Below are 72,089 nucleotides of genomic sequence, written 5' to 3' on the forward strand. Positions count from 1 at the left end.
AAAGAAGAGGAGAAAGCTTCAGAAGAAAAAATGGACACAAAGGGGTAAGTTCTTTCTCTCGTCGTGGATTATTGAAACGTGTGCTCAGGTTTTCTGATTGTGTAAAACCTCACTCTAAATGACAGGGCTTGCTTTATTAATTTTAAAAAATCCACTCAATAGGCTTCTTTTCAATAGGTTTTTTTTTCAGCTTGACACTTTTTTTTTCATCAATCATGAATTAAATTGATCAAAAGTGACAGTAAAAACCCTTTATAATTATAAAATATTTCTATTTCAAATAAATTACGTTCTTTTAAACTTTCTACTCAAATAATTATGAGCAGAACTGCTTTTAACATTGGTAATGATGTTTCTTGAGCAGCAAATCATCATATTAGAATGATTTCTGAAGGATCATGTGACACTGAAGACTGGTGTAATGATGCTAAAACTTCAGCTTTGACTTAAGAATAAATTATTTTAAAATATTTAAATAGAAAAGTTTTTATATTGTAATGTTTTTTTTTTCTCTCTCTTTTCGATTAAATAAATGTACCTTGGTGAGCATAAGATACTTTTGAACTATACTGTACATTGCAGTATTTATTCTTTAAAATAAACTTACATAGATCCTTGATTTTTCTGTGATGTTTCTAAAACTCCTGATTTTTATTTACAGGCCAAAAGAGGAATTAAAAACAGTCTGAGAGAAGGACGTGGTGCTCATGGATGCATGAACTTGTCATACACCCTCATCCTCTCAAACGTCAAACCCACACACACACATCCTAGGTGTTAGCTCGAGTCCTGAGCTAAGGACTGTAAATTATTTTGTAAGACTCGTTTTACTATTTGTAATCTAATGAAGCGGTATAAAAGTTTTTACATTTACAAGTGTGAAATGACAAATGTTTCTTTCTTTATTTTCTTGTGCTTTTGAAACCATGTTTGTTTGCCTCCCACCGGTAATCTTATTTGTTACCGTTTACCAACCATAGCACCTCAAACAGGACCAGGATAGCACATATCTTTTTTTTTTTTTTTTTTTTTTCTCCCATCATGGGAATCTCGCCCCTTTAGGTTGTTTTCATTTTTTTTTTTTTTTTTTTTTTTTTAATCATGGATTGACACACTTATTGGCCGCTCTTATTTAGTTTTCTCTGCGGATGCTGTTTGCGAATGGTATCCTTTACCTCGTTTTTAAGCGTTAAATGTTTGTTTTTATTAAGATGTCTGTCTTGATGGCTCTGTATTGAACTTTCCCCTGCCTGGTGGGGCATGGCAAAGGCTTGCTGTATTGCTGTTAGATTCCCGATTCTTTTCTGTTGTGGTTACGCTAGCACGCCGTTTGGAGTTCCAGAGTTCAGTGGTTGTGAAATGTCCTTATTTTAACAATGACTTTGGTAAACAAAATAAAAATTCTGATATTTTGTGGTTTTTATTTCTTCATGTTCACAGTTTGTCTAGGAGCGGCTTCGTAGTAAGTATCATTGCTCCAATTAGGATGTACGTTTGCAAATGAAACCATTCAATCAAACACTGGGAACACTTTACACTACGTAAAGGCTCAGTTGATTTACACTGGTTAGTGCAGTAGGTATAATAGAATTTCATGTTCATTTCTACTATACTAAATTAATGTGATAAATACAGTCAATAGTAATTTAATTTTATTTAAATATCTCTGAAGAGCTGGGTAGTAACTGATTATGTAATCTGGATTAAGTAATCAGATTACAAAAATGAAGTACTTGTAATTAGATTAAATTACATTTTAAGATTCTTGTAATCACCCTATAGTTACATTTTTTTACTGATTATGTATTCGCGTAATAGTAATAAATTAGTCAGTTTATCGATTCCTCTTTCATCTTTTCATTACAAATGTTCCTTTCTAAAATATTTTAGTTTTGACAAAATTTGCTGAGTGAGTGTGTGTATATATATATATATAAAAATTAGAAGACAACGTTTTAACGATAATCTTGCCTTGTAGATCTTTAGCAGAAGGGGTTTAAACAATGTTTTTCATACTTGTTCAATGAACTATAAACTATTCTTGCATATGCACTGGTAAAAAAAAATAAAAAAAAGTTCTTAAAAGACTTTTGGTTTATAGGTGGTAGGATGTTATAATAACTTCGATATCTTTCTACTGACTGAAAAAACAACAGAAGAAAGATGCCCAGGGTTCCTGATCACTTGCATGAACATCCCATAGTCCTGCTGCAGAGACATGAGGACGGCAGATGTGGCCAGAGCAATAAACTGCAATTAAAAAAAAAAATATATATATATATCTGTAATGTAAGATGCCTAAGACAGTGCTACAGGAAGGACAGCTTATTATCCTTGCAGTTGTAAACTACTTATATATATGACTTTTTCTTTTGTGAGACTAAAGTATTTTGAACTTCTGGTTTGTAGAATTAATTGTAGAAATAAAACAAATACCTTGAAAAAAAAATTAATTTTAGTATTTCTACAGTGATGGAACCAACACGTAAAAAGACAAGCAGTTACCAAAGAAGCCACTTTATCTCTCAAATCCAGTTTATTTATAATGTTCAATGTATTTACACTTGGCATGAAATGCTTTATATGCCATATTTGAATGCAGGTGACAGTATAAAACACAACTGGTGCAGTCAATCGGGTGTTAACTGCTGTGATCAAATGCTGATCTGTACTCGATGTAGGGAATGCTGACGGTCACTGGTTATTACACCTCAAGCTCGAAATCAAAATACTGGGGATCGAAGTAATGAATTCTGACATAACCATCCTCTCCTCCACTGCTGTAACTGTAGGCGCAAGAGTGAAATTGATAATAAAATCATGACGGATAAATTTTGTGAACTAATGACGAATAAATCAAAGTAAACGTTATAAGAAAACAAATGCAGGAACTAACCTTTTTCCATCCGGATGGAAGGCCACACAGTTTATGGGTGCCGAAGTGTCCCTTCACACGACCGAACTCCTCTTCAAAAGCCGCATGGAAAAACCTAGAAGAGTTTTTTATTTTGATCGATGCATTTTCATGATTTTAAGATCACATCCACGCAGAATCACAGCCGGAACAGCACTAACCTGGCCTCGAATTTGCCGATCCTAGTAGAAGTGGTTGTGACTTCCATGACCTCCTGACCACCTCCCATCACCACCTGAGCAACACAGAACATCTCTGCTATTGCCAACGTAGAAAAGGATTTGCTTGCAGTTAAATTAACTGTAGCATGGGAGAAACAACAGAAGATTTCAGAAACGTACATGGTCCATGATGGGTGAGATAGCAGCGCTCTGTCTTGAAGGTTTTGATGTGTTCGAGGTTTGTGAAGTCAAACAGCTGCACAATGAAGGAAGCCATATGTGAGTCAGACTAACCCAGCATCATTCCTGACAGTTTAGCACTGGGCTTTCAACACAAACCTTGGCAGTACAGTCTTTGGAAGCACTGATGAGCATCGTGAGATCCACAGACGTCTGGATGTCGTTGATCTGTTTGATATTCTACTCAACTAAAAAAACCACCAAAACAAAAAAATCACACAATACACCAGAGGTGGAAAGAGTACAAAAATATTCTACTCAAGTAAAAGTACCATTACATTAATGAAATTTTACTTAAGTACAAGTAAAAGTACCAGTCTAAAAATCTACTCAAGTAAAAGTAAAAAGTAGCTAATTTAAAATTTACTCAGAGTAAAAATTACTTAGTTACATTTTAACAGTGGGAGGGAGGCAAAAATGGGACAGGCCAAGGGTGTCGAACTCAGTTCGTGGAGTGCCACAATCCTGCATAGTTTAGATATAACCCTAATTAAACACCTGATCCAGCTAATCTAATCATTTAGTCTTATTTGAAAACTACATGATATGTGTGCTGGAGCAGGGTTAGAAATAAACTCTGCAGGGCTACGGCCCTCCAGGAACTGAGTTTGACACCCCTGGAATAGGCCTATTAATCTCAAACCAGTTGTTTTTAATTAAAGGAATCAGTTATTTAGAATAATAAGACATTTGGGCTGTTACCCGGCAAATCAGTATCAACAAACTCATCTTTTCAATGCAGAGGAAACACAGAAGCTTCATTGGAAGTGGCATTTAGATGTTTTTACACACTGTTTAATGCAGGACAAGAATGCATTTAACCTGCAGTTACAAATGCATAAATAATGTTTTGACATAAAATGTTGAATACTCATTTGAAATTATAGGAAATTAATTATTTAAAAAAATCAAAAGATACTTTAAATGTGAACTTAAAATGGCCAGTAGGTGTCAGGAAGTCACTGTTAATAAGTGAGTCATTGCGATTGAACCGAATCATTTAAACGGTTGATTCATTCAGGAACGAAACACTGTCATGTTGCTCAGAGACGCAAAACTGTGCTTTGGTGGCTGTGTTTGGAATAATTTTTTGTTGTAGAAATAGAGCAAAGACAGGCAATATGGTGTCTAAAACGCAAGTCTCTTAATTAACTTGTTTACTGACCTGTTGTAAATATATATTTAATCATGATGATGTTTGGAGGAAAAGACGGCATTCTTTGTGTGATTTTGATTTACTATATGAAATTATATAAATATGTAAATTTTCTGCCCCTATATCTTCAATTTTGTGATCATTCTAAATGCATTTTACAAGACTTAATCAAACAGTGAAAGAACGCACTATAAATGCGCGCGCACATCATTAAAACAATTATGATATTATCGCAAACGATATATATCGCACACTCCGCACCAGTCTTTTTGGCTAATTTGTGCAAAACCTCTTGCTAAAATGTCAAAGCTTCATTTTAACCACCAATGCAACGATGCAATTATTTATCTTACCTCTATATGCTTCTGAAGTGTTGATGTCTTGTCGAGATTTTATTAACTGCTAGTTTGGTCTTCCTAGGCAAGCACAGCTTGCACTGCTTAATAAAACATAAATATGCCCAGGGGTTCACTTCATTTCCTTCGAGCTCAACTTCAGAATATGACGGGGTTTCGTTTTCAGCGGTATCTGCACCACTAACGCCTGTATGTCCGTCTGAATCTTGTGATTTTAGCGCCAGTTTGCCCTCCTGCCCATTATTTACTGACGTAGTTTCAAGGGAGCGATTTTTTTTTTTTTTTTACTCAGTAATTAATCTGTTTTAAAATGTAGCGAAGTACAATACTTCAAACAAAATACACTTAAGTAAAAGTAAAATTACAGATTTTAAAAATTACTTTAAAAAGTAGTAGTACACAAAAAAGCTACTATTACAGTAACACGAGTAAATGTAATTCGTTACTTTCCACCTCTGCATTACACAACTAACATCTCTTAAATCTCTAAGATTTGTACTGTTTTGTAAAGAGAGAAGTCTCTTTTGCCCACCAAGGCTGCATTGATTTGGTCAAAAATACAGTTATACTGGAAGATATTACAATTATAAGTAGCCGTTTTTAAATATATTTTCAAAAGTAATTAATTCCTGTGATGCAAGCATCATTACTGCAGTCTTCAGTGTCACATGATTTTTCGGAAATCATTCTGATATGCTGAGAGAAACATTTCTTATTATTATAATGTTGAAAACAGTCGTTCTGCATAATATTTTTTTGTGGAAACTTGCCAAAAGATTCTTTGATGAATAGAAAGAACAGCATATATATGAAGTGAAAATGAACAATGTACAGTCACTTTTGGTCAATTTAATGCATCCTTGATGAAAAAAATATCTCTGAATGGTAGTGTAAGAGGAACAAAAGGCACAAACCTTAGCACAGTACTGGTTCATTTCTCCATTTTCATGGCCAGCAATCACAAACTCTCCCAGCGGACCCCACACAGCGCTGGTGATCTTTGACTCGTTGCAGGGCACAGACAGATATGGCTGGTTGTCCTCTGTGGGTGAGAAACTAAATATTAGATATGTTTGATAGGAAGCATCACCAGTTTTGCTTAAATCACCAGTGGTTAAATCCTAACCGATCTGTTGGGGGTCTCGCAGGTCGAAATAGTTGAGAAAGCACTGGTAGCCCATCTGCTTGTCTGTGGAAAACATTATGATGTTCCCACTGGAGTCAAAGCCACACATCCTCACCGCCGAGTTCGTCTTCAGCAGAGCCAGCTGCTTTCCTAAAAAGATCAACACACAAACCTCATTAAACAAGAATGACATTTTATAAAATGCTGCTGGTTGACAAAGCATTTAAACTGATATTAAATAGCTGTTTAAATAACTGCTATTTCATTTAAAAATATTAAAATACATTTGTCTGATTTTTTTGGTCGTGTATCAGAAAAAGAACAAAACAGAGAGGCATTTGTGTAATTGATAATGTACTAAACTGCCAACCTGTCTCACAGTCCCAGAGCCTGCAGCTGTTATCAGCAGATCCCGTCAATACGTTCTTATAGTGTCCCCTTCGAAACATGTTAGGAACAACTTGTCCGAAACAAATGACTCGTAGTAAAGAACAGTGCAGGTGAAATGTTCATCTATATCCAAATGATTTTAGTAAAAACAGAAATGAATGAGCCTGATCTAGCATTGCTCCAACAGTACAGCAGATCTTTTAGAAAGGATGCAGTCAACATCCACACAACCACATGTGAGTCCATTGTAAGTGCCAAGCCTTTCTCCAATGACAGAGAAAGTACCACACATTCACAACCTATGATGGAAACATACATGTAAAACATAATGATCCTAATCCCACAAAAAAACAAAAAACAAAACAAAAAAAAGACTGTGATGTAGATTATCACTTACTTTATCCTTGGTTACTGAGAACAAGAGATCTCCCTCTCTGTTGTATTTGATCTGAGTAATGGACCTCTCATGGCCCTGGAGAAGAATGGGTTTCTATGCGAAATAAAGCATGAGTGTGTTGATATTCAAGACGTCAGCCACTGTAGTTACACAAGACTGTATGCATTCATTTCTATGAATGTTCTCGATCTTACTCATATTGTCACAATTCAGTCACAAATGTAATTTCACAGTCATATAAAGGATCTAATATTTGACAAAAATAGGTCCCGGTTGAGCATTAAACAATTCTAACGATCCGGTCTGTAATAATAACAACAAAATATCTTTGATTTTGATATCTTTAGTTTTACAACTGAGATCATAACCAACGTGTCACTTTCATTAGAATGGCCAGTTAATGAAACGTTTTATTCTATTATGTGTCTCGAACACTGGAATCTGTTAAATCGAGAGTACAAACAAATTCACACTTACGCATTCTGAGTATTACTAATAAAATTATATATACTTTTTAATTTAATACTTAATTTACAAAATACAAACTTTTAATTTTGCTTAAATAATATGTAATATTTGAAAACAGGACACTCGTAAGTTCAAATTTTTGTTTCTCAACCATGCAGGCAATGTTATTAGTTTACGTTATCACGCCTGATATATCAGTCCATCAACAATGAATACAGAAATCACATTTTAATTTTCTTAGTATTTTAATTTGCAAATAAATGTATACTGGGTGTGGGGGGAAACAAATCAACAAAGATCTTTGGTACCTCCTTATATAATGGGAATGTGAAATTTGAATGACCAGCAAATAAAACATTTTTCACACACATACCAGTTCACAAACAGTTTGAAACCAAATCTAAACCTGTACAGAAACCTTGACTGACTGAAATGAAATCTGGAAGGGTTTACATGGTCAACCTATGACTTGATGCACGTTTAACTTAACACTTTACCAATACTTTTGTACTCCACTCAGCAAGGGTACTGAAGGGAACAAAAAATTCAATAGTGCTAAAATTTACTGACATCACAAAACTAAGTCACTTAGTGTGGAACGTACATTCATTTCTCAGCTTGTCAGTGCTTTGCTTACATGCTCAACACTGAGATGACATGAACGGAGCTAGAATTGCATAGTGTGTCCTTGAATCTTCCTGTTTAATCTGATGTAACTGGGCTTTTGTTTTTTTACATTTTGAATATGTTAAACACATTTAGTAAGCCACAAACACAAAGTCATGTGATCAGTAGCTGAACCGACTGAACATGAAAACTGTCCAAACCGAAATCCCACTGAACGAGAATCCCTCATTGGTCATGACATCATTTACATGCACATTCCTACTTAGAAGTTAACGGAATGTTGAAGGAATGCATCTACAATGCTGGATATATTAACTTAAAGAAGCTAGTGGTGTTTAAAGATGGTGTAAACTTGAGTTAAAAGATACATGTGACAAATTCAAGTGTTGTGCAAAAGAATAAAAGAAAATCTGGGTTCAGATTACATGAACCTTAAACTCAAATAACAATGTTAGTCTTACCACTACAATCTACAATTCTAAACTCTGAGTAGTGAAGATGAATAACAAATCATACATTCTTTGTTTGGTGGAAATTAGGATTTGTGGGATTTAAACCGAAGAAAGAGGGTGGCTGGAAAGTGTACAAGCAGATTTGACCTGATACAACAACTTAAGGCGAGAAATTAAATAAAAACACCCAAAGAAATAGCATCGCATTACAACTGCTGTTTCACCGATTTTAGCAATCTGCCTGTTTTATCAGGCAAACAGAAAAGAGACAAGCATTTAGTGGACAAACACTGAGCATTCCGAAACAGCAGCAACATCCATGCCCCTCTAAATGCAAATATGGAATTTCCCGGGAATAGGGTGGGATAAAGCAAGCCACATAAAAACCAAAGATTATAAACGCAGCATAGGAATCATGTTGAAGGCACAATCTTCCCTGACACAATGAAACCCCCCAGGAGCAGCCAAGTCAGCGGTTCCGTTGTGGACGCAGATGTGGAAGACAACAGACGCTGACTGCTGATGGAAGGTCGGGGGTCTGGTGGAGGCGGGAAGGATTGTGAGTCCTGGCCGCCCAGAGACAGCAGCAAGACTCAATCCTGGGCTGAGCAAACCTCTCTGTGAGTCTCGGCCTCTAGATCAGCAGCGCAGTGGCACGCCGGGCTAAGAGCGGTCTGTGGAGTCTCTGCGCTGTTCTGATGGACAGGGCTGCCCTCCTCCGAGTCTGTGGCTTCTGATGGTGACCCCGCCTCTGTTTCTGGCTTACTCTCAACGCCTGAGGTGACATCCTGAACCTTCTTACTCAGCTCGTTGCGTTCTATCTGTAATGCGCGGCAGAGCTTTTCCAGTCGCTGCACCTTCACCTGCAGACTTTCGAAATCTTTGTCTCGTAGCGTTTTCTACAGAGAGAAAAGATCTTTAGCTGGTGTAACAAAGCTGTCAAATATGTCAGAGAATTTGCAAGACAACAATCACCTCCTCTGCCATTTCCAGCAAGGTTTTGTTACTACTTTCCCATCGTGATCTGTACATGGTCGTTTCCTTCTCTAGCTTCTTGATCTTCTTTGTCATCTGTGGGACAATACAAAATTCAGATGAAATCACCTTTACATAAAGGCTTTAGAGATTTCTGTTTTGTGTTGGGAAATATCGAGCAATGCTACATTCTATGCATGAACACAGACTAACGGTTTCTTTGCAGGGACATGAAGTCCACAACATAATTAATAAACAGTCATTTACCTTTTCCATCTCTTGTTTGAATGTTGTGAACACCTCGTTGCTTTTGGAAAGTGTGTTTTGAAATTCTTCAAACTTATCTGTGTACAATGAGAGCTGTAAAAGACCAAATAAAAACATTATAGCCTCCACCATCACACTGCAAGGGAGTTTTGGGAAGATCCTGGATGAAAAAAAATCAATGTAATGCCATGCCAAGTGCTATACAAGTGCATATACACTACTTTTGAAAAGTTTGGGGTTGGCCCAAAAAATGAACATTTGTCATTAAGTACTCACCCTCATGTCGTTTCAAATGCACAAGACCTTCATTCATCTTCCGATTCACAAATTAAGATAATTTTGAAAAATGTCTTTTTGGCCCTGCATAGACCGCAACAGCGCTACCACGTTCAAAGCCCAGAAAGCTAGTAAGGACATCACTGAAATAGTCCATGTGACATCAGTGGTTCAAACATAATTTTACGAAGCTACAAGAATACTCTTTGTGTGCAAAGAAAACAGTTTTATTCAACAATTTCTTCTGTTCCATGTCAGAATTCGGCAAATGTTCACGACAGTACCATGGCACATGTGTGTGGTGCTTCTAATGCAGGAACCAGAAGAGAAGAATTGTTGTATTAAGTCGTTATTTTTGTTATCTTAAAACATAAAAAAATATTCTCGTAGCGTCATAACATTACGGTTGAACCAATGATGTCACATGGACTATTTTAACAATGTCCTTACTACCTTTCTGGGCCTTGAACATGGTAGTGCTGTTGCTGTCTATGTAGAGTTAAAAAAAATCTAAAATATCTTTATTATGTTATGGAGGGTCAGAAAGTACTTTCAAAGTTAATTTTCAGCATCGTTACTCCAGTCTTCAGTGTTACATTATCCTTCAGAAATCATTCTAATATGCTGATTTGGTGCTTAAGAAGCATTTATTATTACAAATGTAGAAAACATGTGCTGCTTGATATTTTCATGGAAACCACTACATTTTTTTCTTTGATAGAATTTGTTTCAAAATTTTTGTGAAGAAATTTTTTTGCTGAACAAAAGTATAAATTTATTTGGAAAACAACAACAACAACAAAAACAACAACAACAACAAAAACCTAATAACTGGAGCTGTCTTTTAGTTGCATGATCCTCACCTGCTGTTTCAGATGGACTTCCTGCTGTTTCATAAGCTCATACATCCTCTGCGACTCAGCTGCCTCTTTCAGGAGCTGAAAAAGAAAGAAATGACAAACCATAAAAATGTTAATTATTGACTGGAAGCTATTGCCCAGAGGGCATCACATTGGTGGATACATGTCTCAATACAGTTTTAAGGATGTAGGAACTCACAAAGTCTTTCTCCTTCTGATGCCTATCCCCTGAGTCCTTGAGCAGTGCCTGTGCCTGATGAAGCTTTGCATCTACCAGCTGTTGCTGCAGATCTTTCTGCTTGAACACCTTGTCAACATGCTGAGAGAGAAAACAGCTCTCTTAGGTACAGTGGCTCCAAAACAACACAAGTCATATTTTAATATGTGACTGCATTCTATAAAATATTTCATCTACAAACAAATTATGCTTGTTTTAATTGGTGTACACACATTAATGTTGACTTTTCAAATTAATATGAACATAAAACAACATTTAAAGAGAGTCCAGATATTTCTGTCTTCATTTTGAACAGCACTGTAAATTCTCTATTGTTTTATAATTTGAACCCCAAAAAAAAAAAAAAAAAAAAAAAAAAAAAAAAAAAAAAAATTGGAGCTCAGCTGTTAAAGGGAATTACAAATTTATTTTCCCTTCATCCTTTATTTTGGTTTCCCTCACCTCCTCTCTGAGCTCATACTGCTCAATGAGCTTCTTCAGTTTGTCAGCCAGCTCCATGTTCTCCTGCCTCAGGTTTGCATTACGCTCGTTGTGTTGCTCCATCTGAACTTGGATGTCGTTCAGAGTCACCTGGAAATGTGAAGTCACTTCCTTCCTTTTCTCCTCCTCCAATCGGGCTCGTTGCACGCCATCCTCCTGCCAAGCACAGCAAACATCAATCCATTTATCTCATTATGGAAAATATAAGGCAACAAGCCTCTGGTTATGTGGAGTTAGAGCAGATGAAACAACACTTTGAGCAGCAGGGAGGGAAAACTCCCAAGGCAGATCTCGGTTCTGATTACCTCTGAATTGAAATTTTGCATTAGGCAGGCACCACACAGGTGATGAATTATGCTAAACCCTCGGAGCGCAAATAACGGATATCATCTTATTTGCATTCATATCAAGTTAGTGTACCTTAAGTGTGCGGTTGTGTCTCTGCAGTTCTCGACAGAGACTCTCCAGCTTGCTGCGTGCCAGGATGGCTTTGCTGTGCTCGTTCCGTAAGTGGTCCTTCTCCTGGATCAGCTGCGTCTGCTTCTTCTGCAGAACCCGCATCTGTTTCTGAGCATTACGCTGCTCCTCTAGCTAAAAGAAACAAAGCAGGACAGGCGCATTATTAGAATTTGTTATATTACTTTATTATTTGAATCATAAAAATGACTATTAAAGGGCATTAAAATGGCATGTACTGTTTGAACTTTGTGATAAAATGGAGAGGAAAACGAAGTAACGAAGCTCTTTGTAAATAATGGACTTGCTTTTATAAGCTGATTTAGATTACAGGCCAATATCTCAGTGCATACCAGGGGATTATTGTGGTGATAGCATGAAGATCTTTAGAAATGCATCACTGAATTAATGTGGAAATGTGCGCTGAGAAAACCCACACATTTCCTAGTACTGTTTTCATGTAAACAAGCTCAAGCCCAGTCAGCTGAAATGCTAAATCAGCTCATCAGGACACAACGGCAACTCTTTTTATTTTTATCCCTCAGCTCCATTTATAATGTTAGTGAAGGTTTTTATTACACCCAAAAAGGTAGCATTTATTTTTTCGCCTTCTCTCTTTAGGAGTGATTTTTTCTCTTTGTACAACACATGACCTGAGATGTTGACACCTTCTGATATCATCATGTCTTACCAGCTCAGCATACTTCTTACAGAGACCACCCAGCTTCTCCTCTGGAGTGCTCAGTGTGTTGAGGGTCTGCATAAGAAGAGTGATCTCCTTGCCTAAAACACACAAGCGAAAAACAGATTTTAGGTTAAGAATAGGGCTGGATAGTGACACCGATTTCACTATTTGATTCTGACATCATAAGCTCTCAATTAAATTTGATTTAGATCATGATCAGGAATATTTCAGGCAATTGTCAAAATCTAAATTACATAGTTCATGACTATAATATTAGTGTTTAACTGACAAGAAAGCCCACATTCAATTGCTATTATTTTTTAGCTAGTTTTAATCAACACTCAAATAAAAAAACTAACAGTTTACATTTAATTTGCTAATTTAGACTTTTTGATTTTTAAATTATGTTTCTGCTCCAATTCACCTTGAACTTCATCACTGAAATATAAACATAAACAGTCAATGTCATAAAAACTTGTTTTGGGAGGCAATCTACAAATAATAAAGCTTTATTCACACATCAACTGAAAACAGCAAATACTACAAAACTGATCTTGTTAAAATGGTCATCACTATTTTCAGCCTAACTCTAAAAAACTCACACATTATTGGATGATTTGACGTGTTTGTCAGGTAGAAATCTTTCATAACATCATCATTGTCTTATCACTGTTTAACTGTGCCAGTCTAATGTAAAGAGCATTAAGAGTGAGCCAAAGGTAGTTTTTGCTGTACGTTCAGGCAAACACATTGACTCACCCAGGCCCTTCACTTTCTTCTTGTCCTGCGGCTTTTTCTGGTCCTTCTCAGTGCATCCATTGCTATTCAGTTTGGCCTCCTCCTGCTTGCCGTCCTCCTTCTCAGACAACCCGTTCACTTCCGCACCATCAGGCTGGCCGTTGGTCACCGCCGCCTCCTCACCACCATCCTCATGGCAATAGGTGCTGAGGATGTCCTCCAGCTGTCTGCTCAGTTCCTCAGCCATGTCACAGGAGGCAGAATTCGCTCCAGTCTCTGCCGCTGAACACAAGAAACATGGAAGACGAGTGAGAAGAAATATGGCAATGAATAACTGGACACACTAGGACACACTTACAGCCTTCCTCTGCCTGAGAATTGCTGGTTGGAGTGCCATCCGGCTGTGTTACAGCTTCTTTAGGGCTGTTGGTCATCTCAGACGCAGCAGTGCTCTCCTCTGTATCATCTGCACTGCTATCAGCTACTGGATCCTTCATCTCACTCCTCTGCATTTCTGATCTATGAACAAATACTAAAAGACACAACAACACACAGGTAAACGACTACAAGACGTCATATTGCATCTATTAAATTGAACAGTTTCGGTTTCAGTTCAGTTGCAATTTAACAACGAATCTACTGTTTGAGAGACTGGCAAAACAAACGAAGGTGACTGGTTAACTCACTTCATATACACACAATATCATAACTCGCTAATCACTAAACGCCGACTTCAGATCACACTTAAGACATTCAGTCGATTGTCAATCATAAAATGCTTCGTGCAGGTTTCAGTCAATAACAACTGACAGACGTCCAAAACAAAGAGCACGTGTTACTTTTAAGTGACGGTTTAAAACTGTAACATAGAAGTATAACTGAGAGCTGTTGCTGTGTAACATCTCGCTCGACTCGTTTAGCAGTCATGGCTAACCCAACGCTAAATGACTTGACGCGCTCTACCGTTTTACAGTTTCACAAAACAAACACATTAAATACATCTGTGCTGTCAGCTAATACCGTTTAAATGAATACCAGTGTTTTAGTTTGGTCCGAGAAACCACTTCTGATGTTTGTCACCACTCTTTACCCTTCTCACTGCTGCTTCCAACTGACACAGGAAATACCAGGGAAACACTCGAAGATGATTGGTCGAACATTTGCAAACTTCCGGTATATAAATATTTTATTACTGTTATTGTATTGCAATGCTTTATTATTTGTTTTTCGTTATTTCATTTTTATAATAGCTTTTAATTAATATTCCTAAAAAATAAAAATAAAAACTTTCTCAATAACGCCGATTTGGGTGCTAGTGATGGCAAACTGAAGCGTTGAATCAATTGAACCAATTGATCCGTGCTAGAAACACCGGAAACTAGTTGAACCCGCTAGTCAAAAGCGGTAAAAATAAATAAAATACAACATAAGTGTAAACATGAAATTACACATATGAAATTTTTCGAAACCAGAATCCTCATTTTCTGAAAGCACAAGTTCCGAACTACTGATTCAGAACAAAAGATTCGAACAAAATGTTTCGAAGCTTGTTTCCGACAGCGCCTATCACAGGCATTGTGGGTCAGTGCCGCCGCCATATTGGCCCGGGCAGCTCTTTGTCAGAACTAATAGACTGGTCTGGAGAAAATATGCCTGATTCGTGTGCTGCTTGGGGCTGCAAAAACCGCCGCACAATCCAAAGCAGATACCGGGGAATTACTTTTCACAAGTAAGACTGTTGATTCTGGTTGTATCAGGTCATTTTTACATTAACAGAGCCACCCTATTAATTGCTAACGATAACAGTCGCTAACTCTGAAACCTGAGACTGTATAAGACGTAAGAGGTGAAGTTTTCACAACGTCTCAGGCTGTATTATATGGATTTATTATAGTGGTCCCATCTCGACTGTTAAAACCCATCGCACTGTTTAGAGCAGCGCCACCAAGCCACGTAGCTGTGTACATAACGCAAATCTTCAGCTAAAACACATTACAGAAACTAAATGAAGCTAAGTGAAACTTTGTGCATTTGTGTGATATGACGTTTCAGGTAACGTTAGGTAAAAAAAAATAAAAAAAAAAGGTTTGTGTGACAGGTTCCCTTTCCTTGTTATTTCAGCTGATAACAGTAACAAGGTACACGTTGATTTTTGTTGTTGTTTATTACTTACATTATTAGTTATCAGAAGTTTTTACTACTATTAAAAATAGTATAGTATACAAATAGTATACAAAATATATTTTCACGCGACACCAGATCCCAAAAAGGCTTTTGCTTCATTTACGTCTAATAATTCTTCCTAAAACTCCATAGCTGTTCTAAATACTGACACCATGCAAGTTATCACTGTTTGGACCTTTGTTACGAAGAAACTGTATACAGTGAACCTGTTAGAGTACCCTAAGTGCCCAAGACTTTTCATCTATATTGGCATTTTTCTATGAACTGACTTTAATGACAAGCACCTTGTTTCGTGTGAGTGACTGACATATTGTGAATCTGACGATTGTTAGCTTGTTTTCTCTCACTTTGCAGGTTTCCTAAGGAGAAAGCATTGAGGAGGCAGTGGGAAATAGCCACCAGAAGGAAAGGTTTTTCCGCCAGCGACTGCTCTGTGCTGTGCAGTGAGCACTTTAAGCCACAGGATGTGGACAGGACAGGTCAGATTGTCAGGATTCGAGAAGGAGCCAAGCCGTCTGTCTTCAGTTTCCCAGCTCATCTGCAAAGAGTAGGTTTACCACTATATTACACAATTGTGATAGCTTGTTATTAGGTTCAGTTATACACTTTTCTTCAACCTTAGCCAGTGGCACCCAGGAAAACAAGAACATCAAGGAAAGCTGAAGAGAGGCCGCAAATGGATTGTTCTCAGCAGTTACAAGAGACTAAACCTCTGCCTAATGTAGTAAGTATTTGTATCAATTATGCACCAAAAAGCTATGATTTTCAGTGATGTGTTATAAACATTATAACATAACCGTGTCATCTTCCTTTCTTCTAGGACCACTCCTATGCATTGCCTGCAGATCCCAATTATATAAATGCCAAACACCGTGAACCATTTGATAAATTTCAAAGACCGGAAAGAGACATGAGGAACGTGAAGAAACGAGAACAGAGGGCAAAGAACATGGTGCTGGCTCTTCTAGAAGACCTGAATGGAAAGAACTTCATAAACGACGAGTTGAAACACAAGCTCAATTTCTACTCAGGGAAAATGAAAATAAAAAGTTGAACTGTACGGTGGATGAGTTCCATGGATGCCAAGCCTGGTGTTAAAATGATGATGTGATATATGTTGATATGTATATTTGATTTGTCTATAGTTCCGGTGCAGTGGTTTGGTGGGAAGAGACTTTAGTCTTCAGTTTTGTGTGATATTCATTTATTTTGTGACAGTTTGTCAGCCATAGCCTAGTCATGCCTTTTTGTCTATTTTTAAATATGGTGCATACAGGAATGGATAAATATGAAAAGAAAAAAAAAGGTATATTGTAATATTACAATAATATCCTCTGAGAAATATTTAAAGTGTGCAGTAAATTAAAAAAATATGTATTTTCAAAAATTCTGTTTTTCTGACTGCATTGTAATACAGTTAGCATTAAACTTAAATTCAGGAACTGTTATGGTATCTTTGATTTTGAAAAAAAAAAAAATGATACAAGGGTCTTCAGTGTATTTGATGGCTTTTTGAGTTTAGATATGGGGGTTATAATTTAGTAATTTTGAGAAATATATTTCAGGAAATATGTTTTTGCAATCTGGAAAAACTGCAGTACTTTATATGCTATTATAACAAAACAATAAAAAAACTTTTCATAACATTTACAAATATTTCCATATATGGAACCTATTCTATATATATATATATATATATATATATATATATATATTATACATACATATATATACATACATATATACAGGTCGTTCTCAAAAAATTAGCATATTGTGATAAAAGTTCATTATTTTCCATAATGTAATGATAAAAATTAAACTTTCATATATTTTAGATTCATTGCACACCAACTGAAATATTTCAGGTCTTTTATTGTTTTAATACTGATGATTTTGGCATACAGCTCATGAAAACCCAAAATTCCTATCTCAAAAAATTAGCATATCATGAAAAGGTTCTCTAAACGAGCTATTAACCTAATCATCTGAATCAACTAATTAACTCTAAACACCTGCAAAAGATTCCTGAGGCTTTTAAAAACTCCCAGCCTGGTTTCATTACTCAAAACCGCAATCATGGATAAGACTGCCGACCTGACTGCTGTCCAGAAGGCCATCATTGACACCCTCAAGCGAGAGGTAAGACACAGAAAGAAATTTCTGAACGAATAGGCTGTTCCCAGAGTGCTGTATCAAGGCACCTCAGTGGGAAGTCTGTGGGAAGGAAAAAGTGTGGCAAAAAAACGCTGCACAACGAGAAGAGGTGACCGGACCCTGAGGAAGATTGTGGAGAAGGACCGATTCCAGACCTTGGGGGACCTGTGGAAGCAGTGGACTGAGTCTGGAGTAGAAACATCCAGAGCCACCGTGCACAGGCGTGTGCTTTTGAACCAGAAATCAGCGGCAGAAGCGCCTGACCTGGGCTACAGAGAAGCAGCACTGGACTGTTGCTCAGTGGTCCAAAGTACTTTTTTTCGGATGAAAGCAAATTTTGCATGTCATTCGGAAATCAAGGTGCCAGAGTCTGGAGGAAGACTGGGGAGAAGGAAATGCCAAAATGCCTGAAGTCCAGTGTCAAGTACCCACAGTCAGTGATGGTCTGGGGTGCCATGTCAGCTGCTGGTGTTGGTCCACTGTGTTTTATCAAGGGCAGGGTCAATGCAGCTAGCATCAGGAGATTTTTGAGCACTTCATGCTTCCATCTGCTGAAAAGCTTTATGGAGATGAAGATTTCGTTTTTCAGCACAACCTGAGCACCTGCTCACAGTGCCAAAACACTGGTAAATGGCTTACTGACCATGGTATTACTGTGCTCAATTGGCCTGCCAACTCTCCTGACCTGAACCCCATAGAGAATCTGTGGATATTGTGAAGAGAAAGTTGAGAGACGCACATGAGCTTAAGGCCGCTATCGAAGCATCCTGGGCCTCCATAACACCTCAGCAGTGCCACAGGCTGATTGCCTCCATGCCACGCCGCATTGAAGCAGTCATTTCTGCAAAAGGATTCCTGACCAAGTATTGAGTGCATAACTGAACATAATTATTTGAAGGTTGACTTTTTTTTGTATTAAAAAAACTTTTCTTTTATTGGTCGGATGAAATATGCGAATTTTTTGTGATAGGAATTTTGGGTTTTCATAAGCTGTATGCTAAAAATCATCAGTATATTAAAACAATAAAAGACCTGAAATATTTCAGTTGGTGTGCAATGAATCTAAAATATATGAAAGTTTAATTTTTATCATTACATTATGGAAAATAATGAACTTTATTCACAATATGCTAATTTTTTGAGAAGGACCTGTATATATATATATACACACACACACACTGAATGATGTTTTATGAGAGAGAGAGAGAGAATACCTTTGAATGATGTTTTATCAGAAACTAAAAATATGGTTTATTTTATTTACTTATTTTTGTATATTCATGGTATATCATTAAACCAGTGGGATCAGTTAAAAGTAGCTTAAAACATGATAAACTTTTTCAAAATAGCATTCAAACAATGACATCTTGCCACCTTGAAGTTCATTCTGTACAGATCATAAAATTGGGTGTTGGCTCCATCTTCAGCATCTGAACTAATTCAGCCGGTTAAGGCCATCACACCTGCATGTGTTTTACTAAAGAAATTCAAAAGTATTTGGGAAAAGCAATCCATACAGCAACTTGAGAATGTCATAAAACATGTTTCTCATCTTCTTAAACATCTGTATTAATCACTCCTTTATATATTGACAGAAGTACAATTACAAACCAGGTGGTTTATCCTTTTATTTGTATCTGGACAAAAAAGAAAACAAACATTTGTTCAGAATTGTTCATGTATATGTTTGTGGGACATGTTCAGTTTGTGTGTCCGTCACTCATTCATATCGTCGTTAAAGTCAAGTCAGTCACAGTATGGGCAATTGCAGGCAGAGGAGGAAAAAGAAGAAAAAGAAAAGAAGATTTAAATATAAATACATTTAAAAGGAAAGTAATAACCAAACCAGGATACAATATCCACCTGGGCAAATCTTAATATTGTGTATGAAAAGTACTTAAACATGTAGCATTGTAAACACAGGCGAGTCAGCATTACTAGACACAGCCATATGCATCGGCTCCAGGTTTGAAAGAGACAAAAAGTCTCCAAATGTCAACATCTACAAGATCTAGGACAGAAGACCATAAAGACCCAATTTCATTTATTTGTGGCCTTTTGTAAATATCTTATTGTTTTCTGCACTTCTCAGAAGTTATTTTAAGGAGTAAAGAGCAGCACAAGGACTGCAACTTTAAACTTTGCCAATATAACAATATAACCGTTCAATTTCTGGTTTAACTGTAGTTCACAGAGATACACGGATCATGAGACACCCAGTTTTGTTTTGTTTATTAAAAAAAAAAAAAAAAATAATAATAATAATAATAATCTTTTGGCTTCTTAAAGTGAATGTCCTTAAATGAGAACAAAACATCTATGAAAGAGGCCTGAACTGATTTGGATTTGCTGTAATTGTGCTACGGTTAGTTACACGGGGAAGTTAGATTTACAAGGTCTACATGGTCAGCTAGTGCACTCATAAACAAGACACAAAACACACACGCACACACAAAAAATACTCAACGAGGGCAAGAAAAGAATTTACAGAGTTTCTCCTTCAATTGTTAGCAATTTTTCTCACTTCCTATATGCCAACAGAAAGTTCAAAAGGAACACAAGCTAGTCAAACACTACACACCGAGACAGTATTTCAACATTGCATTGGCCTTGGATAAAAGAATTAATAAATCCAGCACAATAAATTATGCATTTTTTCTTTATACCTTTGAGTTGACCAATTTGGTGTACAAATAGCAGACCATCACATCTCTACTGAAACTGTGGCAGGCAATGTAACCTCCAATTTGTAAGATAAGAAAATAGAGCAGCAATATTTGCACAACATGTGTGCACATTCAAGTAAATAAAAAAGAAAAAGAAAAGAAAAAAAAAATCAAAGACAGATTGATACGCATCAGCCTCTTGTCTTTGTTGGTCTGATTGGCACTTTTGTGAATAGGAGTGCATTTTCATTAAGAGATCATTTCTTTGCGTTTTTTGATCAACACACCCGTGGTCTTGTAGACCATTAGATATACTGATATATGAGCATAGTTTACTTCCCTTCCCCCAATCATTTCAGTCTATTTTCCCATTTCTCTGATGTGTATGGAAATCTGCATGACTGCAGCATCCTCATTCCGAGATGGACTTCCTGTAAATGCAGCAAATGTCATCTAATATCACTAGGATTTGAACCGATTCAAAGTTGATACCGTTGGCAAAGAACATCAGATCGTGGAGAGGTATTTTCAAAGAGTTCAATTCAAGTCTCGATTTTCAAACCAGAATTAGTATGGAAACCTCCTTTCGGTTATCGGTTCTGATCAGGAATCGCATCAGATTGACATTTATAGAAGGAAAAGGCTTCTAGATACTAGTCAACCAAACACAGGATACTCACAGTTTTTAAAAGTAAACCACAGTAAGTTTCGTACGGGGCGAGAGGTTAATATTCAAACTTTTCATTCAATCCACGGCAGTCCAACATCAAACCCAGGTGTGTTTAACTTTTAGTGCATCAACTCAAAAAGTGCCAAACGGTGGAACAAATCAACGTGAACGTACTTGCATACGGAGAAAAAAAAAGAAAAAGAATTTGAGAGATTATGGAAGTAATTCCCCCTCGGTTTTTTTATGCTAATCTGTTCGTGTACATGTTTATGAAGTGTATGCATGTGTGCAAGGTGTGTGCAAATAGAACATAATATCTATATATATATATATATTTTTTGCCCATATATTTCATTATTTAAATAAGTATTCCTTGCCATACCTACAGCACCTGCAAAACTACAGAACCCGGAACTACTCCATCTAATGAGTGCAAGCTAATTGTCGAATGAAGATCTGGCAAGGGATACAAAATGATTGTTGAACACCATGCAAAACCCCAACATGCACATACTGAGGGCTGCGCTGGACAAACGCCTCGAACCGCCCAGAATTACTATGCGCCGATTAATGACGATAAAAACAGAGCAGAATTAAGACTCCATCATGTGCATCAATCCGGCCCTCAGATGTGTGCGTTTCTCCCAGATCACATTTCAAAGTTAAAGCCTTTTGATCAAAAGAAGAGTTATTCATAACACTGCACACCACGAACATCCTACAACTAGATATTTCACCTCTGACTGGTTTAAAAAAAAAAAAGAAAACTGGGCATTATCATAACTGAATGGGCTCTTTACGCCCCACTTTTTTCAGTCATTGTCTTTTAACAGTAATGACTTTTTATGTTAGGATACTCTTTTACTAAAATACCTGGATTATTTCAACACCATCACGTCAAATATACTCTACATAAACTCTACACCCAGCATGGTCTGAAATGATGAATTCTAATACTAAGAGAAATGAAATGGCTTCACAAAGGCTTTGAAGAGTGCTCATGAAACGCATCTGCAGATATTACGGTAGAGTTTCGTTTATAAAGCACGGCCATATCAAACAACCAGGCTTGTTTAATTACCAGGATATGAAAAACGAACAACAAAAAAAGGAATTCTAGAAATGAGAAACGATGAAAAACTAACCAGGATCTAAAGAATAAGATGAAGATCTGGATTTTTTTCATTTTAAATAAATGAGAAAACAATTCTCTCTTCTTTCAGTGAAAGGGGAGAATTGTAGCATACCTCCCCTTAAAAGAAAAAAAAAGGACACAGCGCCACGATTTCTACCTGAGGGGATGATTATATAGCTGCAACACTGAGGGGGGGGGATAAAAAAACTCAAATCCAGCTCTCTTGTGTGTGACAGGGCAGTGGATATGTTCCCCCGTGTGAGACACACCTCAGTGTCTAAATGAATCTGTCTGGGTCATGGGTCGAAATTTGGTTCACTCAGATTTCAGTGGTTGAGTGTTTTAGTAGCGGTATTGGGTGCAGGGATGGTGTAAAGGTAAGAGTTGAACAGGCTGGTTATAGCTGGAAGCCCTCCATGGGGGCCTCCTGCTGCGGGAAAAGAAACTGCTGCTGGTTCTCATCCACCTGTGGTGCCAGACTGGCATCCTCTTCCTCTTCTCCAAAGTAGTGCTCGATGAGGTCAAAGGCTTTCTGGTAGATTTCCTGATTTTCATGACTCTGTAGGAACTCGATTTTGTCCAACCCTGACAGAGAGAGAAAGAGAGTAAGAGTTTACATACATACAAAAAAAAAAAAAAAAAAAAAAAAAAAAAAAATATATATATATATATATATATATATATATATATATATATATATATATATATATATATATATATATATATATAGTATATATAATATATATATATATATATATATATATACACACACACTAAATTGATCAAAAGTGCTAGTGAAGACTTTTACATTAAAAAATCTATTTCAAATAAATGCTGTTCTTTCAAACTTACTATTAATCAAAGTATCTTGAAAAAAGAAAAAAAAAGAAAAAAGATTTCACTAAAACCTTAATGTTTTTTTTTTTTTTTTTTTTTTTTATATAATCAAAACCCCCTGCATTATATTTGCTGAATGAAATACAATGTTTCTTAATTTTGGGGTGCTAATTCAAAAAATAGTGCCCGTTTTATCTTTGTAAAGGCATTTTTCTAATTTTATTAAATGTATGTCATCATCTATGTCAAATTCAAAAATGTATGTTTATAAGCTTTTTTAAAATTTCTAATTAAAACAATATAATAAGACAAATAAGTTACCAATCATATGAAATTAGTATTAATAAATTAATTTGTACTACAGAGGTGGCACAGAAGAACAAGTTGCTTGTAGGTATATTTTCAGATGTTTAAAGAGGCACAGAGGGGGCAGGAGTGCAATTAAATTCATGTTGAAATTAATGTTTTAAAAATAAAAATTTTAATATAGAAATATTAAATGATTTAAATAACTGAAATTATATGTTATTGAACCTAAATCCACCAGCAGGTGGCGGCAAGTCACTGATTTTATCACTGAATCATTCATTTAATTGATTCATTCGAAAGGCTGAATCATTCATGAATGAAGCAAGTGACTGTCTTTATGAATGAGTAATCATGAATTGCTGACTCACTAGATTAGTTTTAAACGCTCTTTCATTTATGAATGAAACATACTGTGTTTGGCTTAAGAGATGCACAGCGGCTGAGCTGTGACTTTATTTGAAACTATTTTCGTTGACAAAATAGAGCAAAATCAGGCAATACTGTTATAGTCAGACAATGTCAGTCACTTAATATTAACTTCTTGTTTATTGAACTGTTGTATTAAATAAATAATCACATTAGCAAACTACCTTAATAATCTTTAAAAGCGGTCACTCTCAAATTTATCGCGATCTGTGGGCGCACAGACAGAAAATGGTCTATAAGAGAGCGCGAGTTCTCTTTAACTTTAAATAAGCAAGATTCAAGCATGCGCAAATGATACGTTCCATCATGGCTGGGATGATTTTTGGTGTGCCGTACAGTAGGATAAATACAGTGTTGGTAGCATAATCTGATAGGTAGCATTATTTGTCAGAACACAGACAGAACAACAACAATGCGCTACATGTTTCTTTTCTCATGTTTTCCAACTGACAGAAATCCGTTGTAGTGACAGAAAACTTTAAGCCCTGCGCTTGGCTTAGCATGTTACAATTTCTACAAAATCCGTTTCTTAGCATTTTGGCTTTCAACAATCATTTGTAAGGTGACGAAGTCTTGCCTTATCGCTTTAAACCATCTGAAAAGCTGCCACAAATACGAATATTGACAGAAAATTACAGATTTTGTGAAAAAAGCTTATACATTTATACTACAAACTTTTGTTTATAAAGTTTTGACATTTGACTTAACCTGAAACATACATAGAATTTCAGTGAATTCATTTATTTTGTGAAGAAAAACTGTGATGCAAAGTTTTATTAACAATTTTGAACTCAGCATCTTGAAATTCTGCAATATTAAGCATATTATCAGCACCTTTTTTTCCCCCCAAGATGCAGGGTAATCTTGTAATAAATTGCAGGGTAATCAAAATTGCAGGGTAATCGTGTAAAAAATGATTCTTCAAATCAACATATTAAAATGTTTACTGAAGGATCACGTGACACTGACATCTTAAGAAAATTCAGCAATTTTACAATATATTAGCATAGAAAATGTTTATTTTAAACTAACGTTATTTCACAATATTACAGTTTTCTCCTCTATTACTGATTAAATAAATGCAGTCAAAATGAGCATAAATTTTTTTTTCAAACACCCCCCCCCCCCCCAAAAAAAAATCCAACCCTAAACTTAACTGACCCATATAGCAAAATTAACCCTACCACAGGCAGATTTATTTTTATTTTATGTATGCAATTGTAGTGAATTGATGGTTTGATGAATATAATGTTACCATAGGCTTCCTCTATCAGACTGCAGTAAGGGTTGAGGCCACTGCCGTTCTGTTTGGCCTCCTGCTCGCCCAGTCTGAGAATGTTCTCCAGACCATTCAGAGCCACCAGAACGATCTTGGAGTCCATCACAGTCAACAGATCACAGAGAGGTTTAATGCAGCCCAAATTTACCAGATACCTACAGGGAAAACAAAAAAAAAACAGATGATGGAAATTAATAAGCAGCAACATGTGTGCCACCACATTCTGTCTTAATTCAACAGGAAAGAACACAATCCAAATAACATTGTGCTTGGAATACTGCCCTTAAAAATTAAGTCCAATGGCTGCTTTATTTTTGGCACAGAAAATCATGCATTTCCCCTTCTGCTGCTTTGTGTAATTCGTGGAATGAATCAATTTGTAAAACTAGACACGCACCAGTACGACTGGGATAATATTTGTCCTTCAGTACTTAAATTCTCTGAAAATAAACATCATAATTTAATTTCCCACAATACAAATAACTGAAGATGAGGGAATTTATATTTGGCAAGCCATACCCCATCAAATCACTGTTTGTAATGTAATCTGCATTTCAGATTTAGACACACAATGATGCCATGAGCACGAGCCAAACATCTCAAGGTCAGCAAGTGAACATCAACATTAGGCTAGCAACTGGTCCTAGTTTCCTTTCTTGTTCACCGATTCTAGAAAACATTTAAGCAATGTGAAACATGGAAGGATAGGAAAGCAAATAATTTTTTTATTACAGCCAAAATTATCTTTCAGTCTAAAAGTAGACTAAGAAATATCATAAATAAAGGATAAAGTAAAATTCCTTGAGCACAATCCAAAAATAACAGCTTACTCAAAACACATCAATAATAACATCAAGTCATAACAGCACACTTATGTAACACTCCAGTTAAAAACATGTCTCGTACATTATAAATACGATTAGATGAGATCTTGGATGGTAAGTTGTTGCTACACTTATGCCAAAGGAAGCACTCTGTAAGTACACATTATAGGCTGATATATTTAATGAAGCACTGTTTGGGCTGCTGCAAAATGCCATAAGTGTATGTCTGATAAAAACTGAAGCCATTTGCTCCAAGTGTGCATAGTAATAAACACTAAGCACACTGCTACTTCCAGACAGCGTGATCTCACTAGACGGCATGAAAACCACAATGCAATTTAATCTGGATAAACACATCACAAGTGCTCCCTACTGATCAAGACAACTACTCCAATATTAGCGCTTGAGTTGTGCCATTCTAATAGCCTTCTTAGAAGACCCAAGTTGGCCAGGCAAGGATTGGGGGTGCACTTTAAATGGGCTGTCATGCTAAACTTAAACTTTCTTGAGAATTTGTTTCTGAGATCTTGATAAGCGTGGAGCATTATTCTCCAGCAACCATTGGTCTCAAATGTCTTGAAAAGCCAGACATATTGACAAACAGCATATTATGTGCACATTGTGGATGATTCTTGGTCAAAATAAGCAACACAGACAAAAAGAGGCTGCAAAGCGGGTAAATATTAGAGATGCACCAGTCGACTGGCCATCAGTCAGAACCAAACATGTTTTTGCTCCAAACACACAACTGATTCTTTTTTTTTCATCCATTCTCTGTTCCAAACTTGCATATGCATTGGAATCATTTCCCAGAGATTGTAATAGGACACACTGAAGATCAAGAAATTTCTAAATATTGAATTGGGACATGAATTGTGGATGTATATATAAATGAATCCATCAAAGAAATAAAATTCACCTACATGCAATTAATACCATTTCTAAATATTGAATTGGGGGTGGAGGTTTATATGAATGCATCTCTGAAAGAAATGGCATTTACCTGCATGTAATGCCTATTAAAGTTGGATTTATAAGCACAGCAGCTTTGTGTTCAGCTTTAACCAAGGAAAAGCTATTGCTTTTGTTCCATAAGCGCCACCTACTGTTAGAGATTGTTTTATTTAGCCCATCTGCTGTTTTTTTTTTTTTTGTGCAGTTGTTTTATGCAGCATGTTTTCACAATGCTAAAATCAGACTATTCAGACACATTCATAAAAACAACTGCTTTTGCTACATGCATATAGCATCTTTGTTAGGATCATGGTTAAAATGCAATGTTTGCTTCTAATTTCAAATGGCTTCAGAAATTTTTCTTTAAGGCCAATTTGGCGTGTAATAGAGCAATAAATATTGCTTAGCAATTGGTATCAGCCCATTCACTAATTAAAAAAAAAATAAATAAAAAAAAAAATAATAGGAAATCAGGATTAGCCATAAAAAAAATAAATAAACAAATAAAAATTATGACCAGTGCATCCTTAGTAAATATGAATGCAAAGCCAAATATAGGCTTACAATTAGGTCTATGACAAATAAAAGGGTAAATAAAGAAAAAGGAAAAGTATTCTCATTCAGTTTTGAAAAATGCTTATACCATTTAACAAACATTTAAATGGAATTACTCTAAAAAGTAAAAAGTAACAACAAATTAAAAAACAAAAAAAAAATTCACAAAAAAACACACACACACACACACACACACACACACACACACACACACACACACACACGCACTTCTAATGAAAAAGGCACTTTTTATAATTCTCTGGAAAGTTGCACCACATGACATTTTACAGACTGAGCTTACCTGGCCTTGTCATAAGGTCAAATTATCTAATTTTAGGTGATTAATTAACCATGACACACAGTGATACGGGTCTGCAGGGGTCCTCTCTATGATATCAGTTCATATATTGGATCTGCTCGCGTTTAACTCGCCAAAAATGAGCTCCATATCAATGACCTGATTCACAAAGTGATGGCAAATGATACGGCAGTCTTTGTGACACTTTAGTCAGAAGTCTGAATGCTTAAGATGCTTAAAACAAGCCGCTTGAAAGCGCACGCTCAGAGCTCACCTGTTCTGCTCAGGTGTACCACCTGACGTAGCATTAGTGATCGCCCACGCCGCCTCCTTTCTGGTGCGGAATTCGGCTTTCTGTAGGATATCTATCAAGACTGGGAAGATGTTTGCATCTATTACGGCCTGCAGAAGATGTTGATAACATGTGAGAAAAAGAACAGAGGATTAAAGTCATCCTTAAGTCCAAAAATAAATCCTAAGAAGACACTACAAACAAGTTTACTCCTTTGAAGGTTTGAGGGCGCAGCATGATAAACAAGCTGAGCCTTGCGAGTGTGCCTCTGGGTAGCAGATGTGGAGTGTGGGTCATGGTGTACCTGAATCTGCGCTCTGTTTCCCGCTGTGATGTTGGAGATGGTCCAGCAGGCCTCCTTCCTGATGGATTCCTTGGCGCTACTGAGCAGGTGCAGGAGGCAGGGGAGAGCTGAGCAGTTCAACACCACCTAGGGCAGAGAGAATAGAAGCATAAGGAGACCATCCATCTCCTGTTCGAAACCAGAGATAATCATACATGAAGACGAATAAACACATCTGCTCACACACAAACACACCTGTGTCTGAATGTCATCTCCTGTAACAATGTTTCCAACGGCCCTCAGAGCAGGAGAGGCCACCTTGTAATCAGTGTGCCTGCAAGAAAAGAGGAAACTGGTCATCTATTAAGACCGGTAGTTCTCAACCTTTATGATTCAAAAGGTCCCCTTGTTTTCCAACACAATATTTAAAAGGCCCCCTGATAAAGATCCTCAGTCAGGGTAGAGCCATATTTAATTTTTGACAGGAATGGATACGAGACTGTGAGGGACAGAAGTACAGAGCGTTCAATAGATTGCACTGTTTAACAACATGGCGACTGACAGCAGACAGAAACTCCATAAAACAGTTTTGAAGGTTGTGAAAATGCACAATTTTATACAGTGCATGCCATTGTAAAGACTGCATCTATTTTAAATTAAATATGGCATTTGATCTGACTAAAGGTTACAGATATGTTCTGTATTGCTGCCATTTTCAAAAAACTGAGAAGACTGACAAAATTAATGAACCAGGACGCATTTTGTGTTTCCAGCAGTTTGAAGAATATTTTTTCAATAAAAACAATAACTAATTTTAAGTGAAATAAAATTCAGTATAATCTTGATTTTATCTGTTGTTTTGTTTAGCTTTAACTCAGAGAAGTGTTTGATTATTTTAATATATTAATAATAATATAGCCTGCGGACCCCTTGGATGTTTTCTGAGAAAGACTGATTAGGTAAAGCTCAAATATATTTTTTTTTTTAATGTTGATACATATTCTGCAATCTGAGTTTTAAAAACAAAGTTAAATCAAAACAAATCCTATTTAAAGTTTGTAATTATTTCGATTTGAAATATGGCACGCAAGTCATTTATTGTTTTGGTCTTTTTCAAGCTTGGCTGCTACTGGTCACAAAAAATGCTTTTGCTGTATGGAAAATGAATAGCATGAATCATTTTAAAGACATCTATGTTTGAGTTTCCCAGAAGTAGTCTTGTCATACTTTCCCTTTTCATTCTACAGTCAAAAGTGGTGGATTTAATCAAGTCCACATTTTTCGTTATGTCCTGCTGAATATTCAGTTTCACTTTGAAATATGTCATTATGAAACTTAAATGTTCCATTAAACCTGTTTCAATATGACCTAGAAATGACAATGTAGCTGACTCACATGAGCAGCTCCACCAGCCTCCTACAGACCCCTGAATCAATAACTGCCTGGATCTTCTCATTGGGCCCATCGGAGAGATAGGACAAAGCCCAACAGGCATCAGCCAGCAGGTCTGAATCACTGCTGAACAAAAGACGGGACAGCACAGGCAGGCATGGAGACACCTGCAAGAGCAAAAGACAGCTATCAATATAAAGTGTTAGGAACATGTAAATGAAATTTATGTCTAGAATGATATATAAAAAAAAATACTGCATAATGACATGACTGAGTCATGTTTGTAAACACTTCTTTTATTTGATACACGATATCTGAGATATTACTTAAATGTACACTACTGTTTCAAATCTCGGGGTTGGGAAGATTTCTTAATGATTTCCAAAGGTTTATTTTTAATAAAAAGCAGGTCACAAATTATCAGAATTTCTTGGATCAAACGTATAGTAAAAACAATAATATTGGGAAATATTATTACAATTTAATACCACTGTTTTCTATTTGAACATAATCTTTTTAATATGCAACTTATTCCTGCAATGACAAAGCTACATTTTCAGCAGCCCTTACTCCAGTCTTGTCATATGAGACACTGAGACTTATGACACACAAAGATCTTCAAAAATCATTCTAATATACATGTTGTGCTGCTTATTGATGCATTTTTTTCCAGGACCATTTAGTGAATAGACAGTAATAATAAAAAAGGATAGTTAAAATACATATAAAAAATTATTATCTCTGGATATTTTCATGCTATCTTCCATGTATTTTTATCAATAATATAAAAAAAAAAACACACACACACACACATTATATATTTACTGTATCTTTTGATCAATTAAAGGCACCCTTGCAAAATAAAATCGTTTCTTTATAAAAAGAAATGATTGAACCTAAACATTTGAACAGCTGTGTATAAATAAATTATATAAATTACTATATTTAAATGTTTTAAAAAATCTGATACTAATGTATAACATAAATTTAAAAAATAAATAAATAAATAAATAAATAAATAAATAAAACAATGCCATGTTGCATTCAAGCCAGTTAAACATTTCATAGTAGGGTGTTTTGGGTAGTTGCTAGGGAGTAATGGCTGGTTGCTAGGACACTCTTCTGGGTTACTTCGTAGCTCAAGTTAAACAAGCTCACCCTAAGCCTCTAAGATATACAGTGGATAGATTGGCACTGCTGTACATTTATAATTATTATTTTATTTCAGTATCACCTTGGTACCCAATTTGCTTGTACCGGTGACATCTCTATCATCCTGAAAATGAGAGTGTTGCCGAGGGGACAGATAAGCAGTACAGACCTTCTCAAAGTCTGGGGGTGGACTTTTGCCTCTGCAGAGGTTGGACAAGGCCCACACAGCATTCCTGGTCATTGTGAGACGAGTAGATTTGGTCAGCAGCCTAGGGACGAAAAAAGTATCATTAAGGAAACAATCAATCCTTATCTTCAGCAAAAATGTTTGTTTCTTCTGCAAAAGATGTTCAATTCACTGCTATGTCAGATAAATACTGTGGCCTCACGTAAGGTGAACAGAAAAACCGAGTACTCACATTAGTAGAGGAGGAAGGATATTACAATTTAGCACATAATCTCTGCACACAGCGCTGTCTCCTGCAATGTTCCCCAAAGCCCAAACAGCCTGTGACATGAAGATTCATTAACATACCCACATGGGATTTATACTCGTTTAGTACAAACAAAACAAGGTGACTTATCACTTGCAGCTTTATAACTTGTACCTGCTCCTGCACGTCTTCAAACTCTGAGTTGAGAAGCTCGATAAAGACAGGCACGGCACCGGCCTCGATCACAAACTTTGTCTGCTGAGATGTTCCAGATGCGATGTTGGTCAGTGCCCAAGCGGCCTCAAACTAAGGGGAAATAGCACACACTTTCAAGGCTCTGACTTTAGAACTTTAAACGGAAAAGTAGTCTAGCTTTCATCGCGTCTCACCTGTAATGTGCAATTTGTACTTTTCTGAAGGAACTCGACAAATCTATTCACAACTCCCGGTGTGCTTATCACCTCGTCAATAGGAGGGTTTGGTTCTGAACAACACGAAGATGGATTTATTAAAACTCATGCACACTTCTATGCAACTCAAGATATGTGTTTGTGTCAGATACCTTTGGAAAGTAGTTTTCTGAATCTCTGCGTTGTGACCAGTTGTAGTTCAGGATCTTCCGAGAACAGCATTTCAACCATGTCTCTTGTAATTACTCCATCCTAAAAAAACACATAGGACAAACTTGCTCTAGATCAATGAGTTTAATTTGTTTTCGGCCCAGGTTTGCACCTCTGAGAAGACCAAATCAATAGGGCGTATTGAATTAAGGGGTCATAATGCACTACTAAGAACAGTCCAAGTGTTACCTCTGCCTTAAAGTGACATAATTGGAGAAGGCAAACTATGCAATTGGGTTTGAACTCACTGGGGCTGTAGTGGAAGAGACGTAGGAATCCATAAGTGGACTGTCAAACATCCCCCCTTCTTCACCAAGCAGCTCCACATTTCTCCTCTTAAACAGCTGCCAAGAGAAATAGAGAGAATCAATGGTGCAAACTGCATCCTTTGAAGTGACAGTTAAAGTTAACCTGAATCAGCATTCACAGACTTTTTTACTTCTTCAACAGAATGCAATTTAAACTGCAACAGGATAGTCAAAAAGACTTAAAAAAAAAAAAAAAAAAAAAAAAAAAAAAAAAAAAAAAAATCTATTCCAAATAATTTCAGGTACCTTTAAAAGACATGTTGTAGGGAACATGAAAAGAAAGAAAAGTGGACCGTCACCTGTTGCTCTCGTTTCTGTTTCCTCAGCTGAATGCCTTCCTCCTCCCTTCTCCGACGCATCTCCTCCAGGTTGAGTGCTTTGTTCTTGTAGCGGTTCATCCTGAAATTATCCTTCGCAGGACTTCCTGAAGGCTCTGCGGAACAGAACGAATCAGTAACAGCTTATAGACATCTCCAAAAACACAACGGATAAATAATAGTCTGCTTTGATCCTAGATAAACCTTGATAATCAACATCCCAACCACCCTCTCGCTGCATACTATCTATCCTAAATAATATGCAAGATTAGCATTAGTATTATTCAAATCTCCGGTCTCTCTGATAAAACACAAGCAGTACAATCCAATAAAATAGAAACAGAAAACGGTTCATTTGTTTTGTCTACTTTAGATTACAGCTCAGATATAAGACTTTCCCAAGAGCTCTTAAAGACAGTGTGCAGCTGAAATCACCAAACCTTTTAATTAGGAGCAGATGTCCACATAATTTTGGCCATGCAGTATATTTTTTTTATTGCATAATAAGTACATGACAGAACAAAAGCCTATGTTTTTCTTTTTACTATTTATTCATTAAAGAATCCCAAATAAAAATGTATCAAGGTTTCCACAAAAATATGAAGCAGTGGAATTGTTTTTAACATTGATAATAGGAAGAAATGTTTCTTGAGCAGCAAATCAGCATATTATAATGATTTCTGAAGGATCGTGTCACAATGAAGACTGAAGTAAAGATGCAGGAATAAATCACAGGAATAAATTATAAAGCAACAATTTCACAATATTGCCGTATTTACTGTATTTTTGATCAAATAAATGCAGCTTTGGTAAACATAAGAGACTTAAACCTTTTGAATGGTAGTGTTTAAAAACACATTTTTGTATAAATAAGAATAAATATCTTGATTTGAAGTCTGCAAATTGGGATGCAGAGCCTGTTTTCAAACATCAATAAAAATTGTATAGTTCATATTTCTGTCAATGAGATGCTAGTGAGGAAATGATGAGTGCAAGACCTGCACAAACTGTCCACGGTGGACAAATATGCTCATGTATTTGGGCATCTTGACAGGAAAAACAAAACGGCTGTTACCATTTCAATTGGTACGCCATCTGCAAGAGCGCACATGTCGTCAGTAACGAGACGAAAATGATTGTGGAAGTGCATAGCTTATTAAACCCTTCCCTTCAAAACATAACAATGAACGTTGGAGAAACTGTTCAGCAATCTCAGCAGCTATCTCCACCTTCATTACTCACTTTGGTCTGTTTGTGCTGAGCACAACACACTTGAACAGAGCCACCCGGAGTCAGTGAGCAAAACCACTTTTAGTGAGGGTGTCTAAACGCTGTTTGCATGAGCAAGCAGCTAAAGCAGCCTGTCTCAGCATTCGTGCGGCACTGAGAGCAGAGGAGGCTACGAATGATGACTGGCTAATGCTCCCGAAAGCACATCAGGGCACTAACAGACAAAGCGCCTGAGAGTACAGTTTCTGATCTTGGATCCGCTCCCATCCTTTCTGTATGATCTTATTGTACAGAGTCTCAAAGGAGGAAAATAACCCCAAATCAGCACTGGCACCACGTGAAGGCCTCCATAACCTTCAATCAGTAAAGATCCGCAGTTCTGGGGCAGAGAACTAGCACAAGTTTCAGCTTGACTGTTGAAATCAGGCCTTTTGATGGGTGAGGCCTTCTTCCTAACTGATGGAAGGCTACAGTTTATCTGCTCATGAGCAATATAGGACATGGCTTAAAGGAATAGTTCACCCAAAAATGACATCTGTCACCATTTACTGTTGTTCCAAACCCATATGGGAAGAACTTTTAAATAATCTACACTCAAAAGATTGAGGTCGGTAAGATTTATTAATGTTTTTTGAAAGTAAGTCTTATGCTCACCAAAGCTGCATTCATTTGATCAAAAATAAGTAAAATTATTAATATTGTGAAATGATCACAATTTAAAATAACTGCTTTATATTTTTATATATTTAAAAATTTATTTCTGTGAAATGTATGTGTCATATGCTCCTTCAGAAATCTTTCTACCATGCTGATTTAAGAAACATTTACTGTGTATTATTATCAAAGTTAAAAACAGTTTTTGTGTAAGACATTTTTTTTTATGGTAACAGTGATACATTTTCTTTTTCAGGATTCTCTGATGTTCAAAAGAACATTGTTTATCTGAAAAAATAAAATAAAATAAAAAATAACGCTTTAATTTAATCTTACCGGATAAAAATATTCATTTATTAAAAAATAAATAAATAAATAAAATAATATATATATATAATAGAAAAAAATCTAAAAAGCAAACCCTAAACTTCTGAATTGTAGAGTAACTGGTTGCTGTTTTCCATGTAACTAAAATAAATGGGGAGTGGGAATTGGGGCTTTCAAGGGGACACAAAATCAAGACCATGTTTTTGCGTCAAGAGCTAAACTTGAGAACTCGATCAATCAGATTCATAAATTAAATTCAGACCAGATCACTGGGAAAAAATATATATATTCATAAATCGGACATGCTAAGTAAAGCAATGACAGATGTCAAGATTTTCAGTGAACAACTTATCTTTTGTTATTCAAGAGTTTGACAGCCCCAGTTCATTTTCATTACATTAGGTTAAGTTCTCCATGGAAGAAAGGAAGTCATACGGATCTGGAACAAATTAAGGATGAGTGGGATGTTCATTTTTGGATGAACTATTCCTTTAAGAAGAGAAGGAACATCAATGACTCTGTTCTACAAATTTAGATGGGATGACAAGCAAGCTGTGGCTCTGCTCGACTCAAGCGCTCCATTACATAGTTGCAAATCACATGGGCCTCACAAATAGCAGTGTGGGCTGGGCCCCCGGCGCAGAACTATTTTAAAGAAGTGTGTTTGCTATGGCTTAAAGACGGAGCACTAGGGACAAACAGCAGACGGGATCAGGGTGTAGACTATCCAAAGTTCAACCTGCAAAATCACTCATTGCTCTTTAGCTAAACAACTTTCGTAGCTTTATTAAGGATCTATCTATATAATTCACAGTGTTTTTACATTTGATTTCTGTAGTATTTCTCACCTGAATACTATTGTTATATGTACCATTGTATGTATCTGTACTTATTTGTTTATTGGTTCTTATTTTATTGCTGACTGTTTACTTGTCTTGTATGATGTTTGAACTTTATATTAGATAAGCTAGTAGTTGTTTGCTGTGGTACTGAAATTTAGATTCAAGAAATTCTCTATTATCTAAAGTGTTGGTGTTGTAACAACCTTATAAAACTAACAAAAATAAAAAAAATTTGTGTGTGTGTGGCAGGGCCAGTGATTATTTTGGAACAGCAAATAAAAATCTAAAACATTGGCCGGTCTGGGAACCAAAAAATACAAAAATAAAACTAAATAAAATAAATCCATAGCGTTGAGCAGAGTGTAAAAGAACCGGATCTTCTCAGTATCAAATCTGCACCATGGAAAGCGATGAAAAGCCAAACTTGAAGCCTAAACTGACCCATGTGTGTGAAACTGTGTGTAAACCTCTAAATTGTCATTGTACAAGCTGTCAGATGTCACATTTATTTCCACCGTGATGATTCATTCAAATAGTAGCCAATAAGACCGGAAAAAACAAGTTAGCAGCAGTCAGATTCTGTCACCCGTCCTGTCCCAACCTCTTCCTCCCTTCAAACAGGCCATTAAATAGTAACTTACTCTCCAAAGCTGAGGGTCCAAGTCATATTTAACAGACATGTAGCATGAGTGAGGTTTTATTGCTCCTGAGAACAGTAACTAGCAGCTCTCTGGGTTGGCCACATGTTACAGCTGACTGGTGAACTCACTGACACTGGAGCCAAGTAATTATTTACTCCGTCTAAATCCAGTCAGGTGTCTACCTAAACCGCATTTATGGCCGTCGATTATGTAGACAATGGCAGTTCACCAGGTCCTTCAACGTGTAACGTAATGTCAGAGCATTTCCTCTTCATCCACTGACTGTGTAGACTCAAACATGAGACGATTTCACAATCTCTGACTGAAACACGCTGAACATGACCAAGCGTTTACATCGGTAAAGACTCAAAACCTACTTCCACCTCAGTCAACACCCAATAAAACTTACAAGCGCCTGTTAGAATGGCGTTTTAGCTTCAAATAGATGTTCTGAGGCTCACCGGTAAACACATATGTCGAGTACAGCAATGTGCTAAGCTAACTGGCCCTTTACACTCATGCTTCAACTGACATGATGATATAGCTACAGATCTGGTCCCTAAAGACCGCGAATAACAGAACTAACGCGTCAAAAAACAATACAGGTTGGATACTTACCCATCGTGCTTTCTTTACTGATATACGATTTGATGACTGGTTATATCAACGCTGTAATCTGAACACTCTCCTTGGTGTTCCAGAATTTGCTGCTCACAAACAATATGTCGGTGATCTACGGAGAGCCGAAGGAGACAAACGTAATGACAGCGTTTCCAATTTGTGTTCTACGAAAGGCTGCGCAAACGAGCGAAACGCGAGCCTTTGTCGTCATCAGTAGGCTGTGTGTCAGAAGTTAAACGGAGATTATATTATATCGCTGTTATAATATTTGTATTCTCTAACGTCTGTGTGATTTGCTACATAATAACAATATAGGGAAATTATAAATAATATATGATAAATGTACTAGGCTATAATAATAATATTTATCCCTGAACTATTCCATGCTAAAATACGCTTGTCAGTAGGCTACACAATATACAAATGCTCAACACAAGCAATAACAAGCGAAAAGTTAAATTACTTGGTACTGAGAAAACGTAAACATAAAAAGATGCATAAGGGAGTAGTAATAATATTAAAAAAGAAACAAAAAAGTGTCAGTTAGCCTAGTATTTATCAGTATGATATTTAATAGCCTATTAAAGTCATATTAAACGTCTCATTTTATGTAGGCTATAGAATTTCCCCAGTAATATTAAAAATTACTTCATATATTTCCATTGAAACATAATTATAGGCCTATCACTTCTTCCCAACTGCAAAACTGCAGAAAAAAAAAACTGTAATAAAATTCAATTAAATTCAAGTTTATTTGTATAGGGCTTTTCACTATACAACTCTTTGCAAAGTAGCTTTACAGAAAATTAAGTTTCTACAATATGTTTAGTACTAGCTATCAGTGTGACTCAAATTGATGTACATATGGCAGAAATGTACTGTAAAATTCAGATAATGACGTAATCAAACAGACGATGAGCACTGTTAACAGCAATGATTATATGTTGCAATCAAACTTGCAGCAAAATTTGATTTTGAGTTTATGTTGTTTCAGGATTGGCATCATCTGGGGACCTCTGAGGGGTTTGCATCATCTCTTCTCAGGTCTTTGTAAGGGTTGGATCCAGACTGAAGCTTGTGTAATTAGTTACCACAGGATGTCAATCAGAATCAGAGAAACAAATAGAGACATAATTAGCGTAGCTGCTTGTCCAACCAAGCAAAAATTATTTGTATGACCCAAACTAAGGAATAATAATGTGCAGTTGATCAGATATAACTGCAGAACAAGATTATGAGATGCATTATCTGAATGCCTGGCCAAAGAGATGTGTCTTTAATCTAGATTTAAACAGAGAGAGTGTGTCTGAACCCCGAACACTATCAGGAAGGCTATTCCAGAGTTTGGGAGCCAGATGCGAATATTTATTTATTTTTTTTTTTAAATCTATCTAATCTATATAATGAAAATTAGGCTACTGAAACACTCTAACTTGTATTAAAACGTATTAATGATGAAAAATTCATCATAAGCTGTACTCCATGCTATTAAAAAAAAAATATATATATATATATATATATATATTGCATACAAAATGGCCCTGATTCAACAGGCCTAATTGAATTGCTTTATAATTAGGTCTAATCAGAAAATTAGTGGATAATGCAATTTATTTTTTTGACAAGTCTATATAGTCTATATTAGAACTTATTCTTTATTTATTTGTATTTTTTTCTGCATCAGACCCTATAAATTTTCTCTGCTCTGAATGTGGCAATATGGAGCTCACAGTGGATTGTCTTTGCAGCCTTGTGACCCCATTAATGCACTCGGCTCGGCACAAATTGAATGTGACGCAATAACAGAATGTGCGGCACCTGCACTCAATTCTCTGCGAGCAGGTAGCGATAAATTGTCATACAGCTCCAGTATTTGGGCCCCTGGTGGCATTGCTTTCAATAAACACTTGGGGGCAACGTTGGATTAACTCAGTGAGGGCCCCAAATGAGACTCGCCACACCGAGAGATTTTCATGGTGTTCCTGAGACACTGTGGGTTTACATTTACATGCATAGAAAAATAGCAACTAAGCCTGGTTTAGTGTGATGTGGAATAATGAAATGTATAAGGTCTTTACATCCGCAACCCTTCCAGCTCTACTGATGTCAGTTTTCCTGCAGTGGTTTACAGTTTTCCACCAAATTCCTAATTTAAGGACCATCAAACCTGATCTTGTGTAGCTAGGCAGTTTAAAAGAATGGGAAAATAATACAGGGTCATTAATCAGTGCCAAGTTTCAAAAGGTAAGCCGTGACCCCGAGAAATTCCATATCTGGCATAAGCAATATGTTTCAGTAACAATGCGGCCACACAGCTCTTATTGTTTACACAAAAATGAGTTTTTCCGTATTTATCGGACCCTGTTGTTTCCGTTTCTACGAATAGAAAATCATTTACATTTTGAAAGATTGAAATCTTGTATTCTGATCAAATTTGCACTTCTGCCCTAATAGTGAATTTTTAGAGCCATAACGTCAGACAAAGGAAGGAAGGAAGGCTTTGGGAATATTTATAGAAATATGAATTGTTCTCCTGCATATTTATTTAAGCCTGCCAGCGCTCTTGTACATCTAATCAATAACCAGTCCTACATAATTGTGGTTATACGCACACAGTTACACTTGACAGTACCACTGTGGCGTCTAGCATTACAGAGCCAACTAATAATTAAGATTAAATACAGATTAAGTTCCCTTTAGACTTCATTTAATTATACCATGCCGGCTGTTCTCATTTTCTATTGTATATGCATGTTTGTTGATGAAAAGCATCCTCGTAGACCACGCAGTTTGCTTGTTAATTTTGGCTAATCAAGCCTTCAATGTATCATTTGCAAAATAACAAGATAACCATCGAAAGCACTTTGGAAGGCACGTCAGTGAATGCGCTTTCTAATTTGCTGATTCAATTATACGGCATATGCTAATGACCACCCTCTAACGTACTCCAGAATGAGAGTTGACTGCTTGTCACACAGACGTCTATCTTTGGATCCCTTGCAAGCAGGGCTTTGTATCTTCCTAATAAAGAGAGATCCAGATAGCAGAAGAGGGAGGTGCAGCTACTCAACAGAGGTGTGTGTGGTCACAGAGAAAGTGATACGTCTTTATTAATAAACCATAAAATTAAATTCACACCCTTCCTCGCTCCCCACCTTCCTCTTTATCTGTCTCTCTTCATGTGGAGCCAGCAAGGTGGCACAAGAGATAGCACACTATATGCGTGTAGTTGAGAAATATGACAGCGAGAGAGATGGTCCAGCTGTGCCAGATATCTCAAAAGCATAGTGCTAGTTTTGCTGGTTATGAGAGTCACTCGCAACCACCAGGCACCCAGATATGACAACGGGAGCCGTCATTTTGAGTGACAGACTTTGATACTATAATTGGGAGTTTTTAGAGGAATTTCCAGGGCTTAGATTTAAAGGGACAGTTCACCCCAAAAAATGAAGGTTTTGTCATGCTGTTCTAAACCTGCGTGCTGTTGTTTTGTTTCTGTGGAACACAAAAGGAGAATTGTTGAAGAATCTTTAAAACACAGTTTTACATTCAAGGACAGTTCATATGGAGACCATCCCACATGGAAAGAACCTATATGAGGATATATGCGCATATATGAAACCTATATGCAGTTTATATGCACATATATGATAATATATATGCTGCATATATGCGTATACATGCCACATATAGGCAAAATTGAGGTGCATACTGTATATGTGCATATACAGGCCATATAGGTCTCCTGTATTGCTTCTTTATATCCACATATAAGCCCTATACATACAAAATATGTCTCCTATATAGCTCATGGTAGGATCTGGTCATTTTGTAGCTCATATCTCACTTTGGCAACTGTCATACATGATGCCTAGCTCATATTTTCTATTATCAAGGCAATAACAAAGAACTAACAAAAAAACAAAACAAAACAAAAAAAAATTATGCAAGAACTTATGTATGTGCGAACACGTGAAATTGGTATCACATGTAATTAGCATGTTATGGAATTTAACTATGGCAATTAAGTGAGAGGAGATGGAAAGCTATGATGTCTACACGTTTACCTGAAACATTTACAAGGTCAATTCTTTCTTGTATGAAGATAGTGGAAAAGAAATGTATAACAAAATGGTTTGTCGTTTTTTTTTTTATTTTGTCTTGTACTATTTGATTGTTCTTAAGTAAATAAATAATGTAAATTTCTACATTTTGAGCTTTTATTTATGTTGCCTAGCAGCTATGGATTTTAATAATTTTGCTAATATATAGGTAAACATATAGGAAGAGTTCAGATGCAAAACCCTCTAAAAGCCATCTGAAATTTTCTTCTGAAATTAGCATTTTTATCAAGCTCCTGTGTTTATGTTAAGTTATTTCACTTTAATGGCAATGAGAAGAAATTATTCAATGACATTAAAGTGAATTTACTGAACATAAACACAGCAGCCAAATAAAAAGGCAAATTATAAATAAAAATATAAAATATCTATAAAAGCATAGCTTCGCAGAAACAATCATAGGTAAACATATAGGTGAACATATAGGTGTATATATACATGCATATATGCACACATATATACGTGCATATATGTACCTTTATATGTATATGTATGCACATATATATGTACACATATGTGCATATATGTGTACATATAATATAGGAAAACTGCCAATTTTATATATGTCACATAAATTGAAAACCTATATCAAAACCTATATTAAAACATATGTTTATATAGATTATTTCCATGTGGGATGTCTTACAAGATGTTTTCTTGTGAAAAAGAAGTACACTTTTAATACTTTTAAAAAGAGTACTTAGCCTGCTACAGAAAAACAATATACCAGTGCAAACTAAATGGAATGTTTTCGCACTTAATTGCATGTTAATTGCAAATAAATGAAAATGTATTGTGTGTTAAATTTATATTAAATGTAATTATCTGATCTGTAGAGTGCTTTTTTGACTGACTAATGTAAGACTTTATATGTAATTTCATATTTATATCCTGAATATGTATATACTGACAAGCTTTTTTCATTTCTACACTAAAAACAAGGTGTATAAATAAACTTCACTCAGAAACTGCTAATAAATTTCACGAAAATGCAACAAGTAACATTAAATTAATTGCCCAATTTTGAAGTTTTTTTTTTTACAATGTATTGAAACTTGTATGTCATGTATTTAAATGTATCTGTAATACCACATTTTAATCAAGTACTTCACATTGCATGTTAATCAAATAAGTTGACTCCTTTAGAACACAATAGAAGATATTTTTTAAGTAAATATTTTAATTTGACATTAATACAAAGTACACTTTTTAAAAGTGTGTTAAGAAACATACTCATTATTTCATTAATATTATATTATATGCAAGTACAGTTTTTCAAAAACATACTTTTACGATTTAAAGTATGTACTTTCAATACTATTAAGGATGTTTTATTTTCAAGGACTTTACACTTTAAAACACAAATATTTTCAGTGATAAACAACTTAAAGTCACACATATTGATTGATAAGAATTGAAATATAGTAAAAAAAAATATATATAGTTTTATAACAAATTATCAGCTATATGTATATTTCTTTTACCAAGAATAGAAGCATTGAATTTTACTTTAACAGATTTTGTTGCCATGATTAAAATGCACAGTGAAAGAAAACCTTCTCCTCAGGCTACATTGTCAAAGTTCACAGCTGTAAATAGCACTTTATGCAGCAGGATGCGACAAAGTGAGGGGTTTACATTGGAAAACACTTAGCTATGTTAACTGTCTCGGATCAATGCAGCCCAATTACTGTACACAAATGAAAATTGATAAAGATACTTAAGGAAGTGTCACCGCTTTGCAGGCATCTACAACATTATTATACAAGGACCAGGCAAATTCAATAAATCACAATGTATCAAATTACAGTTTATATTTCCTCTTATAAAAACTGAGCATATTTATTCAGTTGAAAGAAACTCAGCCAATATGACATACTTTATTGATAAAATGAGAAATAAACACAGAGATGCATAAACTTGGAGAGCATTGACTGAAAGAATAAAGCGAGTGTGTATCAGAGGATTGGCTTTAGGCAATAAACATGCTAATTTGTCAAGAGTTGGTTAGAGAGAATCTATTTGGAGGACTGCTCAAGCCAAACACATAGAAAGAGAGATGTGTGTAAAGAGAAGAGTGCTAGCTGCGGCCCCTGAAGGTGATCTCGTTATTACACTGAGCTGCACTAGTCAGGCGGCTGTGCACATAAATCCTCATAGTTATCCTGGATCAGTGGACATGAGAGACCAGGAGGCCTGGGGCCAGCATCTCCTTCTCCCTCACTAAATCGGTCTCGCCCTGGACCAAACCCTGGCCCTGCCTGATCACTAGACCCTTAGAGACAGGCCAGTCCTCATAAATCCATACCGAGATTCCTTTGTCACAAGTTGCAGGGCTTTTTCAACATTACGAATCTTCAAATCTGAGACTCTGTGAGCCTGAGGATCAATGGGACTATAAATACTAATACTGTCAAAGTAAAAGGTCTTTTGATACCATAAACAAATCCCCTGAGAGCCCTAGTGTGGATGTTATTTATAGTTAAAGGAATCATTCGGACAGAAATGATGATGATTGCGTCATTATTTACTATCCCTCATGTCATTCTAAACTGTATGGCTTCTTTCTTTCATGGAAAACAAAAGGACACATTTTGAAGAATGTGCTAGTTGCTTTATTATACACACTTACGGTGAATGGGAGCTTTCAAGCTTTAAAAATGACCCAAAAGCAACATAAAAGTATAGTTCGTATGACTCATGCACTTTCAGGTCTTCTGAAATCCTAGAATTGGTTTGTCTGGTGATCAGACTTATCATGGCATAAGTCATTTAAAGTTGATTCAGTCCATAAAAGCAGTCATTAATAAGACTGATCCAGTGAGTTTGGCTGTCTGATTCGATGATCTGACTGCAGCAGTTCATTGAATAACTAATTCAATTTCATTCTATTTCTCACTTAAATGTTATTCAGTTATAAACATTAAACAAAGTACGGCTGTGGAAGATTTATAATATGTGACCCTGGACCACAGATCCAGTCTATTTTTACCAATATACAAAAAAACATTGTATTCCTACCGTAAATATATCAAAACTTAATTGTTGATTAGTAATGTGCATTGCTAACAATTTATTTGGACAACTTTAAAGGCGATTTTCTCAATATTTAGATTTTTTTTGCACCCTCAGATTCCAGATTTCAATAGTTGTATCTCTGCCAGATATTGTCCTATCATAACAAACCATGCATCAATGTATAAATCAATGTATAAATCTCTGTTTTGAAAAATTGACACTTAAGACTGGTTTTGTGGTCCAGGGTCACATATAGTGAACAAGTTACGTATGGACCAATTTTAGAACAGTTTTATGATGCTTTTGTGTCCCTTTGGATGCATGTTCAGTCTCCATACTTGGATGTAAAAGAGCAATGAGGACGTTCTTTAAAATCTTGCTTTGTTCCGGGGGGTGGGGCTGGGGACATTCTGTCATTCTAAAATGTATGACTTTCCTTCTTCTATGGACAATAAGACATTTTGAAGAATGTACTGCTGCTATGTTACATGTAATCACAGTGAATAGTCACTAGAGTTTATGTTTGGCTGAAGTAACAAAATGAAGGTGAGTCAATCATTACAATCATCTTGTTTTTGTGTAAACTGTCTCTTTAAATGTAATTCTAGCTCAAGTAGTTTGTAGTATCATCATCTCTCAGGTCCCTTTATGTTATAATACAATGTCAGATGACTTTTCTTCATTTCCCTCCAGTTTCCTTCAAGCGACCTTCGTTGTGCTTCACTCAACCAATTTATTATGTTTAATTGACAAACTACATCAAATTGCTTTGGAAAAAACTAGTGTAAATTCCTCTTATAATGAATCTCACTAAACAAATATTTCAATACCTGTGAGGTTTTCCAGACTGTTCTCTTCCGTATTTATCTTCATCTGACTTTTAATTGTTTTTCATCTTCTCGACTCCCCGCAGATTCTCTCACCATGTGCAATCTGTGCCAAGGTTTTTAATCATTAAAAGGTCTCTTTTTTACATGTTTACATGGTTTTGAAACAGTCATAATGTTCTTGAGAGACACTGTTTTGTTGTGACAAAGAAAACAGACTGTTGATATTTACATGAGTTCAAATTACTCGAGTTCTGAAGTCATTGAACATCAACTTATTTGCATTAATTATTGTAGAACATAATACAAAATAGAATAGTCTTTGATTAGCACTTTAAGTATCCCAGTGTATCAGAATATTTATTATATGCAAAACTGATGGACACATCACAGCCGGGAAATATTTCTCAAAAATATTTCATACTTTCCACCCAAGTTTATATTCAGTTTGCGCACAAGTCTGCACATACAAGAAAAGAAAACTGCTTAAAAGTAAAGATAATCACTTTTTGGATATATTATAAAAGCTAAAAAGAAGAAATAAACCCCCGATTACTTGAAAAGCCCACAGTCAGGTATATTCACTGTAATTACTGTGGAGTTTGAATATCTTTTCAGAGCACTGCTTTCTATTGCTGCTGACTCTGCATTGTGAGTGAGTGTGTGTGTGTTTATGTGTGCGTTTCTTTGGGTGTGTGTGTGCATACCCAGGTATTAGAGGACTAAAACACAGTCCTCTCGTCCTCTTAAACACAGCGCATAGATGGATTATGGGATGTGTGAATGATGAGCCTCTAGCGCTGGGCTGTTTGTCTCTCTCCGCTGTGGGGTGAATGCAGCTTCCCTACCAGCACCCGGCCCTGCATGAGTCCCAGACACTGTCTCAGCCCAATGTCTGCCAGCCCCCTCCAAAAACAGTCACACCACAGGTTAGGCTCTGCAGGACACAAGGAGAAAGCAAGAATATCACACTGAGCTGAAAAATAACACCCTTCAATATTTCCTATCTGTGACTGTATACTTCACACATAAACAAAAGCAAAATGATACATATGAATGTACATTTAGAAATCACACATATGTGCTGTGAATCAACACTGATTGCATGTTATTTTATGAATTAATCTGAAATACAAGAACTGTCCAAATTGTACAGATATCACAAAACAACATATAAATATGTATATAATGAACTCTCTCTCTTTCTCTCTCTCTCTCTATATATATACTGTATATGTGTGTGTAAATACACACACACACACACACACACACACACACACACACACACACACACACACACACACACACACACACACACACACACACACACACACACACACATACAGATAAAAAGCATCTTCTTCACAATCTTCCTATTAAAAGATTGTAAAGAAGATGGTTTATAGAAACCAAGATGCAGTAACTTTCAAAGGTCTGAGACAACAGGCATAATTAATTTTGGAAACATAAAATATGTCATAATAAAATAAAATAAAATAAAATAAAATAAAATAAAATAAAATAAAATAAAATAAAATAAAATAAAATAAAATAAAATAAAATAAAATAAAATGCTGGGTATTAAACTCAATTAATCACATCCAAAATAAAAGTATTTGTTTATATAATGCATGTGTGTATACTGTGTATATTTATTATGTATATTTAAAGACACACTCATACAGTATATATTTTGAAAATATTTACATGTATTTAGATGTATAAATTTATATTCATATAATTTATATTATAAAAACATAACATTTTTCTTTAATATATATATACACTGAACAAAATTATAAATACAACACTTGTCTAAATCTGTGTTAGTGAGCACTTCTTCTTTGCCGAGATAATCCATCCACCTCACAGGTGTGGCATGTCAAGATGCTGATTAGACAGCATGATTATTGCACAAGTGTGCCTTAGGCTGGCCACAATAAAACGCCACTCTAAAATGTGCAGTTTTACTGTATTGGGGCAGTGCAACACATCTCCATCGCATAGAGTTGATCAGGTTGTGGATTGTGGCCTGTGGAATGTTGGTCCACTCCTCTTCGATGGCTGGCCCCAGACGATCTTGGAGGTGAAGATGCTGGATGTGGAGGTCCTGGGCTGGTGTGGTTACATGTGGTCTGTAGTTGTGAGGCCAGTTGGATGTACTGACAAATTCTCTGAAACGCCTTTGGAGACAGCTTATGGTAGAGAAATGAACATTCAAATCACGGGCAACAGTTCTGGTGGACATTCCTGCAGTCAGCATGCCAATTGCACGCTCCCTCAAAACTTGCAACATCTGTGGCATTATGCTGTGTGATAAAACTGCACATTTTAAAGTGGCCTTTTATTGTGGCCAGCCTAAGGCACACCTGTGCAATAATCATGCTGTTTAATCAGCATCTTGATATGCCACACCTGTGAGGTGGATGGATTATCTCGGCAAATGGTGAAATGCTCACTAACACAGATTTAGACAGATTTGTGAACAATATTTGAGAGAAATAGGCCTTTTGTGTACATAGAAAAAGTCTTAGATCTTTGAGTTCAGCTCATGAAAAATGGGGGCAAAATTTTTTTTGTTCAGCCAAAAAAATAATATGTAAATAAATATAAATACATAATAAATATTCACAGTACACACACATATATTATGTACACAAAAACTTTTCTTTTTGATGCGATTAATCGTGATTAATCATTGGCCAGCACTAAAAGTAATAAAAGATAAAGTTGATGAAATAGTTGGCTAGTTGTTTGCTTTCTGGCCCGAAGTAAAAAAGACCTATATAAAAGTTTACTATATTCTAGTCTCTCTCTATATATATTTATTTGGTGGTGGATGACTGTAAGTACTGATCACCACTTATTAAAAACAAAAAATCAGCTAAAAATGTCAGATTTTATTTCTTCAAATAAAATTTTCAAAAATAGCTAACTTGGTCTGTGTCCACAATAATGGACTGTGCATGCAGGCCATCCAGTTAAAACCCTAAATGCTTTTCTGAAGGGTCTGATATGCCACATCAGATATTCTATTATGGTTGTGTGTATGTGACTGCACATGCTGAGTGTCCCCCTCTCCCACCACCCATACACGCTCTCTGAAGGCAATGGCAAATTAAATATTTTGCTCTTCAGAAGCCACATGAGTGAGTTCTATAGAATGGAGAAAAAACGCCTCCCGCAGCAAGATGCGCCTGAGTGAAAGCATGTTTCACTCTTTGATGGCTTAAATTTTTGAACTGTTTATGTGCGTCTGAGTGCGGATTATCTGCAGCATCTGTCAGTAGTTTTTCTTTCTGCCTTTTTTTTTTTTTTTTTTTTTGCTTCAGCAGGCTTCACTCTGAAGCACCACAGAAAAGGCAATGAAGCATGGGGCAGCCGTGTAGACGTGCACTTCAAGATACTTTACTCAAAAAGAAACTGCTTATACTACTACTTATACTACTACTATACTACTTATACTAGCTTTGAACATCTAATTTATATAGACAACACAAGTCACCTTTGCATTTTTAAGCAACCCAGGCTCACTGGAAATAAAAAAGGTGACCACTTTGTGGTGACATTTTCATAGTGAAATATGTTGTTCTTGTGATATCTGTACAATTTGGACAGTTCTTGTATTTCAGATTAATTCATAAAATAACATGCTCTCAGTGTTGATTCACAGCACATATGTGTGATTTCTAAATGTACATTCATATGTATCATTTTGCTTTTGTTTATGTGTGAAGTATACAGTCACAGATAGGACATATTGACGGGTGTTATTTTTCAGCTCAGTGTGATCCGAAACAGATAAACGTGAATCTGGCAATATTTTATTATGTTGGTTGTTGTACATATCATTGCAGTTCAGAAATCAAATGGCGGGTAAGTAACGCTAAAAGGATAATTCTCTATTGTGTTTGAAAATAATGTACCACCTACATACCCTATACCATACCCTGAACCTAAGTGACAGTGCTAACAAATGCAAACATAAGATAAAAACACATTTGCTGAAACATCCTTGTAATTTTGATCATGACTCGTGTTTCACAGGACTTGTACCTGAGCACTGCATAGCAAGTCAGTGCTGTACCAGGTGAGCTACTGAGCAAGTTTACTACACAGAAAAGCCATGCATATGGAGCTCGTTATATGATACAAATGTAAAAATGTATTAGTTTACAAATGATGAACCATGGTAAAAGTGTTTTGAGGTCAAAACATAGTATTGTACAAGAAACAAGAAAAAAAAACTTAATTAATCAATAATTTGCCCTTTCGCTAATACAGTATTTGTGTGAAAAGGAATGAAAGTTGTTGATATTTTACTGCAATTTCTGCCTGCATTTTTTTTCAATATATTAAACTAGGATAGGAGAAAATATTTAAATCAAAAGAAAAGATGTCATGAAGTCATCTTTTTACCATTTTTGAGCATGCAAAGATAAATTGTTTCCTGTCTGACTTTCACAATGTAGTCCATTCAGTTTGACCATTCATTGATTTGGACTGTCGCTCTGAGAGACAGCGGAAGTGTACAAAAAAACAGGTCAAAAAGGAGAACCGAAGATGAAAAAGAAAGAGTGAGTGACACTGAGAGATGGAGGGAGACAGAGAACATCATCCTGCAGGGCATTTCCATTCTTTTCCTTAAGAGGAACACTGTGCTTTTTCTCGAACAAAGCTTCTGGCAAAAAGAAACAGTCAGGACATGCACACCCAGTCCTTGTGACGTGTCTATTCTCCTTGAGTCTCAATCTTCGGCTGAAGGGTGGAAAAATGGGAGGTTAGAGTGTTTCGGCACACTGTTCCTCTCTTGTGCGTGTGTCTCTGGCAGTCGGAGCCCTGGTCTGGAGGGGTGGGAGCAGATGCGGAGCTGTGTGAGGACAAGTGCACTCTGCTCTGCACCAGTGGCCACCAGAGAAACCCAGCGGCTGTTTCTGCTGCTGCTGCTGCTGCTGCTGCAGTAAAGGGGCAGCCCCAGGAGGAGAGCTTTTTATAGCAGATATCCAGCCTGAGATCAGAGAAAACACAGAGGATACTGATGTAGGGATGGGCATCATGAGGAATGTAATGATTCTGTCTCTGATTACAATTCAATGCAATGTTTTACGATTCCATTAACGAATCAATTCCAATTTTTTAGGGAGAAATATCTGCATTTAGTTAATGCACTTGTTGCCAAAAGAGATAATTTTAGATTTCAACAGTTACACAAATTAGAGCAGAAAATAACTATTGCAAAAATAAAATAAAATAAAATAAAATAAAATAAAATAAAATAAAATAAAATAACAGGTTGTTAGCATTTACTGTATCACAAGTCCTGGAATATTTAAACAGAAACAGAGTGTTATGGTAATGATGAAAAAAGGCTGGATGCTTTGACTTTTTACCACAACAAGCTCACAGTCAGGATAGATAGATAGATAGATAGATAGATAGATAGATAGATAGATAGATAGATAGATAGATAGATAGATAGATAGATAGATAGTTAAATTTGTGATAGATAGATTGAATAATTTGTGTCTTGGTGGTACTCTGTCTGAACTGCACATTCATACTGAGTGTTCAGAAATTACTATATCATTTTCCCCACAGGCAAGGAAAACCACTACTGCAGTGAAAGTGTATCGAGACACACACATCCACACATGTACATTCCCTTCACTTCCTGTGCCCAGAGTGGGACGACATTGCAACTAATTAAGTGTGGCACTGTCTAGAAGCAGTGGGCATCCAGGTCATCACTTCTCATCGCCTACTGGAAGTTCTCAAAAAAGACTCCTGCTGGGAGAACCAAAGCAAGACTGGATTTGCTGACCCAGTAAAAAAAAAAAAAAAAAAAAAAAAGTGGGAAATATGTAAAACAGTCCCTGTCTTGCTGCCACACAGGGCAGGTGTTGGTTCACTTTATATGAATTCTTCTGAATAGGCCAGTGCAACCTTGCCAGGGCATTCAGAGAGTATATTAAATGGTTACATTATTGCCAGCGATTTGGGATTCACTGAAGTTCACTGGCCCTGAAGTGTCGTCTGCTGAAAGAGCTTGGTTTGACATCCGGACTGAAATAGTGTGCTTGCGATAATGGCGTCTCACTTAAAGGCTTGGCTTTTCGAGACTGCCGGCAACGTTTGCTTGAAGTGGCCTTGAGATTGTGCGTCTAAAGTGCTTGTGGGAAAATTAATTTGCATATTTAGAATTCTGAAACATCAGGAATGTTCATGTTTGCGTGGTTATGAATAAACATGACTATGGCGCTTGTCTATCTGTTTCAGCAAAAGTACTCGGTGGAGATGTGAGAAGTCAATCTTAAAGTGTTGCAGACGCAATGCTGGGATGGCAGTCAACGAGTGACCCTTCACAATAAGAAAAAGCTGACATTTTTGAATCCTCTCGGCTATGGAGCTAGTGACCACAGATGTTTTTTATAGACACACTCTCACACCTGTGGAATTTGTGGTTGTAAACTAGCCCGAAGCCATTCGCAATCTGTCGAAAATAATTTGACCTATTTATACCCTAATGTCCAGTGGCCCAAAGGCATTTTTTGAGTTCTCGTTTGACATAAATAATCTGGAACCTGATTCTAGAAGAGACTTTAACCCTCTAAAGTTGAAATCATTGCAGGTATGGAATCAAATGTGGAGATAAGTAATATATTTTTATAGCCCACTATTGCCATCGACCGATGGATACATTTACTGGGAAAGAAATATCTCTTAAAATAAAATATATCAATATCTCAAAAAACTCTTAAAATATCTTGTGCTGAAAATATCATACTTCTTGGAGGGATGCTACTTGGGTCTTTGGGGGGAAAAATGTGAGACACAGTGGATGCATTTTGCTGCACCAATATCTTGTTGATACTTGCCATCACAAGTATATAAGCTCAGTGTCCAATAGAAATCTAAGGCAAGTAGGGCAGTCATAAAGGACACATAAGGGAAACTTTTATAATGCACCATAATAATGTTACTCTTGTGACATTGTCACCTCATTTCGGAGTATTCAGAATATTTATTATATATAATAAATGTTTGCATTATATGTTATGTATTATAAAATGTATGCATGGTGTGACGCGTGTCCCAAGCTCTCATCAGCGTCGCCCTGGAAACAGAGCAGGCACACCTGCACCTGCTCATTATGGGCTGAGCGGTCACACCTGCAGCCCATTGCAGACGGGCTTTATAAGCGGCACCGACGAACACAGAGGGGTGAGATGTCTCCAAAGGACTCAGCTAACGATTCTCTGTGTTTCTCCTCCAGACAGCAGCGTGTGACCGCCAGCCCGCTAAAGACACGGACCTCATGGACCCACACAGCACTGCGCACCGAGGGAGGAAGAGAAGGCTGAGCACTGAGCACCGGAACCCCTCACGTTGGCTATTTTTCCCTGCACCGCCTCAATAAAATCCACCCTTCGGGGAACTTAACTTGATCCTCGTGTCGTGTGCTTCTTCACCCCGTCACACTGGTGGAGAATGCGGGCATACTAGTGAAGAAGTTACCGACCAGGATCCCACCACATTCACTCTCACCGGATTAGTTTTCTCACGTCCCCTTCCTGTTTCCCCAGGTGGCGCTCCTCCCCCAACGATGGAAGATCTGCTGAAGCACCTCACCGAGGTGAGCATCCGCCAGCAACAGATCATGGAGCACATGGCCTCCCGACAAGGGGAAACGGAACGAGAGCTCGCCGCCATCCGCATGGCCGCCCGCCCCCGCGAACTCTGCTACCTGACCCCCCGAGCCCAGGCTACCCAGCTCATCCCGAAGATGACGTCGAGACCTTCCTTCAGATGTTCGAGGCGATCGCTGCCCGGGAGGCGTGGCCCAGGGACGAGTGGGCGCGGATCGTGGCGCCGTTGCTGACAGGAGAGGCGCAACGGGCATACTTTATGCTTGGCCCCGAGCGGAGTAGCTCTTATGAAGATTTGAAAAAGGAGATCTTGGGGCGGGTTGGACTGTCGCCCATTAGCGCCGCCCAACTGTTCCATGACTGGTCCTACAATCCACGGTGGCCCGCCCCGTGCGCAAGTGACTGACCTCTCACGCCTTGCCCAACATTGGCTACTGGCCGGGGTGTCCCACCGCACACCAGGTAGCGGAGCGCGTAGTAGTGGACAGCCTCCTACGGGCCCTTCCCCGCCCTCTCCGGCAGGCGGCCGGTATGCGGAACCCCTCAAATGTCGACGAGCTGGTGGAGGCCATCGAGCTGGCGGAGGCCACCCAACACCGGGAGGCTGGGGAGCGAGCGCCGCCCTTTCCTCGAAGGGTGGGTTTCAGGAGCGACGCGCGCCGGAGGGCACCCAGCGACCAGTCGGCAGGCCGGCGGTTTCCGGGGCACAGGATGAGCCCATGCCTACCGAAGCTCCCCATTCCCCTGGACGCGCTTGGCTGGCAGGCTGTGCCGTACACGCGGAACCTCCAAAGCAGGCCCCACGAGCGGAAGTGAAGATAAATGGCCGACCGGTCCTCGCCCTCCTCGACTCTGGCAGCGGGGTCACCCTTATCAGGCCGACGGTACTTCCTCCACGGCCGGAACCCAAAGCCAGACTGTCCATCACCTGCGTCCACGGCGATACCAGGGAAGTACCGGCGCGGCGCGTCACTATCACGGCTCCCCCGGGTGCCTGGCCAGTGGAAGTTGGGATCGTCAGGGAGCTGCCTGTACCGGTCCTCCTCGGCAGGGATTGGCCGGGGTTCGACCGCCTCTTCGCCTCCGCTAGCCAGCCTGTCAGCCCCGCCGGGAACCGCCCCCAGCGCCGGACGTCCACGAAGCCCCGACGGCGCCCCGTGCTGCTAGCCTCGGACAGCCCCAGGGAGGGTGAGTCTTCCCGTCATAACCCTAACCTCTTCTATGACCTCTTCCAGCAGGTGGCTGGGGCTGGGGCCTTTGCCCGGGAGCAGCACGAGGATGGTCCACCGCTCCACGATCGAGCACACGTGAGGGTCGCCGAAGGGAAGGATCTCCAACCGGGCACCCCACCCAACACCTCATTTCGTGGTCAAAAACGGCCTGCTGTACTGTGTCGCACAGCGAAGGGGGGAGGAAAAAAACCTTGCTGGTGGTCCCAAGGACCAAGACAGGAGCGGTGATGGAGCTGGCGCATGCCCATCCCATGGCCGGCCACCTGGGGGCCCAAAACACCATCCGACGCATCCGCGACCGGTTCCACTGGCCAGGCCTGGAGGCCGAGGTGAAGCGCTTCTGTATGGCCTGTCCTACCTGTCAACAGACGTCTCCACGCACCCCTCCCCCCAGCCCGCTGATTCCGCTGCCCATCATCGAGGTGCCCTTCGAGCGGATCGGAATGGACCTAGTAGGGCCGCTGCCGAAGTCCGCCCGGGGACATGAACACATTCTGGTCATCCTGGACTATGCCACCCGCTACACCCCGAGGCCATCCCCCTTCGCAAAGCCACCGTGAAAGCCATTGCGCAGGAGCTCTTCCTGCTGAGTAGTCGGGTCGGCCTACCATCCCAGATACTGACTGACCAGGGCACCCCCTTCATGTCCCTGGTGATGGCTGACCTCTGCAAGCTCCTCAAGATCAAACAGCTCCGCACCACTGTATACCACCCGCAAACAGACGGCCTGGTTGAACGCTTCAATCAAACATTGAAGCAGATGCTGCGGCGAGTGGCTGTGGAAGACAGGCGCGACTGGGACAAGATGCTGCCCTACGTGTTGTTCGGCATCCGGGAGGTGCCCCAGGCTTCCACCGGATTTACCCCCTTCGAGCTCCTCTTCGGCCGGCAGCCCCGCGGCCTGCTAGATGTCGCCCGAGAAGCCTGGGAATAGCAGCCGGCCGTCCACCCGCTCCACGATCGAGCATGTCCGGGAGATGCGAGAGAGGATCGACAGGGTCATGCCCATCGTCCGGGAGCACATGGCAAAAGCACAGCAAGCCCAGCAACGACATTACAACAGGGCGGCCCAGCCACGGGAGTTTCAGCCAGGAGACCACGTCATGGTCCTCGTCCCCACCGCCGCCTGTAAATTCTTGGCCAGCTGGCAAGGTCCCTACACCGTCACGGAAAGGATCGGCCCTGTCACCTACCGAGTCCGGCAGCCCGGAAGACGCAGAGAGGACCAACTGTACCACATAAACCTGCTGAAGCGCTGGGTCGGGTCCGGGCCCCAGCTGGCAGCCCTCGCTCATCAACCTCCCGTGGCTGTGGACATGGACCCCCATCTCTCGGCCGCCCAAAAGTCGGAGCTGCAACACCTGGTCAGTCAGTTCACCGATGTGTCTCTCTCCCCAGCCAGGGCGGACCCACGTACTCAAGCACGATATCCGCACAGCACCCGGAATGATCGTCCGGCAGCGGCCCTATCGTGTTCCGGAGGCTCGGCGACACGCCATTGAGGAGGAGGTACAGGAGATGTTGAGGTTAGAGACCATCGAACCATCACGCAGCCCCTGGTCCAGCCCCATCGTCATGGTTCCAAAGCCCGATGGCACCTTCCGCTTTTGCAATGACTTCCGCCGCCTAAACGAAGTCTCAGAGTTTGATGGCTACCCCATGCCGCGGGTCGATGAACTCTTGGACCGCCTGGGAAGGGCCCGGTACATTTCAACCCTCGACCTCACCAAGGGCTACTGGCAGGTCCCCCTAACCAAACAGGCCAAGCCGAAGACTGCGTTCTCGACCCCCAGTGGCCACTGGCAGTACCGGGTCCTACCCTTCGGCCTGCATGGGGCTCCCGCCACCTTCCAGCGGCTAATGGACATCCTCCTGCGGCCCCACCAGGCCTACGCAGCCGCCTACCTGGACGATGTAGTCATTCATTCCGAGACTTGGGAGGAGCACCTGGAGCGACTGCGGAAGGTGCTATCGGAACTCCGCGGGGCTGGACTGACCGCCAACCCCCGTAAGTGTCACCTGGCCCTCACCGAAGCCAAGTACCTCGGCTACCAAGTGGGCCGCGGCCTCATTCGACCCCAGGAGAAAAAAGTGGCGGCGATCCTCTCCGCGCCGCGGCCCACCACCAAAACGCAGGTACGGGCCTTTTTGGGGTTGGCGGGATATTACCGATGTTTCATCCCTAACTTCTCCTCCTTAGCCTCTCCCCTGACAGACCTGACCAGGAAGGGGCAACCAGAGAAGGTCCCGTGGAACCCCGAGACGGAGAGCGCGTTCCAACGGGTGAAGGCCGCCCTCACCTCCGAGCCCGTGCTCAGGGCCCCCGACATCAATCGCCCCTTCCTGGTGCAAACGGATGCATCCGATACCGGGTTGGGAGCCGTCCTCTCCCAGGTCATCGACGGCGAGGAACACCCGGTGATCTATATCAGCCAGAAGCTGACTTCAGCGGAACGACGGTATGCGGCCGTCGAGAAGGAGGCACTGGCCGTCAAGTGGGCAGTCCTGGAGCTCCGCTACTACCTTCTCGGCCGCCAGTTCACCCTGATCACGGACCACGCCCCCCTACAGTGGATGGCCCGGGCGAAGGACACCAACGCCAGGGTGACTCGGTGGTTCCTCGCGCTCCAGGACTTCCACTTCACCGTACAACACCGGGGCGGGGGACGGCCAATGCGAACGCCGATGGACTCTCGAGGATATGGTCAGCTTTCGCAGGTCTGTCAGGCTCCACTCCCCGCACTCCCCCAATCTCCCCACTTCTCCACAGGGACAGGACGACGCTTGGGGGGGGGGGGAGTGTGACGCGTGTCCCAAGCTCTCATCAGCGTCGCCCTGGAAACAGAGCAGGCACACCTGCACCTGCTCATTATGGGCTGAGCGATCACACCTGCAGCCCATTGCAGACGGGCTTTATAAGCGGCACCGACGAACACAGAGGGGTGAGATGTCTCCAAAGGACTCAGCTAACAATTCTCTGTGTTTCTCCTCCAGACAGCAGCGTGTGACCGCCAGCCCGCTAAAGACACGAACTTCACGGACCCACACAGCACTGCGCACCGAGGGAGGAAGAGAAGGCTGAGCACTGAGCACCGGAACCCCTCACGTTGGCTATTTTTCCCTGCACCGCCTCAATAAAATCCACCCTTCGGGGAACTTAACTTGATCCTCGTGTCGTGTGCTTCTTCACCCCGTCACAATGGCATTATATACACACCGTTAAAATGTTGTGGTTTGTATGATTTTATTTTTAAGACTTTTTTTTGATGAAAAATACAGACAAAACACTAATATTGTGAAATATTATTGCAGTTTAAAATAACTATTTTCTGTTTGAATATATTTTAAGTTGAATTTTCAGCAGCATTACTCCAGTTTTCAGTGTCACATTATACTTCAGAAATCATTTTAATACGATTATTTTTATGCTCAAGAAACATATTATTATTATTATTATTATTAACGTTGAAAAAAGTTGGGCTGCTTAAATGTTGTGAATGAATCCACCATGAATCAAAATAAAAAGTTCATAAGGTGAACATTTGTAACATTATATTTCTATTTAATGTCACTTTTGGATCAGTTTATTGCATCCTTGATGAATAAAATAATTTATTTAAAAAACTCAAAATTTTGAAATAGAGTTTTCGTTGTTGTTGTTGTTGTTTTTACTTTTCGTTATAACCTTGCTTACCAAAAATAAATAAATAAATAAACAAACAAATAAATAAATAATGTGTTGGTCACTTTGTGTACAGCCAATACTTATTTAATTTAAAGAACAATATCTGAAGAATAAACAATGTTAAAATTAGAATTGTATCTTGTTTCCCTCTTTTAAAACAATGTCACTGTTACCTAGCAACTTTTGTTGTAGTTGTTTTTATATTCTATTGCTAAGCTAAAATTCCAATTTGTAAAAAAGCCAGGTGGACACCTCCAGTACAACAACTTGCTGTCATTCAGTCTGCCACGGTTTCAGGTTTGTTAGGCTGGAAGACTATAACCTGGCTGTTATCAGTAATAGCCTACTTCAATGTTATGACAAAATAGGCATAATAATAATAATAACAACAATAATAATAATGGCTGCTATTATTATTTTCATGCTGGTGTAATGCTATAGCTAATGCATAGCTAATTTTAGCCCCAAAAAGACTGATATTGTGAAATAAAACAAACTAATTAGGCTTTTTTCAGTGACAGTGACAATGTTTATTATTACCTATGCTATCATAACAGATCCATTTATTCATGGATCACGATTCCAGTGGTGGCTGCATATAACTGTTTCTGATTCATGTGATCCAAACATTTGCAATAACTTCAGAGTGTTGTAAAGTTCAAAAGTAAAAATGTATGAATGCAATCGTTTCCAAAATTCACAACATGTTTTATCTGCAGAAATATTCTGCTTCCGTTCATATTTGTTGGCATTTAGACTGTCAAATACTTTTTCAGCTTTGCTGGACACAAAGCGAAGCACGCACATTGGGAGCGGTTTATGTAGCTCCTACACAATTAAATATTTAAAAAATATCATATTTTTAGGGTGACTACGTCATAAACTATGATGACAGACATACAAAGCTTCATTGTGTAACCTCAAAAGAAACTTAGAATGTAAATATGATATGACAAAAATTCTATGTTAGGTAATGTTATTTTAAAGTTTCACGCTGTTCATATTTTACCCAGAGTTAACAATTAATCTTGGTCATTCATGATCGGACATGTCTCACTGTACATTCCTAAACCCTAGGTTACTGTTATTATTTGCATATTTGATAGTGTCAACAGTGATGACTAGATAAACACAAAACCATATTTGGTTTTTGACCATTGAAAATGGATAACCTTGCTTACCAAAAATAAATAAATAATGCCACCATGGTACATTTATTGAATCTGATAGAACTGTCATGGTACTTTAGTTTACACTTTATTAGGGACCAATTTTCATTATAAACTAGTGGCATTAGCATGCCTATTATTAACATATTGGCTGTTTATTAGTACATACAAAGCACATATTCTGCTTGACCATATTCTACATTCCTAATCAATACCTAAACTTAACAACTACCTTATTATTAAGCAACAAATTAGGAGTTTATCGAGGCAAAAGTCATAGTTAATGGTTTGTTAATGACGAGAATTGGACCTTAAAATAAAGTGTGACTGTACTTTGATATATAGCATGGTACTGAAATGTATGTAGCTTGGAATTTATGGTATTTCAAGAGTTCTGCTCTCGTACTGGATGTGGATGTTTTAGATGTTGGTTCTGAAACAACATGAGGGTTAGTAATGATTAATTTTTCATTGTACTCCAAAAATGCTTTAGGTAAAGTAATCATCCAAAATATGAATGTTGGAAATTGCATGCACTACCACAGAGACATTTTAGTGATGCAAGTTAAAAGCTGGTACACTCTTTGAAAAAAAGGTACCTCATTTTCCCCTAAAGGGTACATATTAGTACCTTAGAAGTAAATATTATTACTTTAAAATAACATTTTAGTACCCTTTGAAAGGATACCTCCCCAGTGACAGTTTTGTAGTGTGATGTGTCCTTATGAGAGTGTGTCTCGTTGGCTTCACATGTCAAGATGTGTGTCCTTCTGTGGCTTGATTCTGCAGTTGTTCTCCAGTACTTCCCTCCCTCACGCATCACTGACAGAGCTGATAAATGGCAGGTGCAGCTGGATTATCTGTGAATGTGCTGAAAAACCGTCAGGGAGACAAGAGGGCTTCATTTCTGAGCATAGCCTGTGGGCCGCCTGATGACTCCTCACAATGACAACACCTTTCAGAACCGATGCACAGCAGCCTGTGTCCCCAAAGAACCTGTAGCCCAGTGAATTTAGCTTATTGCCCCTAGTTAAATTTAGACATGCTTTTTAAAAGTTATGAGAAACTTACAAAGTTGTATATAGGCCTACACTATAAATGCAGAGCAATGTGAACAAACTGCCCATAAAAACCGTACCTTTAGCCTGCTTGCTAAGTAAAGCATCAGTCTACGCTCCTAAAACTAAATGATATGACTATGGCTCCATGAACAGCCTTTAACATTCATGAAAGCCTTCCAAAAGAGTCTTTATAGTGGAAAAGTTCTTTAGATTATTAAAATAATGGTTATAAAAATAATGTTGTTGTTTTTTTTTTTACTTGTTGACCGAAAGGTTATTTTGGGATCCAAAAAAGGTTTTCCTATGGAAAACTTGCTTTTAGTACCTTTATGAGTGTAGAATCTTATACTAATAAAAACTACCAGGATATTTTAGACATGAAACCATGCTAGTACTATGAATATACCATGGTACATGAATACCATACCATTATAGGTTCATTCCGTGTCAAGTCTACCAGAGGTCCACAGCTCAATTTTTTGATTTGGCTAATATTTTTTTCTGAAGAAAGATAAACAGGTATAGTGATGAAAGCCAAAATATTAAATGTCATGGATTAATATTTACTGAGAAATCCATTATAGAGGGGGCTTAAAATGTCAATTTTCACCTGAGATTCAGAGCCAAACTACAGGGGGTTAAAAATGACTTTAAAAGATGGCAGCATCATAATGTTATTTTTACACAGAGACTTTAGCTATCTTTGTTGCCATGTTATGTACCAGTGGTGGCCATTCAAAAATAAGAAAAGAGCACTTTTCAAGTTTTTCCTCCAAAGTTTGTTGGCCTGTAACTCAAAAAGTATTAAAGATATCTTAATGCCCTTTTAGATACTGGGTCTTACCAAACTTCCCCTCTCAATCTTATTTTTAAGGCCCTATATGGTTTGATTCCAGAGATATTGAGATCTCCAGAAATAAATTGTTAAATTGTACACATATTCAATGGTCAAAAACCAAATGTGGGTCACTTTACAAAAATATGATATTTCTTTTCTTTTAAAGAGGAATGTCTGAAGAACAATTAATGTTGAAATGGGATGCATCGCATTTCTTTCTGTAAAAACAACTGCATAAAACTGTCTTAGTGCCATAAGTATTCTTTTTCCAAAGTTTGCTTGCCTATAACTCAAGAAGTATTTAAGATATTGCAATATGATTTTAGTTTCTAGTTCTTAAAAAAAAAAAACACGTTTCTCTTGGAATCTTCATTTTCAATGCCCTACATTGTTCAGTCCCAGCCAGAGATATGGGGATCTCAATGAGGCTCCATTTTCAGATTGTTGAATAATACCCATTTTCAGTGGTTTAAGACCAAGTGTTGGTCACTTTGTGTACAGCAGATACATATTTTATTTAAAGAACAATATCTGAAGAATAAACAATGTTGAAATTAGAATTGTATCTTGTTTCCCTCTTTTAAAACAATGTCACTGTTACCTAGCAACTTTTGTTGTAGTTGTTTTTATATTCTATTGCTAAGTTAAAATCCCCGTTTGTAAAAAAGCCAGGTGGACACCTCCAGTACAACAACTTGCTGTCATTCAATCTGCCACTGTTCCAGGTATGTTAAGTTGGATGACTATAGCCTGGCTGTTATCAATAATAGCCTACTTCAATGTTATGACAAAATAGTAATAATAATAATAATAATAATAATAGTAATAATAATAGTAATAATAACAACAATAACAACACCAATAACAATAATAGTAATGGCTGCTATTATTATTTTCATGCTAGTGTAATGCTATAGCTAATGCATAGCTAATTTTAGCCCCAACAAGACTGATATTGTGAAATAAAACAAACTAATTAGGCTTTTTTTCTAGTGTCAGTGACGATGTTAATTATTACCTATGCTATCATAACAGATCCATTTATTCATGGATCACGATTCCAGTGGTGGCTGCATATAACTGTTTCTGATTCATGTGATCAAAAAACTTTTCCAATAACTTCAGAGCATTGTAAAGTGCAAATGTACGAATGCAATCATTTCCAAAATTCACAACATGTTTTATCTGCAGAAATATTCTGCTTCCGTTCATATTTGTTGGCATTTAGACTGTCAAATACTTTTCACTGCGGTGAAAAACTTTTGTTCTCCCGTTTGCTGGACACAAAGCGAGGCACGCACATTAGGAGCGGTCTGTGTAGCTCCTACACAATTAAATATTACAAAAATATCATATTTTTAGGGTGACTACGTCATAAACTATGACGACAGACATTCAAAGCTTCATTGTGTAACCTCAAAAGAAGCTTTGAATGTAAATATGATATGACAAAAATTCTATGTTAGGTAAAGTTATTTTAAAGTTTCACACTGTTCATATTTTACCCAGAGTTAACAATTAATCTTGGTCATTCATGATCGGACATGTCTCACTGTACATTCCTAAACCCTAGGTTACTGTTATTATTTGCATATTTGATAGTCAACAGTGATGACTAGATAAACACAAAACCATATTTGGTTTTTGACCATTGAAAATGGATAGGACACAACAATTTGGGCATGGAGCAACACCGAGATCTTGCAGTCTGTATGATTAAACCATAAAAGGGCCTTAAAAATGAATATTCCAAAAGAAAAGTTTCTTAGGAACCAGAATCTAAAATCATATTAAGATAACTTTAATACTTCTTGAGTTCAGGCATGCAAATTTTGGAAAAAGAATATATGACTCTCAGACTGTTATGTCCTATACAATTGTTTTGATAGAGGGAAACAAGATACAATTCTAATAATCAACATAATTCATTCTTCAGACATTGTTCTTTAAATGGAATAAGCACTGGGTGTATACAAAGTGACCAACATTTGGTTTTAAACCACTGAATATGGAGCCTCATTGAGATTGTTGTTGTAGGGCCTTGCAAATGAAGATACCAAAAGAAAAGTTTATTAAGAACTAGAAACTAAAATCATATTGCAATATCTTTAATACTTCTTATAGGCAAGCAAACTTTGGAAAATGAATACTTATGGCACTCAGACATGTATGTTCTGACAGAAGGAAATGAGATACATCTCTGGTTTCAACATTACTTGTTCTATAGACATTCTGCTCTAAAAGAAAATAGATATTTTTGACCATTGAAAATGTGTACAATTTAACAATTTATTTCTGGAGCCATATTGAAATTCCAGTATCTCTGGAACTGAAACATATAGGACCTTAAAAATGAAGATGGCAAAATGGAAGTTTGTTAAGACCCTATATCTAAAAGGGCATTCAGATGTCTTTAATACTTTTTGAGTTACAAGCCCACAAACATTGTAGAAAAAAACTTGAAAAGTGCTCTTTCCCCATTTTTGAATGGTCACAAAGATTGCTAAAGTCAACAGATTTTACTAACAGACCTACCAATCTATGTGTAAAAATAACATTATGATGTTGCCATTTTTCTGAAGTCACATTAACCTCCTGTAATTTGGCTCTGAATCTCAGGAGAAAATTGCCATTTCGACACCCCTGTACAGAATAGTGGATTACTCAGTAAATATTAATCCTTGGCATTTAATATTTTGGCTTTCATCACTATACACGTTTATCTTTCTTCAGAAAAAATATTAGTCAAAATCAAAAATTTGAGCCAGGGACCTCTGGTTAAATTGACACTGAATGAACGTATAATGGTATGGTATATAGGTTTTTATAGCATGGTTGTTTGAACATATACACCATAAAGAAAATACGTTAAAAAAGGGCAAAATGTACTGTATTAATATAAAGGAATTTTCTGTATAGATTTTTTTACAGGTGTTTTAACTATTTAGAATTTTGCACTTCATTGCATTGTGCTCTAAGATTAATCAAAATGTACGTTAAATTAATGGACAATTTTCTGGCAGAAAATTACCATTGCTTTTTCCTACCATTACACAGTATATCATGGTAGCAACATAGTAGTCTTGGAAGTAGCCTACATTTATTTTTCTATTAATTTCAGTGGGAAAGTATCATTGTGTACGTTGTGCTGAAGCATTGTGCTGCCTCAGTTCTTTTCTGTAACCATAATAATGGATCTCTCCGGGAAATGTTGAAGTCTGGGGTGGGGAAAAAGGAGAAAAGGAGAGTAAGGGGTTGTTGTCAAATGAAAAATTACATTTTCTATATAATAGCTCTGCAGCCTCTAATGCACCATAGAGTGTGTGAAGATGCATCTTCCTAGAAGAAGCCTTTGAAAAGTTAATGCTATTGCTAAATTAATAACTGGATGACTTAAGGTTTTTTTTGTTTTTTTTTTTTTTTTTGACTATGACTACACAGCAATAGCAGACGGTGCTCTGGGATACCTGGGAAAACCCATGAGTTCTTCTGATGATTATTTTCAGACCACACCCTTACTCTTACATGGTGTTAAAAAATGCAAGCGACCAAAACATTAAAGTGACTCAGCAGCTCCTCTCCCCTGAGTACAGAATGTTTTACTGATTTTAGCTGTCAGAGTAAAAGGCCTGTAATTTTTTTGTTTTATTATTATTCAGCTGTGCTCTCAAGATTCATATGGGCCTAAAAGATAATAATCTTTAGTACATGGTTTAGATTCATTTTTTTTACTGCCAGTATACACTCATAAATAAAGGTTCATAGAAGAGAAAAACAGTCTCATATCATAGAACCTTCCACAAAAAAGCTTCTTATTATTTAGTTTGCTATAGAAAACCATCTACATACTAGTTCTTCAAAGAAACCAAGAACCAACAATACAAACTCTTTAATCTCCAATGCAGCAAATCAAGAACCATATATAGTGAAATTGTGTCTTGATAAGAGCACACAATATTAAAAAAGACAATTGAAGGAGTTTTTTTTAAAAGTGAAATATGGGCTTACTAAAATGAGTTTATCAATTGACTATATGAATTTATCATTTAAACAGCATCTTACAGAATTACTTTGTTTTTTTATAAATTAACAAATAAAGATCAAATATCAAAGGATATGAGAAGCTGAGCACCCGAATGCATAATATAAAGATGAAAAAACATAAGAAAAAGAAAAAAACATCTGCTTATCTCAAGAAATTTAAGCTTATTGATGTCTCCAACCTAAATATGGGTTATATTTTATTTATTTCAAAAGCTTTGTAGTGTTTTGATGTCTTTTGAAGTTTATTTAAAATGTGAGATGTTAATTGTTTTGTTCAAATAAGATTATTTCATTTTTCCACTTGAAAGATGATAAAAATAAAAGAAAAAATATATAATTTAAGAAAAAAAGAATAATGGTCAAAAAAGTTAATTAATTTATAACCATCATTCATCCTTGAAAATTTAACTACTGAGATGTAAACAATAAAATAAAATACTTTTGAACATATAATGTAACACGTCTTCAGCCATCAGTCTTAAAGGGACAGTTGAAAATGAAAATACTATCATAATTCACTCACTCTCATGTCGTCCAAACTTGCAATGGAAATGAATGATAACCAGAATTATTTGGCTTTAAAATATCTTATTTAGTGTAGCACTGAAGATAGAAACTCATTCAGGGTTGGAACGACGCAAGGGTGAATAAATTACATTTTTAAAATTATCCCTTAGAGGTAATGGCCAAACAGGTACTGAGATCGACTTAAACGGTTCTCGATTCAGCAAACAAAATGTTCTGTGTTAGATTTTAGGAGTTGCCAAGAAAATATGAAATAAAAAATAAAGACAAAATAAATACAAGAGTGTATGAAGTAAACAAGTTCTAACAAGGAAATTATGATCTGTAGATCACACCACAAACAACCTAATCACAGAATACAAACACATGCATGTGCAACAACACATTTGTTCACATAACAGGCAAATGCATTTATCTTGGTCCGCCTCCTTCATGCACACACACACACACACACACACACACACACACACACACACACACACACACACATGAAGGTGTGTTCTGGGTGGCAGTTGGCTGCAGTGAAGGGTGCACACACAGATAATGGGAGCGCACAAGGCCATAAATAATGCAACAGCGACAGCATTCAGTGAAAACTCTGCCCTCTCAGCACACCTCCCATACCTCCAAAGGGACGGTATGAAAACTGTTTTAATCTCCTTCCCTCTGCACCTTCATCCCTCACTCACAACACAAAAAAGGGAGGGAGAGGGAAGAGGAGAAATCATCTTCAGAGGGAATAAATAAGTCACACTTTCACCACAGCTCCCACAAAGGACACATCAGACTGAATTAGTGTTAGAGTTTTCCTCTCAGTGCATTTGTGCATGCTGGGGTGATTCTATAGCTGTGTGAAGGTGTGCCTGGCCCATAATTCATTTCTGAAACAAAGGCAGAATAAAACAATCATTTATGGATGTGAAATTGTAAGACGGGAGGTGCAATATTCTTGCAGAAAAGGTAAGAAATGATAAGCAGTTTTACAGTGAATGCCAATCTTTTAAAGTTGAAAGCATGAAATAAAAATTTATTTACTCTTTAAATGTTCTTGGTTTTATTGAGAACAGTTTATTTGTGAATGTTATTTCAAACAAACAAAAATGTCATACAATAACAGTTCAGCTTATCAAAAAGCTTTTAGCAACTTTTATTTAGCTGCTAAAGTTCTTATCATGTCAATGGCCAATCTCTACACTGGCAACCCATTAAAATCTTTATATTACAAAGTACTTCTGCTTACTTACAAGGCCGAAGTGATTTAGCTCCCATAAATTTAACAGATCTTCTATCAAACTACAATCCACCATGCTCTTTAGTGTCACAAAACTCTAGATGTTTGGTAGTACCTACTGGGTAGATTACTTACAAATTGTAGTCTGTTCCTGATTCCAAATTACATGACATTACATTACATCAAGATTTCCCAAATTGGGGGTTGTGAAGGAACTGCTGGTGGTTTGATGAGTTTAATGAAAAGCAAATAATCAATTAAAGGGATACTCCACCCCAAAATGAAAATTGTGTCATTAATCACTTACCCCCATGTCGTTCCAAACCAGTAAAAGCTTTGGTCATCTTCGGAACACAATTTAAGATATTTTGGATGAAAACCAGGAGGCCTGTGACCCACACACAGACAAACAAATAAAAATCACAATCAACATAAAAAAAATGAAAGAGTAGTTGTCAGAATACTCCATCTGCCATCAGACGTGCAATCTGGGTTATATGAAGTGACGGGAACACTTTTTGTAAGCGAAGAAAACAAAAATAATGACTTTGTTCAACAAATCCTTTGTCAACAGTCTCCTCTGTGTCTGTCCATATCACTGTATGCTGTGTATGCTCGTCTGTATCATCCGCACCACAAGGATGTGCTGTATTCTTTCAAATCAAAGCTACATACACGTAGAAACAGCGTATCCTTGTGGCGCGGATGATACATTTGCTTGGCAGTCTATGTGACAGTCGAAGGCCTTCCGGTTTTCATCCAAAATATCTTAAATTGTGTTCCGAAGACTAACGGAGCTTTTACGGGTTTGGAACGACATAAAAATAAAATAATAAAAAAATATAATTTAATAATTTAAAAAAATAATTTTAAAATAACATCAATCAAAATAAAATGCACACACACACACACACACACACACACACACACAAAAATTATATTTATTTACCTGTATGTCATGTGACCACCAACCAATGCCAGAGAACCGTGAACATGCAAATGTGATACTTAGTTTTAACCTACCCTTACTGATTACCTTTTGGCAAAAAGAGCAAAGCAGAGCAGTGCTAAACCACCAAATATTTTCTCTGCATAACATAACCCAATTCACTGTGCAAACACCAGGAACCCCCAGAAGAAGAAGAAGAAGAAAAAACTATTTTAAATATTTTCCCTGCAGCACCAAATAACATTAGACTACAAAAAAATATGCATGCGTGTAAACTTCTAACATTCGCCTCATAATGAACGCCTGAGAGCAATGGGTCCTTTTGCGTTGTGCTTACGATGCAATAACATGGCGAGCAATTTCATTCAGCACAAGGTAAAGGTGAGGGTCACCAATCCCTGCTTTTTTTCTCTTTCAGTCAGACCTGTCACTGTAGAGACAGAAATATACCGGCCACAGTCGCCTGTTTCTCTTGATAAGCCACTCACTCAAACACCTTTCACACAGCCAAGCGTTCCAGAGAGGAACTCGCTGCCAGATTAATCTACAGAGATATATTTAGAGATGCAAACCTTTGACAGCCGAGTTTCACTTTCACATGTGTTCAATAGATTTCTGTAGAATGGCTGCACATTCAGCATTGTGGAAAGAGGCCAAAAAGACACGATTTTCTTGGGGGAGTTTTCAGAGGCCTGCCTCATTTATCTCTCTCATCTAACTTTGATCAAACTGTACCCTGATTTTTCATCACGTCTGCACTTATTCTGCCACTTTATGCACCCATTCATCCTCCAAGGAGTGAACTGGATACCATTCATAATTATGGTGTTGAAAAATGTTGTACTGCAATCCTTTCAGAGCTTATATATGCTTGTTCCATTGACAATAAAGGGACTGTAAAGCCATTAAAACTAAAGTCAAAGAGCTCTGACAGGGTCACATCATTGTGATTCGGGTTACTTTTGTTAACTAAAAGCAAAATGTCCATTTATTTACATGACAGATGAAGTAGAGTGATGGGTGCATTTGGAAGGCAATTATTACAAAACTGCTGCTCTCTGCATATAAAGACCTGCAGGAAGCACAGGACTGAAAATACAAGGTTTTCAGTCTTTTAAATGCCAAGAACCCCCAAATATGTTCATCCTCATGTAAGGGACCCTGATCCTAATAATTAAAAAGCAGCTATATATAGTCTATAAAGTACAAATAATTTATAATATATTATAAATATGTTTAAAAATATTATTAAAAAACAAATTGTTACATTATTATGTTTTTTTTTTTCTAATCATAGTACTGTAATGTTATAACGGTATTATTTAATTATTATTTAATTATTTTTTTAATCAATTATTTAAATTTATTTGGTATCACTTTAGTATACCAATTCTCACTATTAATTAGTTGCTTAATAGCATGCCTATTATTAAAAATATTGGTTGTTTATTAGTACTTATAAAGCACATATTCTGCATGCATATTTTACATCCCATCTTAACAACTACCATAACTAACTGTTAATATTAAGTTTACTGAGGCAAAAGTTGTAGTTAATGGCTTGTTAATAGTGAGAATTGGACCTTAAAATAAATTGTGAGCATTTATTTTATTTAATCATTTTTTAATACTTCTTTTTTTCAGTAAACATTTCCACAGACCCAAATTTGAAAATTCCTGTTCTAATACATAATATCAATAATCAGAATATTATCAGATTCCAGATTACACTCACCTGCCATCATACAGACATATACACACATATAAACAAATATAAAAACCCACCATAGGGCAGTTAACAGCATAATTCACCAAAAATTAGTGCGGGCATTGTTTATTCACCCTCTTGTCATTCCATTACCATATACTATGCAATATATCACATAATCAAGAGTGCTGTGGTTTCGACCAACTGCATGGATGCAAGTTTAATAAAATATTAATACTGTGTAATTTCCATTGTAAGCACAATATTGTAAGTTAAACTGTTAACCTGTTAAACATTACATATGCATGGCACTACACTGACCCAGGTCTCCTGGTGAGAAAAGTTATCATAAAAGCGCAGAAAACTTAATATATGATGCATTTAAAAGTTACATGGACTACAGAGTTTTTTGTAGCTCAATAGATGTGGATTTTATTCTTCTCCTTTTGGGTTTCATGCTAAAAAAAAAAAAAAACAGAATACGAGAAAAATCAGTAAATAAATATAGACCGAATTTTCTTTTATGGTTGAACTGTCCCTTTAAATTGACAGTTTATGACTATTTCAGAAGCCTGGGAAGCTGATTGTTACAGAAGGTTGAAGAAAAAAAAGTTTGTTTACCAACTTCATTCCGTTTTCAAAAGCAAATGTTAGAAAATAATGTCTAATAGGGCCATTCACATGACGGCAGCACAGCCTTGGGGGGAGAGAGCACTTACATTAGCATTTTCCTTAAGAATACACAAAAACAGTGCCAAAAAAAATGATTGACTGCATTGTTCAGTCTCATGTATGAGAATCAAGGGGGAATGCGGTTTCACAAAACAGTAAAAAAAAAAGAGCTTTTCTTCAACATTCAGTCACATGGAGCTCTAATAAAGAGGAACAACCGCTATGAAATATATGTTAAATCATGTATTCAAAATGAGAAACAGCAAATCAGAGTTTTCTGTCAGCCAAATGTTTTATTTGATAATGACCTTCAGTATTTGTTAGTTTTGTGACTTGCAGTCATAATAAAGGGGGAGGTGATATGTTTTTGGAGATGTTTTGATGAAGTATGGACATCAGTGATGTTTCCCTGTGTAATTAAATGTCGCTGCCACTTTTACTGTCTCTCATCATTCACAAGAGCTGAGACGAGCAGACGGGTTCACAGCGCAATTTATCATGGTTAATCATTCAGGCCAGGCTGCGAAGAAATCACTGCTGCATAGAGCCTATTCAACAGATTAATTAAAAACTGTACAAAGCCTGGTCAAGTGGGGACTACTTCAGTTGTTTAGAAATATAATTTGATTTCAGCATAGTCATTAACTAATTACAATCAGCATAAAATATTCAAATTTGCAATCTATTGTGATGATTCAAAGTGAGAGTTTCTTGACCTTATACTTTGGCCTGGCTGTTCAAATTATACAGAGTATCCAGAAAATACTTTCCACAGCACTTGACAAAAGCGATGATGGTTATAGTGGTCATTGTGAAATTTTCAAAATAAAATAATGAGCAGACAAACACTCTATCAGAGGTCAGACGTGTTTACAACACTTTCATTCAGCAAACTAAATCAATCAGACACTCTTTCCACTCTTCACCATCAGAAAAAAATAAAGCAATAAGCTCGAGGCCATGTGTTACAGAGATTTTACCATGGGTAAGTACTACTACAGAATACACTTGTGCTAAAAAAAAAGAAAGAAAGAAAGAAAGAAAAAACCCACCCCTTCTTCTAGTGAGTGAAAGAACAGATTGCACACAGACATGAGCCGTGTAATATATAATAATGTGAGAATGCTTTGTAAGGAGACATAAACAAGTGGCTTTTTTTATTTCACTCAAAAGTAGGTAAGTGTTTGGACATTTAAAACATATTAATTGAACATACACTTTGATTGTTATATCAGCTTATTTATAGTGAGTAAACACAGCTGTGACCTCTATTAATTATTTAGCTTATTGAGCTCATGGCTTCCCCGCAGGCATATTCGTAGACATATTGTTTTTTTTTTTCAGATTTACTCATTTGACATCCAAATGTTCAAAACACCCTCTATTTATGAGAATATGCTGCCTATCAAAATCAATTATTATTTAGTGACATGGCAAACATACTAACAATTAATTCACTGAGCAAAATCTAATAACATAAGATGTAAAATGTAACAAAAATATGAATATATGTATATATATATATATACACACACACACACACACACACACACACATATATATATATATATATATATTACATTTATTTCTTATATATATATATATATATATATATATATATATGCATGTGTGTGCATTTATATATATATACACATAAATATAAACTACACACACATATATTATGTGAACATAAAAGATTAATTGATTTGACAGCACTATTATACACTCGTATGTACATTAGCAAATTATTGGGTTAGCCTACTTTTATACTGTTGTTTTTTAGATGCTTTGGGTTAAAGCGATGTGTAAATGCAAGATATCGGATATTAAAAGAAGATGTAAGCTGGTCATCATTAAAACAACAGCTGTAGTCAATGAATCAGAATTGGGCATCTACTTCTGTCTGAATACGTTCTAAATCACACCAGCCTGGACTGCTTGCTCCACTTTCACTCAGTTAGCAGAAGCAGTAAAAGTTACACAATGGCAAGTGGCAAAATTAGATTCATTCAGCTAAATATGTTTCAACCAAAAACTGATTCTGAAGACGAGGAAGAGTGAATTATACACGGTTGTCTATAAACTGATGTATCAAAATGGTAATGCATTTTATGTATCACAATCTATCAGACACATATCGATAATTAACATCACTACTGCCTAATGATATGTTGCTAATGTTACACAAACCATGTTCCAGTGAAATGCTAATAATATGAAAAGCCCTGCCCTGCGAGTTGACTGGATTGGTTACATGTTTGTAATGCTAGTAAAACAGGGGTTTCAAACTGCATTTTGAGAAAATACTCAGCAATAATGTCGACTTATGAATGTGCAAATGGTTTATCTTTAAGAATTTTAAAAACTCCCGATAGACATGTAAACAATGTTAAATACTTGATAGTCAGTGACTTTAACTGTGGTAAACACAGACTTGAAATGCTTATTGCCTTTATGTTACAGTATGTGTGCGGCAAAAGACACCAATATGCAATACAGTTTTACATTCCTTTATTATAAAACTGGAAACAAGCAATTATTAACTGCATGCTGCTTACAGTTTCCAAGCAATGAAGCAATTGGTTGCATCAATATAGAATAACCTATAGACCCAGAACCTGTTTAAAGACAGTGATTATTTTTGCAATTCTTTTCGATAATTGAAGTGGGAGCAGAAATGACCCACTTCAGCTGTAA

At 37.4% G+C, this 72,089-nt stretch overlaps 4 protein-coding genes and 1 pseudogene across 7 annotated transcripts in view; 2 read left to right on the plus strand and 3 right to left on the minus strand.

Moving 5' to 3' along the window:
- The window catches only part of LOC109086302 (probable histone deacetylase 1-B), a 5,182-nt gene extending 3,770 nt beyond the window's left edge, over window positions 1-1,412 (plus strand). For both annotated transcript variants that reach the window (XM_042745670.1, XM_042745671.1), the window contains exons 13-14: window positions 1-44; window positions 662-1,412. The exon at window positions 1-44 is cut by the window's left edge and continues 5 nt beyond it. In XM_042745670.1, coding sequence (XP_042601604.1) covers window positions 1-44; window positions 662-689 — 72 coding nt within the window. In that variant the 3' untranslated portion in view covers window positions 690-1,412. The remainder of the gene's footprint in view (window positions 45-661) is intronic.
- Window positions 1,413-2,689: 1,277 nt separating this feature from the next.
- On the minus strand, window positions 2,690-6,415 carry LOC109080756 (annotated as a pseudogene).
- Window positions 6,416-7,434: 1,019 nt separating this feature from the next.
- LOC109086286 (alpha-taxilin-like) lies at window positions 7,435-14,437 on the minus strand. Of its 3 annotated transcripts, none has more exons than XM_042745667.1 (11): window positions 14,353-14,437; window positions 13,621-13,794; window positions 13,284-13,544; window positions 12,531-12,622; window positions 11,804-11,974; window positions 11,345-11,539; window positions 10,865-10,984; window positions 10,669-10,743; window positions 9,530-9,622; window positions 9,263-9,358; window positions 7,435-9,186 (listed from the first exon to the last, which is right to left on the minus strand). In XM_042745667.1, exons 1-11 carry the CDS (start codon window positions 14,420-14,422, stop codon window positions 8,881-8,883), a joined length of 1,653 nt encoding a protein of 550 aa, XP_042601601.1. In that variant the 5' UTR covers window positions 14,423-14,437; the 3' UTR covers window positions 7,435-8,880. The 3 variants fall into 3 exon arrangements, with proteins under 3 accessions (XP_042601601.1, XP_042601602.1, XP_042601603.1); XM_042745668.1 differs by having other exon boundaries at window positions 14,283-14,435; XM_042745669.1 differs by having other exon boundaries at window positions 14,298-14,420.
- Window positions 14,438-14,818: 381 nt separating this feature from the next.
- On the plus strand, window positions 14,819-17,028 carry si:ch73-130a3.4 (uncharacterized protein LOC664763 homolog). The gene is made up of 4 exons (XM_019100730.2): window positions 14,819-14,991; window positions 15,801-15,993; window positions 16,069-16,170; window positions 16,267-17,028. Exons 1-4 carry the CDS (start codon window positions 14,912-14,914, stop codon window positions 16,498-16,500), a joined length of 609 nt encoding a protein of 202 aa, XP_018956275.2. The 5' UTR covers window positions 14,819-14,911; the 3' UTR covers window positions 16,501-17,028.
- A 2,186-nt stretch (window positions 17,029-19,214) lies between these two features.
- Window positions 19,215-36,856, minus strand: LOC122140602 (importin subunit alpha-7-like). Its single transcript, XM_042744721.1, has 14 exons — window positions 36,664-36,856; window positions 32,334-32,467; window positions 31,975-32,070; window positions 31,669-31,768; window positions 31,496-31,590; window positions 31,281-31,412; window positions 31,092-31,180; window positions 30,842-30,941; window positions 29,524-29,687; window positions 28,384-28,462; window positions 28,150-28,275; window positions 27,828-27,955; window positions 24,899-25,077; window positions 19,215-22,656 (listed from the first exon to the last, which is right to left on the minus strand). Exons 1-14 carry the CDS (start codon window positions 36,665-36,667, stop codon window positions 22,469-22,471), a joined length of 1,614 nt encoding a protein of 537 aa, XP_042600655.1. The 5' UTR covers window positions 36,668-36,856; the 3' UTR covers window positions 19,215-22,468.
- Between the last annotated feature and the right edge of the window lie 35,233 nt (window positions 36,857-72,089).

The sequence above is a fragment of the Cyprinus carpio genome, chromosome B19 (genome assembly GCF_018340385.1).
Source record: "Cyprinus carpio isolate SPL01 chromosome B19, ASM1834038v1, whole genome shotgun sequence".
NCBI classification, from domain to species: Eukaryota; Metazoa; Chordata; class Actinopteri; order Cypriniformes; family Cyprinidae; genus Cyprinus; species Cyprinus carpio.

Excerpts from the sequence above, each read along its gene's own strand:
- LOC122140602 (XM_042744721.1), bottom strand. Across the intron at positions 31,591-31,668 it reads CAGAAAACTACTTTCCAAAG|AACCAAACCCTCCTATTGAC; the intron begins GTATCTGACACA and ends CGTGTTGTTCAG. Across the intron at positions 30,942-31,091 it reads ATCCTTCCTCCTCTACTAAT|GCTGCTGACCAAATCTACTC; the intron begins GTGAGTACTCGG and ends TTTCGTCCCTAG.
- LOC109086286 (XM_042745667.1), bottom strand. The coding sequence starts at position 14,422 with ATGTTCGACCAATCATCTTCGAGTGTTTCCCTGGTATTTCCTGTGTCA. Across the intron at positions 13,545-13,620 it reads TTCTCAGGCAGAGGAAGGCT|CGGCAGAGACTGGAGCGAAT; the intron begins GTAAGTGTGTCC and ends TCTTGTGTTCAG. Across the intron at positions 11,540-11,803 it reads GACACAACCGCACACTTAAG|GAGGATGGCGTGCAACGAGC; the intron begins GTACACTAACTT and ends TGTGCTTGGCAG.
- si:ch73-130a3.4 (XM_019100730.2), top strand. The coding sequence starts at position 14,912 with ATGCCTGATTCGTGTGCTGCTTGGGGCTGCAAAAACCGCCGCACAATC. Across the intron at positions 15,994-16,068 it reads TCCCAGCTCATCTGCAAAGA|CCAGTGGCACCCAGGAAAAC; the intron begins GTAGGTTTACCA and ends CTTCAACCTTAG. Across the intron at positions 16,171-16,266 it reads CTAAACCTCTGCCTAATGTA|GACCACTCCTATGCATTGCC; the intron begins GTAAGTATTTGT and ends CCTTTCTTCTAG.